The sequence below is a fragment of the Eubalaena glacialis genome, chromosome 1, assembly GCF_028564815.1.
Source record: "Eubalaena glacialis isolate mEubGla1 chromosome 1, mEubGla1.1.hap2.+ XY, whole genome shotgun sequence".
Taxonomy (NCBI): Eukaryota; Metazoa; Chordata; class Mammalia; order Artiodactyla; family Balaenidae; genus Eubalaena; species Eubalaena glacialis.
The window spans coordinates 234,242,673-234,312,317 of record NC_083716.1 but is presented as its reverse complement, the minus strand read 5'-3'; the positions used below and the strand labels follow the sequence as shown (position 1 = coordinate 234,312,317).

The 69,645-nt window shown below is 52.1% G+C and overlaps 2 protein-coding genes across 3 annotated transcripts; one reads left to right on the top strand and one right to left on the bottom strand.

The window, feature by feature from the left end:
• Nucleotides 1–1,668: 1,668 nt before the first annotated feature.
• Nucleotides 1,669–18,156, top strand: HJURP (Holliday junction recognition protein). The gene is made up of 9 exons (XM_061206062.1): nt 1,669–1,784; nt 1,994–2,060; nt 4,525–4,580; nt 8,013–8,106; nt 10,376–10,440; nt 11,644–11,736; nt 12,929–13,007; nt 15,181–16,775; nt 17,985–18,156. The coding sequence occupies exons 1-9, from the start codon at nt 1,689–1,691 to the stop codon at nt 18,024–18,026; spliced, it is 2,187 nt and encodes a 728-aa protein (XP_061062045.1). The 5' UTR covers nt 1,669–1,688; the 3' UTR covers nt 18,027–18,156.
• A 3,676-nt stretch (nt 18,157–21,832) lies between these two features.
• MROH2A (maestro heat like repeat family member 2A) lies at nt 21,833–65,421 on the bottom strand. 2 transcript variants are annotated; one of them, XM_061206052.1, is made up of 43 exons: nt 65,346–65,421; nt 64,392–64,487; nt 63,978–64,159; nt 60,202–60,333; nt 59,844–60,006; nt 57,444–57,542; nt 56,677–56,828; nt 56,017–56,172; nt 54,806–54,921; nt 54,525–54,592; nt 54,284–54,397; nt 51,836–51,912; nt 50,771–50,890; nt 50,348–50,458; nt 48,390–48,537; nt 47,367–47,407; nt 46,666–46,807; nt 46,395–46,447; nt 45,930–46,037; nt 43,525–43,644; nt 43,226–43,348; nt 42,272–42,424; nt 41,011–41,133; nt 39,901–39,980; nt 37,906–38,014; nt 37,012–37,107; nt 34,199–34,303; nt 33,051–33,174; nt 32,370–32,488; nt 31,415–31,567; nt 30,849–31,003; nt 29,869–29,877; nt 28,730–28,880; nt 28,465–28,658; nt 27,969–28,103; nt 27,418–27,532; nt 26,075–26,221; nt 25,796–25,978; nt 25,113–25,268; nt 23,517–23,648; nt 22,800–22,902; nt 22,474–22,539; nt 21,833–21,942 (listed from the first exon to the last, which is right to left on the bottom strand). In XM_061206052.1, the coding sequence occupies exons 1-43, from the start codon at nt 65,419–65,421 to the stop codon at nt 21,833–21,835; spliced, it is 5,115 nt and encodes a 1,704-aa protein (XP_061062035.1). The 2 variants fall into 2 exon arrangements, with proteins under 2 accessions (XP_061062035.1, XP_061062043.1); XM_061206060.1 differs by lacking the exon at nt 65,346–65,421 and having other exon boundaries at nt 27,424–27,532; nt 64,392–64,473.
• Nucleotides 65,422–69,645: the final 4,224 nt, after the last annotated feature.

Below are 69,645 nucleotides of genomic sequence, written 5' to 3'. Positions count from 1 at the left end.
GCTGTATAAAAAAATAAATAAAAGAAAATTTAAAAAGTGGGTATGTTTCTGGACCTTCAGTTAAGGACGTGAACTTGAGAAATCGTTTCCATGAAGCTGTCCATGAGCCCCTGGGGTAGAACAGATCCTCGGAGAGTCAGTGAAGTGAGGGAAGGATGCCCTGAAACCTGGGAGTGGTGCCCTAGGAGTGGGGACCAAGCCCTAGGAGAGGTCAATTTGGACGCCCCAAGTCTCTAAATGAGATGAGTTAAATGTTCAAAACTAACGTATGTGGAAACACTGAGTCTAGGGAACAGCACGCTAAATTTATGAGCGCCCCCAAGGGAGGAGGAGACAGAAAACTGAGCCTATTTGTGAAAATTGGGAACGTTACAAATGGGATGTGTAGATTCAGTGGCCACTTGCAGCAAGGTCCTTTGTTACAGGTGGGATTCTCCAGGGAGCAGACAGGGGGACGGAGTTACCATGCAGGATGTTTATTATCAGGGAATACCCTTCAGATTGGCGGCTGTGAAAGGAAGGGAAAGACTGGGTGCCCACCAGATTGTCCTTCATTGGCTGAAATGGCCAGGGCTTCAGGTTCCCAACTGGATCTGTCGTTGGATTTGGGCCGCCCTGGGGTTGCAGGATCGTGGGTGAGGAGCTCTCTACAACTGAGGCAATCCCTGAAGAGGCCGACAGCAGAAGGCGCCCAGGAGAAGCCCTCCTGGCAGCTGCGGCCTGAGGGTGGCCTGGGAATTAGGCAGCATCTCTGTGTCCATCACAATATATTTCCTACATGAGCCCCGATGTTCTAACACCCCCCTTCTCCCCTAATTTCCGCTGGATCGCATGATAGGATTGGGGTGCGGGCTGAGAGGAGGTGAAGAGCCCCATCTAAGGGTCCTAATCATGCTCAAAGTTATACTCACTTTTTATCACACATTGTGGTAACCGCACAAGCACATAAATACGGCTCAGTGATGTTGCTGAATTATCCATTCTCTAGAGAAAATATTACAAAATTAATATCAATGGAGCCGAGTATGCAATAAAAATTATGTACGAAAAAGGTGTGCCCAGGAGGTTAATAAAAATACCGTATTATATTTTCCTGGATTCAGTGACGTTTATCGTATTCCTCCTTTCTAAATGCATGTTCACTTTCCCGCCTCCTTTTGTATTCGTAATTCCGTGATGTCTTTCTCGGCTCTCCGCTCTCGTAACTGCGCGGAGACCAGAGGCGGCCTGGGCGAGGAAGCCGGCCCGGGGCAGGGCTCAGGGCGACATTCAGGTGAGGGGCTGCTCCCCACCGGCGGCGAGTCCCAGCGCAAGTCACCTGGAAATCTCCGGTGCACGACAGGGGAAACCATACTCGTGTGGTCCTGTTGATTAACAAGCACAGGACGCGCACAGGGAAGGTCACGCCATCCACCTCCCAGCGCTAGGCGGCGGATCCCCGCCTCCCCTTTCCGCTGCTTGTGCGCGCCCCGGGCAGGGCGGGGCCGGAAACTCAGGCACGGATTGGCCGGGAGAAAGCTGCGACAAAGTGTTTGAAAGGCCCAATCAGCGCCCGGCGTTTCCGAGACAGCCAATGGAAAACCGGAGGGGCGGGCCGGAAGGGCGGGAGTCGCTATTTGAACCGCGACGCGGGTAGCGGTTCCCTGTTCGGTTTCCCGCTGGAGTAGGCATTTGGCTGTCCGAGCGCCATGGAGGGCGAGGTCCTGGGAGAGGAGGCGCTGCTGCGGAAGCTCAGGGACAGCCGCCGCCGCTTCCAGAGGCGCATGCAGCAGCTGATAGAGAAGGTGCGGCTCCCCCCGCTGGAGGGGAGGGGGAGCGTGACGGAAGGGGAAGGAGTAGGTGCGGGAGGAGGAGGCAGGGTTGGGGACTGGGGGGCAGAGACGGGGGTTCGGGACCCCCGAGACTTGCAGCCTCGCGCTGGCGCCTTCTCAGCCCGGGTCAGGGGTTCCTCTCGGCCCTCCGATCTGACGGGATGCCCCTTCCTCTCCCGCAGTACAACCAGCCCTTCGAGGACGCCCCGGTGGTGCAGATGTCCACGCTGACCTACGACACGCCCCAGGGTACGAGTCAGCCCCCCTTTTTGAATATTTACGGTTAAGAGTGTAACTAGAATAGTGTCCTACTAGAGTTTGAAATGCTGTCCCTGCTCTCTTGAAAATAAACCTTGTTCACCTAGTAGGTACTAAACCGTCACTAGTTCCCTTGAACCTATAAATTACTTAAATTACTTATTTCCAACAGAATTACTTTTTAAGACAGAATTCTGATGACACATAGATGCGTCCTCATTAAAAATGTCCCCTCCTGGGTTGGCATCCCCGCTGGCTGTTTAATAGCCATGTCAGCTTGGGCCCATTGCTTTAGCCAGGCTGTGACTCAGTTTCTTCACCTGTAAAATGGAAAGATGATGACAATAATATTTACTTGGCGTGGAGATTGTGACAGTTACAGAAGATGAAGCTCTTGGAACAGTGTCTGGCACTAGTAAACACTCGTATTGACTGTTATTTGACCTGTTTGATTTGAGGTTCTGAGTACTTTGGAATTTGACCTGAATCTAAGGAGAAGGACCCATTCTGTTTAATGGTTGATGCTGCAAACTGACTTAAATCTCATGGATTCTCTTTGGTAAATAGCTGGAGAAAGTTTGCACTGGGTGAGGTCAGTGCCTGCCATTCAGCCTCATTCCAACTCAGTATTACCTACTAATAAAAGTGAATCTCAGACCCAGTTCTGCTGTGCACCAGACAGACAGGTACAAAACAGTTCGTAATTAAATGAAATCCTAGCTCTGCTTTTTCAGCTGGCCTAGCTAGCCATACCCTGGGTGAAAAGTTTATTCAGGCAGAAGCTAAGGTATTCCAGTAGTAGGTTTCTGTTACTCTGGCCTCTGTCAGGTGGTGAAAAGTCTAACCCGAATGCAGGACTCAGGAGTGTGTAGAAATCATTCCTAAGGGTGCTGTCAACGGGCTTCACAGTGTTCTCATGGCCTGTTCATGCAAGGATGGGCAGTATCTGGAATGTTCTGGTCAATTCGCATATCTTGAACACCACTAATTTCACCAGTGAAAACTCATTTTCAGACTACCGTTTGATGAGAACAGTAGTCAAGCATCAAACACTTTGGCATGTGGAAGACCTCCTGGAGAGCTTGTTGAAACAGATTCCTGGGGCCACTGACAGCAATGCTGGATGTGGATTCAGTGGGTCTGTGTTCTAACAAATTTCTAGCTGATGGGAGTGCAGCTCCCTAGACCTGTAGCTTCCCCTGGAGAGGTACTCAGTTAGGGAGTGGCCTTTTTGATTAAATGCTAGCTGACCACTCTTACAGGGTGAATTCCTGCAATTTAAGGCAAAACCATAGGGGGTAGATTGGAACTAACAACCACAGTGATTATGGTGAAGACAGCAGGTGAGTAATAGTCATTCACATGTTGACAGCTAAGCATATGCCTATGCTTCTAAGAGTCTCAGGTTTCTCAACACCGTGCGAGGTGGGCACTGTTAGAATCATCAGTGTTTCATAGCAGAGGATACAGCAGAGAGAAGTTAAGGAACTTGCCTGTGTCACTTAGCCAAAGTGGCAAAGCTTTGGTTTGACTCCAAGCGCCTCTGTTCAAGCGTCGCTCTGTTCTGGAAAGGCCACACGGCTCAGTGGTCAGGACCCCAGAGAGTCACTCCCCTGGGTTCACAGCCTGGCCTCACCACATGGGCGAGTGGTCTGGGCTAGTTATTTCACCTTCTCCTTGCCTCTGTCTCCATCTGTACAGTGAACTTGGTGAGTATCTCTCCGAAAGGAATTAAGAGTACCATACGAGTTATATGTCAGTGAGTTGTAAATGAGGTGTATGTGGAAAGGGTTTAGACTGGAGCCTGGAAGAGTAAGCACCGTGTAATTATTGCTGCTGTTACCATCATCAACAACCATCTCAAGCCTCGCAACCCAATGATCCCTTCTTTATTGATTTGAATTTACCTGGGAACCAACGGAGGTTTAGGGAGAGATTGAGTATCTTGCCCAGATTCTGCTAGCTAGTAAGTGCAGGACTCCAAAACTCAGTGTTTACCCCCTGTGCCGAGGGCTTGCTCTGTAACGTGTACATTGTCCTGAGAAAGCACTTGCACGGTACATGGGGTAGAGGGGTTGCCCTTGAAAATTGATCTCTCTCTCTGTAGTATATGGATTACTCTCAGTATATGTATTTTGAGGATAGTACTTGGCATACATATGTTCGTTGTTTCCATTTAATTTGTGGCTTAATGCTGGATTCAATGAGCTGCTTGCTGCCTACTAGGTAGGAGAGATTTTCGTTAATGACAGATTTTTGTCTAGTGTTGATTTTTGAAAAACCTTCAACCTCACGAAGATGAGGAACAACAGAATATCAGGAATATGACTTGGTTATGTCTTGGTTATATTAGATCTTTCTGTTGCCTGTCACTTTGGTTTTCTTTGAATTCAGATTGAACAGAAACTCAGTGTTCATGATTACTTAAGTAGTCATTTTTATTTCTTTTCTTAAGGATTGCGAATTTGGGGAGGAAGATTAATAAAGGAAAGAAATACAGGACAAATCCAGGTATTCAATGTCAAATTTTATTGCCAACATGCCTTGCCGTGGAGGAAGGTTGATGTGAATAAAGGTGGAGATGAGCTGGAACTGCACCCAGGGGCCACTGCAGGGTGTCGTTCCACAGTTTTCTCACCCTCACTGCCCTATTTTCTTGTGTGTAAGGATTTACTGAGACGCATGTCTTCTGTTGCTTGTCAAGTGCAGGTAGGAGCTTGTGATGCTTACGCCCCTTGCATCCCCCGGTGTTTCCCCTGCCATGGACCAAGGGGCTCTGACAACTGGAGCCCACCTGTAAGGTGGAGCCAGCTGGATAGACCTCCCCCATCCCCAGCTTCAGCCACAGCTACCAGCTTGCTTTGCCGGGTCCTTACAGGAAAGACCAAATCCAGGTCCTTCCGGGAAGGAAAAAGGCATCTTTCCCTCTTCTGAAAGGAGCAAGAGATTAGGGAGAGGGTGCCCTGTGCTGTTCACTACCTTTTAAAACCCAGGTGTGTTTTTCCCGAGTTTATCCATGGACACAGCAGCTATGTGATCTGTTACCTTCATGGGAGGGGCCTTCCTACTGTGAGACCCAGGGAGTCTTGTTTTTTTGTGGCAGTGACTTTTGTAAGGATGTCTGGTATCCTCTTAATCACCACTTCTCACCGTGTGATGCTTCCTCGTGGCCAGTTGGGGAGCCGGTGCCCAAGAATGAAAACATCAGCATTAGGGTTACATAGCAATTAACAGCAAATCTGAAATCAAATTTCCTCCTGATTGGTTATTTTTAACACATAATACATTTAGTCATAGAAATGTTAGAAATACATATAACTACTGAAAATTAACCTGACTCGTATATGCAGAGATAAGAGATAGTCACTAATAATAATAATATTTTAGTATACTGTGATTCCTGTGTATGTATTTATAAATACACATTTCTTTATCCCCTTTTTTCTTTTAAATACACTTTTTTTTACCCTCTTTTTTCCACTTAATACATATTGTGAAAACTCCTCTTTGTCATCTGTTGTGTAATTCAATCTCCTTTTTAAAAAAACCCTGCTCTCTTATTGATAGTCATTTAGCTATTTTCACTTTCCCTTATTATAAGTCAGGATCAGCACTCTTTTCCTGCAAAAGTCTAGATCAGGGGTCCCCAACCCCTGGGCCATGGACCGGTAGAGGTCCATGGCCTGTTAGGAACTGGGCCACACAGCAGGAGGTGAGCGGCGGGCGAGCAAGCGAAGCTTCATCTGTATTTACAGCCGCTCCCCATCGCTCGCATTACCACCTGAGCTCTGCCTTCTGTCAGATCAACGGCGGCATTAGATTCTCATAGGAGCGCAAACCCTACTGTGAACTGCACATGCAAGGGATCTAGGTTTTGCACTCCTCATGAGAATCTAATGCCTGATGATCTGAGGTAGAGCTGAGGCAGTGATGCTAGCGCTGAGGAGCGGCTGCAAATCCAGATTATCATTAGCAGAGAGGTTTGACGGCACAGGGACCATAATAAATCAGTTGCTTGCAGACTCATATCAAAACCCTATCAGTGAGTGACAAGTGACAATTAAGCTGCATCTTATGGAGTAGACTGGACATAAGCAACACACTTCAAGTGTCACTGTCTCCCATCACCCCTAGATGGGACCATCTAGTAGCAGGAAAACAAGCTCAGGGCTCCCACTGATTCTGCATTATGGTGAGTTGTATAATTATTTCATCGTATATTGCAATGTAATAATAGAAATAAAGTGCATCATAAATGTAATGGACTTAAATCATCCCCAAACCATCCCCCCACCCCCACCCCCCAACCCTCCCGCCCCGGTCCATGGAAAAATTGTCTTCCTCGAAACTGGTCCCTGGTGCCAAAAAGGTTGGGGACCGCTGGTCTAGATGATAAATATTTTAGGCTTTGCTGCCCATGTGGTCTCTGCTGCAGCCACTCAGCTCTGCATTGTAAGGGGAAAGCAGCTAAGGACAATAGGTGAACAGACAGGTACAGCTATGTTCCAATAAAACTTTATTTATAAGACCCCTGTTATATACAGAGAACCGATCTTATCTCTTCCCAGTGCTGTCACCCCTGTTCAGTAAGTGCCAAGAAGTGGGATCATTATGTCAAAGGTTATGCATTCTTTAAATTATACATAATAATGGTACCCACTGATCAGCCAGTGCTTGAATGGTCTTGGTGGCAAAGTGTTCTCATCTGGACATTTATTTAATGTTTTTACTTAAAATTAGGAGGAGCCCTCCCTGGAATCTATGGAATTTTAAGCCCCTTTCCTGGGATTAGAAAACTGGGCGTGGTCTGTGATGACAACTCAGAGGTCTACAGCCTCACTCAAGTCACCACCCGCTGCCTGCCCTGGGGCTGTGGAGGCAGTAGGCCCCGTGGGCTGTGCGTTGACCCAAGGGTTTGTCCTGTCACTTGGCCCTGGGTTCTGTTTCCGACCCCAGAGCTGCCTGTAGTTAGACGCTGGTGCCGATTGGCTGCTTCCCCATGATTCTCAGGCCAAGTTCTGTGACGCCTCCAGACACAAAACAGCCCCGGACACTCTGCCGCATCCCAGCTCACCCAAGGCAAAGGTGGTGACCTCCCCCAGGCAGGATTCACAGACACCTAGGAGATGATGCCTGGGCGCTGCCCCGAAAGGGACAGGCCTCACCACGTTCTCACTCCTGTTCTTGCAAGGCTGGGGTGGTCCTAAAAATATTTTAGCCAATCTGGCATCTTGAATTCTCCAGTTTCCCTAATGAGAGCCCATCCATGGCATTCGTTATGGTTGTTAGAGAGGCCAGTTGTGCAGATGAGGCTCTAGAGAGGGAAGCACGGCCTCCTCGGGGGCGGCCCACTGACCGCCCCGCAGGCTGAGTCCTGGTCAGGACAGCTGACCGCCCCGTGGCCAGAGCTCACCTTGAAAGTGGCTCCCCATGCCAGGGTCCCACCACATGCTGAGGCTTTTAAAGGAATTGTAGGTCTCATGACATGGAGATAAACTCACTGTTAAGATAAAAAAGTCACAGAAAGTCCCCCAGGGACCTCTTGAATTTCCGGATTCTACCTGAGGATCTGGTGCCAGTTGTGTTCTGTTTCATTTTGGCCTTGGCCCTGTGCTCGCCTCCAGGCCAGGGCGTTCTGGGCCTGTCCACTCTTGCCCCTGTTTTCCGCTTTCCCTGCTCCATCACTTACCATCCAAGTGGTTTCTGAGGCAGCAGCCCTTCGCACGGCCAGAGGAAGAAAGCTCTGTTCTTTTTCCAAGGGAAAGCTTGTCTATCTGCTAGGAGTTTTGAGGCCTTTTGTACCGTAATATTCTAGAAGAGAAGCCCCAGGAAACTTCCTGTTCTCTCATACGCTAAAGGAAGAGGAAGGATCGTGGGTGTGTTACTTGACAGTGGCTTTGAAATGTGTTATGACCGAATCAAGCATGTCTTATCGACTTCAAGGGCTCCCCGGTGAAGACGGACGACAGGACAGATGGACCTATGCGAGTCCCAGCTGGAGGTCACGAGCTTCCCTTGCCCTGCACACAAGTTGAGGGTGAGTGTCCTGACACTAGAAAGCCAGGTCCGGAGGGACGTGGGTTTTTTGTCAGAACATTTCAAGTCTAGATCCCTCACTCTGACTTTTTCCAAGGTGTATTTTAAAAACTAAAACATTTGAAAGTGCCCTGTTACTTCTTTCTAAGCTCTTCGAAGGAGCTGTCTCGCTCACAGTTACATTGTGGTACTTGACACATAAACGGTTCTCAAATATTCTAGAATAATAAATGCACAGCCCTCACCCCCATCCACCCATTTTGTTTTGTTTTGACCTTTTGCCAAAAAAAAAAAAAAAAAAAGATTAATCTCAAGAATTTATTAACAGTAAGACTTTGATGTGCCCTTGCAGGCTGGTGTCATGGACCACTAACTCCTACGCGCCCTGCAGGCATCCTTTCTCCTGCTTCCTATTCCCGTGGGGCCTCCTTTCCCTTCCTCAGGCTAGCCGTGCTGCTGAGCCCAGTCTGTTTTCTCAGAAATCTACCCATCATCTTTCTTTCTTTCTTTCTGTCCCAGCCTCTCCCTCTACCCTGGGTACATCCCATCAGATCTCACCTTGAACACACAGAACAGAATTCATATCTCCCGTCTCGGGCCCCTCTCTACCTGCCTCCCCGTGTTCACCTTCCCTCCACAACCCAGTCTGTAACAGTGGCCCATTTCACCGCCTCTGGTGTTCTTGCCCCCGTGCACACCTCAGCTGGTCCCCTTCTGGCTTCTGGCTCCGTCTCAAAAGCACACCTTGTGGTGAGGCTCCCGGCGGCCCCGTGGCTGAATCCGGTTGGCATTCTTTGATTTTTATCCTGTTGCCCTCTCAGTAGCATTCGAAGCTTCTGGAAAGTCTGGCCGTGGCCTCAGTGCCCCTGAGCCCCCCGGGCTTTCTCCCTCCTCTCAGCCCCTCTATCGTCCCACCTCCCACCTTCACTGGTGCCCTTTCCCGAGAGTTGGGCATCTTTGTCCCTCACTCCAGTGGAATCCCCTGCCCAGACCCCCTCTGGGTGTGTTTATTGCCAGCGGCCTCTCTCCTTGAACTCTTTTTCTGCACTCTGCATATCTCAGCTCAAAAAGCCAACCCAACAGACCTGTCCTCAGGACAAGGCCACCACCGTCTTCCCTGTAGAATGAGCCAGAAACCCAGCATCCTCTTGGCCTCAGCCCCTCCCTCTTCCTCATATCTGAGACAGCGCTGTCCCGTGCCTTTGCCTCCACCATCTCTCTTGCCCCTCTGCCCCATGCCCCACGGTGCCAGCTCCTGTCTCCACCTGGCCTCCACCCCGCTGACACCTTTGAACATGCGAATCTGGTCACATGGCTTCTCTGTTCAAAGCACTGCAATGGATGGCCATTCCTCTGAGAATGAAAAGAATTCAGACCATGCCTGACCTGCCCACTGTCTTTTCGCTGCCCCCTGGAAGCCCCCTGGTCCCCAGATCGGAGCAGACTCCCACTTTTACCTGTGTTCTCCACACCTGGCTTTTCCCCTTGTGGCAGCTAAACAGCTGAGTAATTACAGACTTTGTTCTTGAACACCCATGTCCTGTGGGACTGGCCTTTCTGCAGCCTTTGTCCGCCCTGCCCAGGCCCTTGCCCGCACTGGGCAGTCAGAGATATGGGTTGAGTCCTAAAGGGGAAACCGGTGGTCTTTCAGATCAGAACTAGAAAGAACTTGATGGAGATGTTTACTCATGGGTGTTATTTGTCTACCGGTATCAATCCAAATTTTAACTCCATAAAGCCTTGGGTCTGTGAATTTCCTGCACTGCTTGAAATCAGTAGAAATAGTTCTTCTTGAGCTGAACTGTCCGGTGTGGTAACCACTAGTCACCTGTGACTATTCAAATTCATTGAAAATTAAGTGAAGTTTAAAATTCAGTTCCCTAGCCTCCCTACCCACATTCCACGTGTTCAACAGCCACGTGTGGCTAGTGGCTGACATCCTGGACAGCAGCTGGGGGACCTTCCGCCATCACAGAAGGTTCTACTGGCCAGTGCTGGCCTAGAGGGACTCAGCTTCCAGGATCAGAGGCCATGGAAAGAGCCAGAGGTGATACAAAAGTTGCTTTCCCGTGTCTCCCCGACTCTGGGCGTGTTCCTGTTCTGATGGTTTCTCTGCAGGGCGACAGATGGCCATGTCCCTATTAAAGGGGGCCACTTGAAGCGATAGGAGTTTTCACTGTAAGGTATACTCAAGCAATGCAAAAACTATCCTCGAGAGAAAAATGCAAGCTTTCTTTAGAAATTCTGATGGAAATTTCCTTTGCTTTTAGATTCAATAAGCAGTGATACTGATACAACTTTATTCCAGGAAGATGTGGTCGCTGGTAACTTAATGGTAAGACCTGTCTTTTGTAATGAAGGGACAGAGTTGAGGCTTGGGGACAAGTGCACATTCTCATGGCCTGCATCTTCCTGTAAGTCCCCTTCTGAGGCTCGCTCTTTGCTGACATCACCCCTCAAGTCTCTGTCCCCACGTTCAGATCCCCTAAGGCAGCAAGTCACCCCTTCTCGGTTCAGCACGTACTGCCCCAGTTCAAGCCTGATTTACTGAACTTACGTAAATGTTGGGTGATGTTCCCTCTGCAAATAGAACGATCCCGTCTGTGGTTCACAGCGTGCCCTGGGCCTTGACCGACCTCTCAGTGTAGAAAGTTGGGTTCTGAGTCGGTCTTTCCCCATAGAGACGGTGTCATAAGGGAGGTGCTCTGGGGAGCGTTTCCAGGTCAGCCCTCGGGATGGACGAGAACACACAGGACAGAATCCCCCCGAGCCTCTGACCTGACCCCTGGGTCAGATGCCAGAATAGCTGGCATGTGGTTTTCCTCTGAAAGCACTACTTTTGTACAGAGGTTTGCCCACACACCCGTGTGTGACTCGTAGTGTCTACCTAGAATTAGGTAGTGGCCCTGGGGGAGGAAAGGGGTGCGTTGTGAGGTATTGTGTCGGGGTGGCAGTGAAGGGGAGCAGGCGGCCCTGACAGTAAAGGGCCAAGGTGTCGGCCGTTCCCCGGTGTGTTCCTGTGACCCCCCCAGTCTGCAGCCCCAGGCCCTGACTAAGCCCCACCGGGGTGCGCAGTGGAGGCTGAGGCCCCCTATTTCCAATGTATGGCAGCTGAGGGATAGGAGAGGCGAGGGTTCCTGCCCCCTGAGTTGGACACTGAACTTCTTTTCTTATAAACATACCAATTGGGGTCAATTCCAGTAGTTGTGTCCTAAACTCGCCTAAGAATATTGTTTCTTTTTTTCTCTTGTTCTAGTGATATTGTCATAAACTTCTCCAAACTGGTATGTTTTGTCTTTCTATTTTCTTTCGGATTGTTACCATTGGGTCAGTTCCCTAAAGTCGGATTCCAGGGTCAGGTGGGTTTTCAGAGGGGGCTGGACCACTTTGTGCTGCTAACAGCAGGAGGTGAAGAAGTGACTTGGAGGAACTTTGTTTAAAGACGTGTACACTAACGAGCTTGCCAGTGTGTCCCAGGATCCCAGAGCTCGGCCGTACCCAGCAGCTCTTACGAATACTGACTTCTCTTTGGTGTCAGCCTGCAGTGCCCTGGAGCCCAGTGAAAAATGAGCTAAGGAGGAAGTACTTGACACAAGTGGATATCCTGCTGCAGGATGAAGGGTGTTTGGAGGTAATGTTTCCTAGGGTGTGTCTTCATATAAGTAAACCATGAACTAGAGGCACACTGAGGTGTCATCTTGTCTTGTTCACTCGCCACAGAGCCTGCAAAGAGCCTTTCAATGGTTGTTTCCACACCGTTGCGCTCACAGGCTCCCCGGTTCCCGCTCTTCCTGAGTAAACACTCTGGGACCCTCGGGCAGCGCGATCGGCTGCCCGCTGTGCTCTGGGCAGCTCACGGGATCTAGTAGGGCCCCCACCCTCAGGCAGAGGGCTTTTAAGCCGCAGAATTAGGGAAGCTGTAGCGCCCACCTCCCTCCTTCCCTGCCGTGACCGGGGCTGCCACGGGCCGCAGGGCGCCTGTTCTGCCTGCTTCGGCCGTGATGTTGGCAAGATCGGGGGCTGCAGTGGACCCCGTGGGAGGTGGGCAGCTCACCAGCCCCTCTCCCAGGCCTGGTGCCCTCCACCTTCCACGGCAGCCAGTTTCCTGGAGCTTTGCCTGAAGGAGAGCAAAAGGCTAACGGTGGAGTTCACGCAAGGATGCCAACTCTTTAGTTTTCCAAGTTCTGTCAGTCTCCTCTCCTAAAACAAAGGACATTTTAATACCAAATAACTAGGAAGTATGGGTTCTAGAATAAATAATTAATCTCAGAGGCAGCCAACTTAACAGGAGCGTGGATATTTTCTTGTGCTGCTGCTGACAGCGAGAAGCCTGTATCTGAATGAGTGGATGTACGGGAAATGCCTTTTTCCTTTGTCTGGAAGCAGCAAGCGTGGCCTTTTGGTCGCCCTGCCGGTCAGGGAAGGAGGCCAGGGCCGGGACCGGCTCCGTTGTCCCAGCGACGGGTTCTCCTTCCCTCCATCTACCTGGACCAGCTGTCCTTGCTGTCAGAGGATAACGGTGGAGGAGGAAAAGCCGCCAGGCCTCCCGAGAGAGATTCTGGCAGACATGGGGCGGTGGTGGCCCTTGGGGGGCAGGGGGCGGTACCTGGAGGCCACGGGGGCAGAGCTCCTGGATCTTGCTAAGGCAGCTCTTCCCACCACTGCTGGAGGCCCAGCCGGCTGCCGTCCGTCATCATGGTCGCATGTGTCACCACTGCAGCCGCAAATGGAGGCACCGTCTGTGGTTGGGAGAGCAGTTGGGGCGGGAAGCCCGAGCCGACACCTGACAACTCCTCTGTTAAAGTCATCTGCTTTGATTTCAGTGTGCCAGTTACGGAGAGGGAAAGGACACCCGTGTGACCCTGGTCCCTTCATTGGCCTCGCCCGCCAGGCCTGCCGTAGGTGAGTGTGACGTAGAAACTTTGCACGGACCATTCACTTGTGGTAGAGCCACGGCACCCTGAGCTGGGCATGTTTCATCACCATGAACTGTGAGAGACACGTGCACGTCATAGGTAAATTATTACATGGTAAGAAACAGTGCTCTTTCCTTCCGGGACTTGCGTGCTAATTGCTAATTAGCTCTTTATCCCAACTTAGCATTTTGAAAATTTTTGAATCTCCAGAAATGTAGGACTCATACAATAAACATCCTTTACCTACATTTAGCAATTCACATTTTGTCACGTTTGCTCTATGACTCCCGACATACACGCACGTACACGTGTGTATATGTATTTGCATTCATGTATATACCATCCCTAAATGCTTCATTGTCTCCGAAGAACAGGCTGAGTCCCCTCAGAACCACATTAAACTTGGCACACGTTGAAATGTCACAGTGACACAATACGGTTTTACCCAGTCGTGCCATCGTTGTCCTTTGCAGCCTTTTTTGTTTGTTTAACCAGCTCAGGACCCACTGGGGCACCACCTGTCGTGCTGACTGTCTCCTTCAGTCCAGAAGGGCCCCTCGGCCTTGCCGTTGTCACCATCATCATCTTTGCCATCACTGACTTTCTTAAATAGTCCTGGCCTCCAGAAGATTTGCAGCTGACTGTCTCCTTCAGTCCAGAAGGGCCCCTCGGCCTTGCCGTTGTCACCATCATCATCTTTGCCATCACTGACTTTCTTAAATAGTCCTGGCCTCCAGAAGATTTGCAGAATGTCCTTCAATTTGGACTTATATGTGGTTAAGTTTATGTTAAACATTTTTGGCAAAAATACTACACAGGTGACTTTTTTGTCCTCTCAGGACGTCCTGTCAGCCTGTCCCATTGTTGGTGACTTGAGTCTGGTCGCACAGTTAAGGCAGGCCCCACCAGATTTCTCACTGCAGAAGTGCCTTTTATCCTTGGAGTCATCTGTGGATGACCCCTTGAGGTTGCCTGGTAGCCTTTTCCCCAGAACCCTCGCACCCCATGGTTTTTAGCATCTCGCCATGACGGTTGCCTGAGCTGGGGCCGAACACAGGCCTTTTCTGGTTCTGCCATTACCCCTGCCTGCACTCGTTGGCATTCTTGTATAAAGAAGGCTGAGCTATCTCCCTTCCATTTCTTTTTTCCCTTCCTTTATCCTCCCCAACATGCTTTTTCTTTATTTAACTTTTTCAGTAAGAACTCATGGATTTTTTTTTTTTTTAATTCACATAAGAATCTGTTGTCAGTTTTCGTCACCCGTTAAGCCTGGAGGAGCCCCTTCCGTGCTGGCTTCTGCGTCCTCCAACCTGTCTCCGTGGGGGTTTGAGCTCTTCATCCCCCACCCTGATTCCAGAGTGTTCCCCCAGCCCCCGCTGGCTCCTCCTTAACAACGAGGCTCATTTGGCCGGTCGTGCAGCACAAAGTAGCCTCAGAATCACAGCACCTGGTGCCACTCTGCTCAGTAATGTGTTGAGGAAGGTTCCAGATCTCCAAGCAGCATTGTCACCCTCAGATAACATCCCGCTGAGGCAGCGCGTTCAGAGTTATTTGGATTCTATTTTCTCTTTCGGTTGTTGTCAGTCTGACATACAGTTCGGGTCATTTTCCCTGTCTGTATTCAGTTTTAGAGTTATCCCCGTCTTTGTTGGTTTAATTTTATTTTTCTAATATGGAAAACATTTAACATGATGCAAAAGTCAAAGCTGTGTGAAGAGGTGTGTTCAGGAGTCTTCTCCCTTCCCCACCCAGCCCTGTAGGCAAACAGGGTCATTATTTTCTGGTTTCTAATTAATCTTTGACGAGGCAACCAATTTCCAAACCATCACACAGGGAAGGAAGGCTCCTTTTAGGAAGGTCTGGAGAGTAAATTGTTTTGATAGCTAGAAAGAAATCTCTGAGAAGGGTCTATTCCAAAATATTTGTGAATTTTTCTTTTGCTTCTGTTTTTTGTATTGCTTAAAAAGAAATCACAATGTTATGTTATACTCCTGAAACTAACATAATGTTATATGTCAGTTATATCTCAATTAAAAATAATAATTAAAAAAAAAAAAAAACCCATGCTGGTCCCCATCCAGCCTTCAGTTCCCTGATCTCTGCGTGTGGTCGGTTTTAAATGGTTAACGTGGCTTTGCCTTGTGTGTGTGTTTCTCCAGGATGCTACGGTGGCGTCTCTGAAGAGAGCCCCGATGGCCCATTTCAGCCAACGTCATTGCCCAGAGAGGGCGATGCTTCGCCCTCTTGCTCAGCAGACCTGGCCCTGGTGCCGAGGGGTGATGGCATCTCCTTACAGGGAGGGACCGGTGGCAGCAGCTCCTCAAGCAGCCGATGCTCTGAGGCCGAGGACATCTGCAACGCGACACTCAGCGATCTGTACGCGGGCATGCTGCACTCCATGAGCTGCCTGCTGGGTGTGAGGCCCTCCTGCGTCATCTCCACCAAGACATTCATCCGCCAGAACTGGAGCTCCAAGCGGAGGCACAGGTGTAAGAGCAGAATGAACAGAACAAGCTGCAGAGGAGGCGGGCGCTCTCGGAGGAGCCCCCAGGAGAGACGTCCACCCAGCTCCGAACCCGCGAAGGACGTGGCAGTGTTAAGAGATCGCAAGAACTTACTCGATGTTTCTGGCCATAAGATGGGTTTAAAATTGGGAAGGGCTTTTCTGGAAGTAAACAAACCCCAGATCCACGCCTTCGCTTCACATTGGAAGGAGCTACCGAGAACGCCTCAGAAGCATCATTCTTCATTGACTTACTTAGACTCCAATACAGTGTATCATCTTGATCAGGAAAATAGATTCATGACATTAAAGTGGTTGATTTCTCCTGTAAAAATAGGTTCTAGACCCAGAGTACCGCCGGGCGAGGGAGGGAATCGTTATAGGGAGATCGAAATCAGATTTGACAAGCTTCATCAGGAATATTGCTCGAATCTTAGGAAGCAGCCCTGCCTGACTTACCTTTCCGGCTCCTCAGCTGTGGATGTGTACAGAGGTGGTCCAGCAAGCCCTGGTAGCCCCCAGGGCGTAGAAGCCCACAGGCCGAGTAGCCCTCTCCGCAGAGCAAAAGCTAAGAGGTTGAGTGAGGCTTTTGAAAGCCTGGGCGAAAGATCTATCAGAGAAGGTAGCTGCCCACCAAAGAGTGACTCCTTCCCCTCACTTTCAAAGACCAACTCCACACACAGCCCGGGCCGCTCGGAGCAGACCTCTGACCTTGCTTGTCAAGGAGATGATCTGGGAGGATTTAGGAAGTCAGTATCGCTCAACAAAGCCATTTCAGTACCCAGGGTACAACCTCCAGGCTGTGCCAGGGATCGTTACGATGACATTAAAGAAAAATTTGACAAGCTTCATCAAAAGTATTGCCAAAAATCGCTTCAGCAGACGCAGGCGCCTTCGTGTACCAGAGCATCTCCAGATAAAGCAAGTGTGGGAGTTCGGTATCAAAAAGAAGACTTCTTAGGAAAATTCGATCCAGACTCTGGCTCCCAGGGCCCCGCAAAGTTGTCATCATCACCCCAGCAGAGCATTAAAAGTCCCCTCGGCTCAAACACAATTGGGGCCCCTCCATCTACAGGTTTTGCTCTCCATGCCGGCTGGGGCCATCAAGTCCCCACAAAACGACGCCGATTATCAGACCCTCAGGTGTGCAGACAGTGGGCTGGACCCTGGGATTTCTCACCTGTGGGCAGAGCCATCCCGAGGCCCGGGGAAGAGGCTGGCTCTTTACAGCACACCTGGGAAGAGAAGAAGGTGCGTTTCTGTTTGTCGAATGTGGGTGTTTTGCAACAGGATTCTTAGGTGTTATTTTTCCGAACTTTATCCCAAATTTTTTTCCTTCCTCTAAAATCAGCATTTTTACACATTTTCTATTGGAATGCATTTAGGGGATGTTTCTAAAAAGCTTCCCTTAAGACACTCTATCCCATCCTTGTCAAACTGTCACTTCCAGCCTCTTCACCTCACACTCAAAACATAGCTGTTGCAGGCAAAACTGATCTAGAATTGACAACTCTGACCCCTTCTGGATCCCTCCTGGGGACAGAGCAGGAGTCAGCCCTTGGAGAACCCCCAGCAGCATCCCACACATGTGAGGGGCCGGACCACACGCTCCTGCTCGGCCCACGGTCTCCTGTCCTCCCCACTGAAGCCCACCTGCTCCCCAAGCTTGGCCACGGTTTAGCTTGTGCAGGTGCCTTAAGCTGAAGCTTTACCCTGCATGCACCATTGTATCTTCTCCAGAGACAAGCCGCCGTGAGTGGTTAAATTTTCTCACGTGGGCGCCAGCTTTCCCAGCCTGAATTTCAGCGTGTCACATGCGGGGATTTGGACGATGTATCCCGAGTCCGTGTCACTTGTCCACTGGCTGATGGGATCTGACTGAGTTTGGTTTGGCCGGCTCCTTCTGGAACTACAATATAAACATACTTAACCATTTTTCTGTATTTTCTTTTCTTTCTCTACTTAACGTTATAAATTTCTTGAGGAAAGGGACCAAATCTTCGTGAGCTGTGAACACAAGGAATTTTAAGGGCTAACCTCTGAGTGCCCTCTGTGCTCCAGGCCATGTTAACCCTTTTTCACACCTTCCTTCCTTAATCCCCATGTGAACCCTTTGATTAGATACGTTCTGTCCAATAGGCAGTGCTAGCTCTTCTTCTTGTAAATAAGGAAATGTAGTCTTAACTGCTGAATCCACATGGGCAGTGCATGGCTGGACCAGGATTCGAAAGCCTGTGACCTTAACCACCAGTTTGCACTGCCTGCCTGAGGGGTTACCGTTACTTTTTTTTTTCTTTACGTTCCTTAGGGTATTTATTAAGCAGCATAGCATTCTCTATAATGACTCAAATATTTATATATATTCATTGGAGTTGAATACAACAGTTAAGCTTTTGGGGGCAGGCAATGGGAATTCTAGTGGAATTATACTGAAATCTATTTTTTTTTTTTTTTTTTTAGAGGAAAGAACAACACATCTTTCAGGATGGAAGAGAAAAGTGATTTCGTGTTAGAAAACCTCAAAGCTGAAAATCTATCGCCAAGTTATTCTGAAGTATTCCCTCTTTCCTCTCTTTGATTTTTGTGTATCTTTTTAAATTCTCAAGAATATGTGACAACTTGCTTTGCTTATCTGCCCTTCAAAGCAAATTTCTATGAAATTGGTTCCGTTGAGATGACTCTCTGGGTTCTTGGAAATTATCTGAATAAAGTTGACCAATTAAAATTTTTAATGTTATTCTTTATAGGCCGATTTTTCTCATGTTTTCTTTGTTACATTTAGACGTGACCAGAGAATCCTCCCTTACATTTCCTATTTCCTTAGAGAAATCGTTTGCTATGAAACCTAAGTTTAAGTCCTGGATACAGTGATCCTGGAAGGAAAATACAGCTGCTTAGTCTTTTAAATTCAGACCCATGGGACTTGGTATCCTCCATAATAGGAGGTAGCAAATTGAACCATCGTACAACTTACCCATAAAAGTAATTCCTAGCATTTTAATATTTTTAGATGAAAACATAAACAGGCCTGTGATGGTCCCAAAACACACTTGTAGCCACTCAGCACCCATGACACCTCATGATTTTTATTGGAGCTGTTTATAATAGGATATCACAGTGACTTTTTTTTTTTTGGTTTTTTGATTGTTTTAATTTCTATGCCCTTTAATTTTGTCTATATTTTTGATACACATAACATTAACATTTTTTAATTCTTGTTTTTGTTTTTTCAGTTGTAGAGACAGTTTCTCATCTAGGTCACCATAAGGTACAGAGGGCTTATTGGCTTGTACTGGAATGGGCCAAGGTAGACACCGGGAACGTAGGGAGCTCTGGCAATTCACTGGTTCTAGCATCTCTCTCTCGTGGAATTTCAATGATCTGCAAGTATAAATTCCCCCCTTGTAACTTGGCCTTGGACAGTGACTTTTTTAAATAAAATATTTCAAATACTCAGAACACAGTGACAAAACCCACGTACTAACATCCTGAGGAAATGGTTAATATATTGCTGTGTGTAATGGATTTTTTAAGTAAAAGTTTAGAGATGAGATTAAGTTGCACACCTTTCCTTCCCACCCTCTGTCCGTAGGTGACCATTCTCCCTGTATTGATGTACCCTTTCCACCCACACCTTGTTTCACTAGGACGTTACCTGCGTGTTTTACTCAGCTCTGGCTGCCGTAACAAAATACCAAAGACTGGGTACTTAAACAACAGAAGTTTGTTTCTGGAGGCTGGAAGACAGATCAGGGAGCCAGCACGGTCGGGCTCTGGGAGGACCCACTTCCCGGCCCGCAGACAGCCACCTTCTTGCCGTGTCACGTGGAGAGAGGAGGAGCTCTGGTGTCTCTTAGGGCACTGATCCTGTCATGGGGGCCCCACCCTCATGACCTCATCCAAACCCAACTACCTCCCAAAGGCCCCATCTCAGCTACCATCACACTGGGGGTTAGGGCTTCCACTTGTGAATCTGGGGGGACACGTTCAGCCCAGAGCCTTGTGAACTGGGAGGGCCTGCACCGCCTGGAGCTGAGAGCCAGGCCAAGAGCCTTACACCTTGCAGGAGGCTCATTTTCCCTCAGTACAGGCTGGCAGGGGACTGCTAGCTCAGGCTCAGACCAGATGGGTGTGGCCCTGCTATTCTAGACCTTTCCCACGTGCCTGCGGCTTCCTAAGAGCACAACCCCCATTTCTCCTTCATCAGGAAAACTATCATCCTTGCCCAAAACTTCTTGTGCCTGGCCTCCCTCCCCCGCCCTCCATACCTAGCAGTCGTGCGAAGTCTCACTGGCCGGGCCTAGCTGCCAGAGGCTGGAAAACTGAGTTTGTGATGCTCTATCGTCTAGTGGAGGAAGGTGTGGCTGAAGGGCCTAGAGGAAGTTGGCTAGATCCTCTTAGCCAATTTATAGGATCTGCCAATAAAGGACCCCATTAACTATACAGAATGGTATGTGTTTTTAACTTTCACATAAATAACTCAGGGCTGTATGCACTGTGCAACTTTGTCTCACCAAGAGGTGTTTGCATTTGACAGGAGATGATTGATGAACATGGGTCTCATTGTAGAGTTCCTTAGGTAGCTGGTGTGTCCCACTGTCCCACTGGGTGTTTGCTGCTAAGAATACTCTTCAGCCACCATCCTTGTGCACATGTGCAGATCTACCTGCAGCTCCACCCAGAGGTGACTTGGTCATGTCTTCAACTTCCATAATTATTGCCCAAGTCCTCTCCCAAATGCCTAATCCCATTTGCACTCCATCCAGCAATAATAAAAGGTCCCATTTCCCCACACTGCTGCCACTAGCCAGCGCCACTGTTGTGGGTGTGAAATGCACAGCATTGCAGTTTGCATGCCTTCCTGGGGGGACTGGCTTTTCAAGCACTCTCTCATGACACTGCTTTTTAATTTGCTGTATTACTGATTTGGGCATATTCTGTATGCCAATCCAATTATATGAATCAATCTAGTTTTATATAAATTGCAAGTAACTTCTTCCATCTGTGACTTATTTAACTTTATGATATTTTATCGTACAGAAGATATATTTTAACATAGAAAAGTTGATGCTTTATTTTTACTGGCTTCTATTACTTTTAAAGGAAAACCTAGGGTAGGTTTAAGACAATACTATATTGTCTTAAATTTTTGCTTTCTGAGTTTGGGTCTATAAACCACCTGGAAATGTTTCGCAGGGGCATTAAGGGAATTGATCAGAGACCTGATTTTACAATTGTATGGCTTCCCCCAGGACCTGTACCGAAGGGCACATCCCTTTCAGCTGTGTCAGTGGGACTCAAGTCTTCCGGCAGCAACGATCTTCATCACTTGGCAGGAAATAACTTCACTGTCTATTCCACGGGAGCCGCCAAACAGTGTGAGAGCACGCTTCCGGGAAGCCTCCGGTGCAGGTTGATTTCGGGACTGCTCAGCAGCACTCCCGCCCATGGTGCCCAGGGTGGTGACTGCCTTGGGCAGTTTCAGTGAGAATGGTTTGGAAATCCCACCTTCACCTGCTCTGGGGACAACCAGAGACTGTTCTGCGGATGGCCTGAGCGTCGGAAGAGTTTCCATGCTCTCCCCCGCACTCCCCCTGCTTGTTTCTTGGGCTTGGAGATAATTCCTCCTTTTCGACCCTCTGCTGGGCTCTGCTCCAGGCCTTGCTGGGTCCCTCCCCATCCTGGTCCAGCAGGCCCTGATGTGGAAAGGGTGAGGGTAGATGGTGTGGTGTCACTTCCTCTCTGAAACCCCCCGGATTACCTCCTGGCTGTGAACACTCCCTGTGCGCTGCACCGGCACCAGCACTGCCCCAACTGGCGGCCACCCTCCCTCACCCTGATGCGTATCATGGTCACTGGTAGATGCCTCCTGTCCCTTTAAGAGCGGGGTCCCTGGAAGCAGAGTCTGGACAGCAGCTGGGCTCCTCTGGTTACCCCAGCACAGTGCCTGGCAATGGACACGCCATCCGCATGGGTGGAACTGAAATGCAGTGAAGACACAAAGGGGGCTCCAGATCCTCTGGGCTGAGAGGAGCTGTCGGACGTACACACACTCGGGGGAAGCGGGAATGAAGTTCCCCTTTGCTCCACTGTCTTGGCTCTGGGGCGACATCACCTTACAGTCAGGAATCTGCTCTCCAAATGGCAAGGGAGGTTTATTTCAATGGGAGGAAAGAAAGGGACACTGATTATTTAAGAACAATGCTTTTCTTACAAACTAAATTAAAAGTGGTTTGCATCACTGCGGTGGGGTTGGCACGCTGGGGAGAGGCAGGTACATTCTGTATTCAGACCACCTAGGAAATTCCTTAGGGTGAAGCCAAAAGCCAGTGACAACTACAGGTATCCAAGATTTTGAGAGTCTCCAGGGATGCCCTCCGGACCCCAGGATCCGAGTCCAGCTGTAGCTCCTGGAGAGCTGAGAGTGAGCTTAATCAGGAGAGGATGGGGACCCTCGAGGCCAGGCCCGCGCCCGCCGCCTGCCCTGGGCAGTGTGTGCTGATGAAAGCCCTGCCGGGGAGCTGACTGCAGGGCGAGGGGCTCACAGGGAATGTGGACTTCACCCCCCTGTGTGTGAATTCAGAAGGTGGCAGGTGCAGCCATGTCTCCACCCACATCTCCCATCTCTGGGGGCTTCCGTTACTTCAACAGGGACAGAAAGACCACCCACAGGACCCAACTGCTGTGTGGATCAGCCAAAGGAATCAGGGCGAGTTATTTCATCCATGTGTGTGGCAGGGAGGGGGCAGAAAGCACAGGGAGCCATCAGAGCTGTCTTGCTGGAAAGCCCACCGCACGTTCCGTTCATCCACCTCTCTGTGCCCTGGCTACACCCCTACCCCCAAATACAACCAGGGTCGGCTGCCTCTCCCCTCAGGCGGTTTCCCTAAGCTCCCAAATGAGCTTAGTGGACTCATTTTTGACTCATACTTGAGTCTCCATTACTTACAGTTCCGTAATGTAGGAAAGTCCAGCTTTTTCAGGTAATGTGCAGACATCTGCTTCATAATGATTCCTAAAATGATAGCCAGGAAATGTTCATCACACGAATATTAGGTCAGTGAGAGATTTGGTTTCACCTTATGAGGATCCCTGTTGAGGGTTTAGTTGAGGATGCTTAGTTGAGAACAGGGCATGTAGGAAGCTCCTTGGGACACACAGACAGGGACTTCCACCTGAACCCAGGTCCCAACACCTGTCTCCCTGCTCCAGGTCTGGGTCTGACCTGATGGCCTTCAAGTCCCCTCCTGCATCAGGAAACACTTGCCTGCTCACCTGCCAGGTTACATGCAGCGATTCTGATCCTTGACAAGTTACTTTTAACATAGGTCATTGTTTCTAGCAAGAAACTGTAGAGAACGGCAGGCTTTTTCTGAGTCTGCAAAAAACAAGTGGCACCCAGAGCCGTGGAGGATGAGATCCTGGAGACCAGCTGCTCACAAAGAGCAGTCCCATCTGCCTGAGGCTGAAGGGTCTGCCCAGAGAGGGCAAGTGCACATATCAAAGTCACACAGCAGATTAGTAGCTGAGCAACTTAAGGACCTTCAGTCTTCAGTTATTCTTCTCTGGCCCAGAGAGATTACATTTACCCACAACCTGCACTGTCCAATATGGTACCACTGACCACACATGGTCCTTGAGCACCTGTAATGTGGCTAGTCTGAATTAAGTGTAAAGTGCCTCCTGGATATTGAAGACACTACCCCAAAAAGGTAAACTATGACATTTATAATTTTATGTTGATTGCATGTTGAAATGCTGATGATTTGGATCTATTGGGTTAAATAAAATCTACTATTAAATTTGGTTTCACCTCTTTTCACATTTTTCAACAGAAATCTTAAAAATGGGTATGTGGTTTGCATTCTCTTTCTGCTGGACAGAGCTGGTCTCGACACTTCACGCCCAGAAGGTGAACGCAAGGTCACAGGATGAAGCCCCAAGCCCCCGGGGGCCACCTCCCATGGGGCCATCCCCCCTCAGCTTCCTCACCAAGACAGAGCACAGGGTTATCTGGAAACTGGTCATGTCCTTGGGGGCAATGGCATCACTTTGGTCCGAGGAGCTCTCCAGGGCCTTCCAGCCCCAGAAGTGCACACACTGAAACATGGTAGCCACACAGGCCTAGAGGGACCCAGGGCAGGACAGCAGGGGAGGTGTCAGGCAGACCCAGGGGGTTCACACAAGGGGTGGGGCTGCCAGAACTGGCGTTCCATCAGGAAACTCGAGGGCAGCCCCCAAAAGCCTCAGGGAGCCAAAGAAGGGCAGGCTGGTGGGCCCTGAGAGGATGCCTGGGACCCAAGCCCACCAGCCCATGTCACGCCTGTGTGCATAGTTACTAAAACCCCTTGGGAGCAGGTGCAGCCGCACTCGACCCCTCAGCCATTAGCCAGCACCTTGGTGCCCTCAGCAGCCCCGCCGGGGACCCGCCCCTCCAGGAGACTGGGGGTCAGGGGCCTGGCTGTGATTGCCAGGATGGGAGTGAGCTTTCTCAGCCCCCCAGATCCCCTCCACCGGTTCTTCCTGTACCTGTGCCCTGCAGCAACCAAGCCCCCTGGCCTCCGGCCTCCGGTGGGGTCAGGCCACGGGAAGATGCTGATTGGAGGGCTGGGAGGGAGGCTGGGTATCTATTCCCCCGGGAGTAGGACGGGCAGCAGCACCCACTGGGGCCCCCAGCCGTGTTGGTCTCTCCTCTCCGTGGCTCCTTCATTAAACCCTCTCGGTCACCTTTCTGGGTGTGCTGTCACTTCCTACCTCGATCCCCACCCCTACGTGGAAGCCTCAGCTCTCAGCAGCAAGATTGAGGGGACTAACCTTGTGGCCCCAGAACTGGGGTTAAGACAGTAGTTGAACACGCTCTGTTGAGGACGCCTTGTTTGGGGCCAGCTGTATCCCCACGGGTCCTGAAGGGTGGCAGGACCACCCCTAATCTCAGCCACCTCCCCACCATCCCCTCCCCAGTCCACAGACGGAGACAGGGAGCAGGCAAGACAGAGGTCAGGGTCATGGGCGGCACGGGGGGCGAGGGGCTCCGTACACGTGTGTCCCCAGGCAGCCAGTGTTAGCCTGAGAGGCGGCAGCTAAACGAGGGGGTGGGGGCCTCCCCCCACCCCAAAGCAACAGAGCAGCCGGGCCTCGGGGAAGGGGGAGAAAAGTGGTCAGAAAGCCAGGCACCCTCCAGCCCTCCCGGCAACCTTGGCACAAGCCTGCCCCACCGGGAGCCAGAGAGGACAGATTTAAGGGGAGTGTTAAACTTGACCAAGTCATAATTCCCCAAAGGGACAGCAACTTATAGAATCTGGTAGAAGAAAGTGCGGCTGGTGATGCCCCTGGAGAAGAAGGAAACTCCACCATGCTTCCCCCGACCCCAGCGCCCAGATTCCTCAATAAGCCGGTTTGTGGGTCATCTCGACTGGTCCCTTTCCCAGCCTGGCACGAGGAACCAGCAGATCATGGCCTTTGGGGTCTCGGGAAGACTGAGCGAGGAAGGGGACACCCCAGCTAGCCGGGCTGGCAGCCCCAAAGCGTGTGCTCCTTTTGGGGACAGCGGGCCCTGGACTTTATACACAAAGCCCAGGTGTGTCTCACCTGGGCTGCATCGGAGCAGGGGTCCTGGCAGTGCAGCATGAGGGGAACCCAGGCTTTCTTCACTTCCTCTTTGAAGAAATGCTTCTTGGAAATCCTGACCACCTTTGCCAGCTTCCCAAAGAGGAGGAAGGCTTTTAAACACAGTAGCTCGCTCTCCTGCAGCGGAGGTGGACAAACAATTTCTGAAACTTGGGAAGCAGGAAGCCCAACAAAACCACAGCCATTAAGAGGTGGACCCTCTTAAATGCCTCGGCCCCTGCGAAGACTTCTGGGTCATTCCATCAGGATAGAGTCTCTCTTGCAGGGCTCTCGGGACTGGGCGTTATTCTGGTGTTTGTGACCTTCTCTTCCCTAGATGAGGGCTGCGCTGGATCTGATTGCCCACCGCGACCTAGCGGAGTCCCCATCTCGCATGCCACAGCTGTCCAAAGAGCATTTGTGGCTGCGAGGAATTAAAATCGGGGAGAAGGGCCCCATGGGCCCTAGAACAAGATCTTTTATTTTTTATCGGACGCCATGATCAGCCAATCGAAACAGCAGCAACAAGTCAGACCTTGTAGCCCTTTTTGTTCCAGGGTGCGTCTCTTCTTTAGGGGATTAGAAGTGGCCACCTGTCCACTGAGCAGCCATCTGAGGGGCCCCCACGAGGGCCAGGGCTGAGCAAAGCTCCAGTGAGGACTTACGTGGTCAAAGAAGGCTCTGCACCGCTCGGAGATGGCACGGAAGTCGGACCCCACGTCCCCTTCCCGCAGCTCAGCCAGGACCTTGGCCAGGGCCTCCAGGCCCTCGGCGGTCACGCTGGTGCTCACAGGCCCCCTCAGGGAGCACAGGCACTTCTCCAGTAAAAGCTTCCAGTACTGCCTCACCTGCGGGGCACGGGAGCCATCAGCCCAAGCCTGGTTCCCCGGGACACACCGGCATCGGCCCCTCAGACCTTCTCGGGGGCACCGGGCCCTGCAGACCTTCTTGGGGGCACCGAGGGCCATGTTGCCGAGGGCGCGCAGGGAAAGCACCCGCAGGGCCTCGTCCTCCCGGTCCACGCCCTTCTCCAGCATCAGCACTGCCGGCTTCAGCAGCTTCTCCTGGTACAGGATCAGGACACTCATGAACTGGAAAGGAGAACTTTTTACAATTACCCCTAAGAGAGGCCCATTTCTCAGCCACAAGACAGGACGTGTGATGACACTCAAGGCGCGGAATTGTCTCTCTGCGAATAGGAGAGGATTCTGAGCCCCAACTCCCAGGACTAGCTCTGGGCTCCTCCGCCTGCCAGCTGTGGGACCCCGGCAAGTGCCTCAACCCCTCTGAGCCTCAGTTTCCCCATCTGTAAAAAGAGGGCGATGCCAGTACCTGCCTCATAGGGTCGCTGTGAGGATCCGATGAGGAAATACATGGGAAATCCTAAGTGAGTGTGACCTATATTAATACGCTCATACGTCATTTATTTCTTCAGTTAACATGATGGGAATGGCCACCGAGCACAAGAGCCATGCCCACTGTGTTTGAGCAGAAAAGCACAGGAAGCATGGATTCCACTCACCTGGGACTCAGAGAGTCACTACTGGCCTAGCACCCAAAATGCCGGGACTCAGGCCTGCAGGGAGCCCTCTGGCATGCGTGTGTGCATGCGTGTCTTGTGTGTGCACGCACACATGAGTGTGTTTTATTAAAACTTAACACCAAATTGGTGACTCCAAAATTGAAAATTGATTCTCTGGCCCTTTACAGAACATGTCTGCCATCCCCTGCAGTAGGCCAATGGTTGGTTCTTACGACATACTGGGCATCAGGCAGCCAAGAAAATTTCTCCTAAAAGGTTTCTGGCCAGTTCCCTCAGGACCCCATAAGTGGCCCAGCTGCATGGAAGGGTAGCTGGGCCCCAGTGGCTCTGACTCCCTTCCCGGCCTTCCTGCCTGGCAAAGCCTGGTTCACCGCTCAGAGCCCTCCTGCAAGGCCTTCCCCAAGGAAGACCTCCTCTGGCCCCTGGGTGTGGCTGGCACTCACCACGTCACACATCCCTTGGCTGCCATGCTTCAGGGCACAGGCCGGGTCTCAGCCCCTCTTTCCCCACAGTGCCTGCCCCGAATTATTCATGTGATGAACGAATGAAGGAGTGAATGAGTGAACAAACACACAAATGAGGGATGTTCGCCTGCCCACCCCCACCCCGACCCCTGACTCAGAGCCTGTGCGCCTGCCCTGAGATGAGCCCCCAGAACAGTCCGGGAGTCACCCAGCACCCCACCCCACCCTACCCCGGCCCGCCCTGCCCGCCCAGCCCTCCTCGCCAGCACCGTGGCCTCACTTCCACGCAGACCGCCGTGCTGCTGATGCGATAGCTCAGGGCCTCCGAGGCCATGCCCCTGAGCACCAGCTCCGACAGCCTCTGCCGGTAGCCCTCCGCGTTCTGCACGCACAGCCTGCAGGGACAGCACCGCATTGAGGACTTCTCAGTTCCTGCCGGGCACAGCTGCTCTGCAGCAGGGCGCCCAGGGGGCAGAGCTCCTAGGCCAGGGGGTCACTGAAGTACTGACTCTCCATCTGCTTTTCATAAAAGGGCACCAGAATGAGGGCCACTCAGGAGACCTCAGACCCCGGGAAGGAGCTCCCAGTCGTGCCATCCTGGCCCAGCTCAGGAGCCCCGTGTGGCCTTGGGCATCCCCACCCACCTCGGACCTCACTTTCTTGCCTTGGAGCAGGAAGGGCTGGAAGAAGAGATTCCCTCTGCCCTGCACCCTCCTGCCACCCAGGGCCTCTGGGATGCAGGTCAACATGGCAATCCCCCGGAGCGAGGCATTCAGCCACGACCCAGACCTTCCATCAAGGACATGGAGCCCCGGGGAGCAGGGTGCCCACCTGGCCAGCAGGCTCACTCCCTGCAGGAATGTGGAGCTGCTCTCCAGGAGTGTCCACACGCCCTGCTCTTCCAGGGTGCAAAGCAGCGGCTCGCTGTTGAGTTTCCGGAAAAGCTGCATGGATTTGATTGTGATCCTGGAAGAAGGCAGGGCCCCATCAGGACGCGGCTACCCCACCGGGAGCACCCACAGAACCTCAGACAGGTAAGCTCCGCACCCAGGTCTGTGAAGGGGCACCCAACATAGGCAGGGCCTCGGTCAAGGGGCCAAGAGCAATCTTGTGAGACGGTGGTCTGCAAACTCTGAAAACCACACCATGCTGGACTCATGGGAAGGAAGATCGTAAGATCAGCTTCCAGAAAGTCCTCCCCACCAGGAGGGGAAGATGAGGGCCTCTGGGTGGAGGTGACGCTTGGAGTCCAGTGACTTCTAAGAGGCTGCGTCCAGCCCAGGCCCTCTGCCTTACACCCCATGCATGCCCCCACCCTCGAGAGCACCTTTGCACGTTGATCTCCTCAGGGAGGGTCCCCGTGTGGACGAGCCTCCATGTCTTCAGGACGGGCGACATGGCCTCCGGCCCCTGGCTGCTGCTGAGCTGCAGCAGGAGGGTGTAGACAAGGTCCGGGAAGAGGTCCAGGAGCTTGTCATCCTGGTCCATCTTCTCAATAAGAAGATGGATGGTGCACAGGGTCTGCAGATAGAAGGGTGGGAGGCAGGAAGACTCCTACTGAGGCCCCAAGGAGGGCCCGCCCCATGACTCACCATCAGAGGGTCCACTGCGGCCAGGCGCCAGATGTCAGCCTTGGAGGTGGCGTCGGCCCTGGGCGTGAACCTCGACTGCAGCCGACCCATCAGTGCATGTAGCATCATCCGGGCAAAGGGCAAGTTCTCAGCCACAGTCAGCCACACCTCCGTCAGGGGCTAGCCAAAGACAGGCGACAAGGCCTGTGGGTTTGCGGCCATGTGCCCTGGCAGGTCAGAGCCCCTGTGGACTCCCAGGCGGCCCCCTGAGCAGGGGCTGGACTCTGAAGACTGGATCTCAAGGAGGTGGAGTGAGCCGCCAAAGACTGCACAACCAGAAGCCTGGTCCCGACTCCACGCTCAGAGACACGCCTCTGCCCACGGTACTCCTGGGAAAGCCACAGCCCCTCTCTGGAGCCCCAGCTCTGCTGCTAGGTGACCCCGGGAGTCCCCACCGGGCCTGCTGTGTGATGACTTTGTGGACATGTCCGATCATAGCCTCCCAGTGCCCAGGTGTGTCAGGCGGGCACCAGGCAGCTTGCTGATGTGCATCACTTATTCCTCCCAACTCATTTGTGTGGAAGGTGCCTTCATCTCCATTTCCACAGAAGAGGAAATGAGGCCCGCGGAGGTCAGGTAACATGCCAGGCTACAACTTGAAGCGGGCTTCCTGATCCCCAAGTCCAAGCCCATGGCCCTGCTGAGAAGGGAAGGGCTCCTGGGACAGTGGTGCAATGAGCCTCTGTGCACAGGTACAGGCAGGTGGGGTCTGGTGGGCTCTGAAGGGCTAAAACCATGAGTCCAGCAGGATCAACCTGCCTATCCGAATCCACAAAACCAAATACACAAGTGCGGAGGTGAGTTTTATTGCAGGGGGAAGGGGAGATGCGGCAGGGGCCTGGTGGCAGGAATTGAATGGAAGGGTGGGCACAACACGCTCATTCACAACAACTTCTCAGAAAGAAGACATAGGAGTGTAAGGAAACAAGAAAGTGGGGACCTCAGTCCTATAACTCAAGAAACAGCCACGTGAGCTTGAAGGAGGACCTGGGCTCCAGAAAGGAACACAGCCCGGCCAACACCTTGACTCGGGCTTGAGACCCTGAGCAAAGGCCCCAGCTCAGCTGAGCCCAGGCTCCTGACCACACAAACCGGGAGATGATAAATGGCTGTCGTTCCAAGCTCCCAAGTTGGTGGCAATTTGTTACACAGTGATAGCTAACCAATACAGTGAAAGCCAGCCAGCCAGAGGCCCCACTCAGCACTGCTCTGAGAGGGGCTAACTCTCCTTCAATCAAGCCATCTGCATTGCACTGCCATCCTACCTGGACCCAGGGCAGGGTTGACCTTATGAGAAGCAGCTCCATGGCAGAGCCAGGCCTGCATTTCACACAGGGCAGCCCGGGAGATTCTGGATCTGACACCTGTGCTCGAAACTTTTTTCTCTGCTCACAGCATCTTCTGTGCCATCTGCCACGTCTCTCTCCACCAAGTCTCAAGGCTGCCCTTTGCTCCTTGGTCTCTGCTGCTCTGGGGACGCCTGCCCACCCCTTTCTGGGCCCTCCCCAGGGAATTCCAGTTCCATCCCAGCACACTCACTCCCCAGACTGGTGAGATCCTACCAGCTGCCTGTGCGGTGCTGTGACAGAGACACAGGGACTGGGCACTGTTCATCAAAATGACGCAAGAAGGAGGGTTTGCACTGCTTTACTGTGAGGCCACCTGAGGGGCCTGAGGCTCTGTCATTTCATCCCTTGGGCACCTGGACTAGTCACTTCCCTCTCAGGGCCCGATTTGGAAAGGAGGAAGGACAGAGCGGAGCTTCTCCAGTGGCCTGCTCGGGCCTTGGGGCCCATGTCCTGTGGTCTATCCGGCCCGGAGCTCTGTCCTCCTCAGGGAGGAAAGGGCTGCAGAGGGGAGAGCCCAGAGCCAGTGATCAGGACATGTAAGATGCCATGGGATCCGAACTCCAGCTTGATAGGATGGAGCTGTAATGCTGAGGCTCCGGGTCCGAGGTTCCCAGAGGCTGCACCTCCCACGGAGACGCAAGGAGAGGGTTTGACCCACCCCAGGGTCGGACAGGCCGCGGTCTTCTGGGACACATCGGCGGTGGCGAGTCGGGCACACCCAGGGCACCCACCTCTCCATGGGCAGGGGCTGCCGCAGGAGTGACGTGAGGACGGTCTCCTGGTGGTAGTGCGCCAGCAGAAGGACGCCCTCGATGAGGCGGCGCCGCACCTCCGGGTGATCCACTACCGGCAGGTGCACCAGGATGGCGCCCAGGATCTCCGCCACCTGGGGAGGGGTGGGGCATCACCGGGCAGCCCGGCCCTCATGGACCTCCTGCCCTCACCCCGCTGCACACCCCTTCTGTTGCCCAAGCGGACGCTGGGTAGGTTAAACCTTCAGCACCCCTTCCAACGCATCCTCTGGCCCCTTCCAGGATTTTATCTGATTTTCAGGAGGGGCTGTGCTCCAGGAGAGCGAGCCTCGGGCCAAAAGCCCATCGTCCACTTACTGACCGAGTCACCTTCAACATATTCTTTCTTGTTCTAGAACCCTACTTCCTCCTCCTCTTTGCAACCATGGACTTGGGGGTGGGGCTGGAGGAGCCTCAGCAAGCGAGGCTGGGCCCCTGCCCGGCCCTCTAGCTTGGGGGCACCAGGCAGCCCCAGGCCCCAGGTGACCCGGCCACAGCTCTGTCACCTTGTCCTCCAGCTCCGTGACCCGCATCTGGAGGAAGGTGCCTATCCAGGTGACGGAGGCCTTGTCATGCTGGAGGTTCATGGCCCCGATGTTCTCACAGAGCTTCTGGACGAGCGAGACCACCTCATCGCAGCTAAACTGCAAGCACGCCACCTACAACCAGAGCAGGCTGTTCCCGGGGTCCACCAACCAAGTCCAAGGACTCCCCTGCCCGCCTGTCTCCGCTCTTCCGCTCAGTGTCACAGCCCCGGCCCAGCCCGCATCCTCTCTCAAACCACTGCCCCAGCCTCCTCCCCCCCGCCCACCCCTCCAGCCTCTCGCCGTCTCAATCACAGGCCTGCTTGGATGTCACTCAATGTCAAAGCCACAGGGATGCACGCCAACTCCTCCCTTTCCTCATCCCCTGCCCCCACCCCACTGAACTCCACGCAGGAAGCTTCTCCCCAAACCCTCCCTGTCCTGACTCTACAGCCCTGCAGCCTTCCCTCGGGGTGTGCCCTGTGCCTCACTGCCGACGCACAAGCCTCCCACTCCACAGAGCCTCCTCTGGCCCCTGAGGCAGAAGAGACCTCATCGCTCTGCAACCCCAAGAGTTTGGATGGCTCTGGACACTTTCAGTCACCAGTGTGCCATCGGCCTGCCCGTGTGCTGACACCTGTGGGCAGGGTCTCGTGTTCAATTCTTTCTGGGGCCCCCTCAGTGTAGCACATGCTAGGGACAACGAGAACACAGCTGGGGTCCATTAAGCACCTACCGTATGCCAGGCACCACAGTAAGGATCTTACACATCACAGGCCATTTAAATACACATGGCATGAGTTGGACCAAGGACCATGGAAGCCATGACCCCCGGAAGAGGATGGGGGCTGCGCAGCCAGGCTGAGCAAGGTCCCACCCCCCCAGAGATGGCCCAGGCACCCAGAGACCATGGCCCACACAACCTTCCCCTCGTCACCTTGGCGATTCTGGAGGACGCACTGAAAATCTTCTCCATGTCCGAGCCCTGCAGGTCCCCCTTACCTTTCTCAAGCTCCAACTCCTTAGAAGCGCCCCAGGAGGAGCAGGTCTGGCTTGCTGGTGGGAATACAATTTCAGACACGATCGGTCAGGACAAAGGGTCCGCATCATGGCGGCCTCCTGCCCCAGTCCTCGGGGTGTCCTGGTTCCACAGGCCTGGACTACCCTCCAGGATCTGGACATCCTATCCCATTGCCTTGCCCCTCGAACCACCTCTGTGCACAGCTCAGTTGGATGCTCTGCCAGCTTCCAGCTGCCACCCCAGAGGTCAACTCTCCCCGTCTGAAGGTCTCCCCACTGCATTCCCTTCTGAGCTCATCTCTGGCCAGTTCTGCCGCATCCGTGGTATCTGTGAGCTGACCCTGTCCCAGTGGGGCCCCTCAGTGCCCAGCACATGCTCTCAGTGAGTCAAGGTGACCCAATAAGCCTCTCCTTCCAGAAGCTTCCATGGCTTCCCAGTGAGCTGTGAACCCCCTCCGCCATCCCTGCTGGTCACCCTTGTTTGTCTACACAGAGAGACCACACTCCCCTCTAGGATAGCCCCATAGCCGACACCCCTGGTGTCAGCCCCCCCTCCCAGCCTGCAGAGGCTGGTCCTGATGACCTGCCCTCTCCATACCATGAAGATCCAGGAGGCTGGAAAGGACATCCATGGAGGCCAGGCGGGTTCTTCTGTGCGAGTCACAGGTGCATGGGGCGATGAGTCCGACCAGAGTGCCAAACTGCCCCAGCTGCAGAGGGATCTGAGGGACGGGAGACCTCAAGGCTCACACCCTCTGTCCAGCTGAGCACACCGAGGGCAGTGCGACCAGTGGCCAGAGAGGGTGAACCCTGCTCTGAAAGCACTCCTGTCTGGGAAGCCCAAGCTTCCATCCCCAGGCCCCACAGCTGGGCCCCGGGAGGCCGAGCAGCCAAGATCTGAGGAGCCTGCCCAGGACGCACCCTGTCAGGCCGGGCCCAGGTGCTATGTCTGGGCACCCGCCTCGTTCCCATAAATGAGCCCTGGCTTCAAATCTGGACTTCCCCGCTCACTAGCTGTGTGACGTGGGTAGGTTCTTAGCCTCGGGTCCTCTTGTTCCTTATCTGTAAATCTAGTCTTGGCCCCAGCTTCGCTTTACTGGGCCTGGGTCCCACCTGAATGGTGCTCCAGGACTGGAGTCTTGCCCACCTTGTTCTCACTCTTCACCAGCCCCGAGATGCGAGTCCTGTCCCCACACCCCAGCCCCAGGACACCATCGTCCTCCTGCCAACGCCATCCCTGATGACCAGAGAGTCAAAGAATATGAGGCCAACAAATGTAGGAAGATAGATCTCATGGAGCTGTGTCATGTGCTCGATCAACAAAAAACCTTGTGGCTTTTCTAGATTTCGTGATGTTAGTGGTATTTGTCAGGCTTTGTGAAATCTGTGATTTTGTAGTGATTTATTTTCTCATTCTAAGTAAATACTCACTTTCCTAAGCAGTATGGTATTCATCGTTGTGTACCCCTTTTCCTTGCAGAGTCCTCACCCCGTGTGAACCTCAGGCCCCACAGAACCCCGAGCCACACCAAACCCGGCCCACCCTCTTCCTCACCACCCCCAGCCCCAGGGCCAGCATCTCCCAGGGTCTCCTTCGCCATTCCCAAGTGAGGCAGCCTCTTCCCAAGGGACTCTCCGGGGGGCAGAACTTGATTTCAAAAGTGTTTCCTCTTCTGGCATAGAGACAGGCATTTCCCTGTGGGTGTCAGGGCGGCAGGTTGGGGGGCCGGGGGCTCCTGGACTCACGCAGACACCGACGCTTTGGACGTAGATCTGCATGAGATGGAGGTGGAGGTTGATCGCCCTCTCCCGCTCCCATTCTTTCTCCGACAAGATCCACTTTTCCAGGAGCTGTGGGGAGAGCCCGGAACACAAAAGGGGACGTTAAAATCCTGAGGCCAGCCGTTCCCTGGCCACCACTGCTCTCCTTGTCTTTCCCACTCAGAGTGTGACTTTCAAAGCTCTGGGAGGTTCCAGATACTGCTGTTTTCTTCCCAGCCCGCCCCCACCCCCCCACCCCACTAGGGAGATGAGGCTGTGAGCAAAGAGAGAGCGGCCCCAGCATCCTCACCAAGAAGCTGCTTGGCTGATGTGTTTGGCTTTGTTCCAAATGTTTGTCTGGAGGTAAAAAGGCCAGGAGCACAGCCCACCCTGCACCCCAGGGCCTACATGTTCATGCACCTAATAACACAGCTTAACAAAACACGAAGCAAAAACTGATAGAACCGAAAGGAGAAATAAACAAATCCACAATGATAGAGATTTCAGTACCTCTTTCTCGGTAACTGATGATCAAGAAGACAAAATCAGGGGCTTCCCTTGTGGTGCCAATGCAGGGGACACAGGTTTGAGTCCTGGTCCGGGAAGATCTCACATGCCGCGGGGCAACTAAGCCCATGCACCACAACTACTGAGCCTGCGTTCTAGAGCCCACGAGCCATGACTACTGAGCCCGCATGCTGCAACTACTGAAGCCCGTGCGCCTAGAGCCCGTGCTCCACAACAAGAGAAGCCACCGTGATGAGAAGCCCGCGCACCGCAACAAAGAGTAGCCCCCGCTCGCCGCAACTAGAGAAAGCCCGCGTGCAGCAACAAAGACTCAACGCAGCCAAAAATAATAAATTAATTAATTGAATAAATAAATTTATTAAAAAAAAAATAGAAGACAAAATCAGAAAGGATATAGAAAACTTGGACAACACTGCCAGCCAACTTGGCCTAACTGATATTTAGGAACACACCACCCAATGCAGCAGAATACTTTCCAAGTGTACACAGAACATTCACCAAGATAGGCCGTACCCGGGCAACAAAATAAGTCTCAGTCGATTTAAAAGAATTTGAATTATACAAAGTATGTCCTCAGACTACAGTGGACTTAAATCAGGAATTAAAACCAAAAAGATCTCTGGAAAACTCTCCAATATTTAGAAATTTCTAGATAATCCATGAGTCAAAGGAGAAGTGAAAGAGAAATTGAAATGCATTTTGAACTAAAATAAAATTAGAACACAACATATCAATATTTGTGGGGTATAGCAGCAAAGAACAAAGTCTGTGGACTTATACTCTCTGCTCTTGATTCCAAGACTTATTATATAATATTGTAGTAATCAAGACAGGATGACATTGGTATAAAGACAGACAAAAACATCAGTAGCGCAGAATAGGTATCCAGAAATAGACCCACACATATGTGGTCAATTGATTTTTGACAAAGATGCAAAGGTAATGCAATGGAGAAAAGACAGTCTTTCCAACAAATGGTGCTGAAACAACTGGTTATCTATATGCAAAAAAAAAAAATTAAAATAAACTTTGATCCATATTTAAAAACAACTCAAAATATATCATAGACTTAATTGTAAAACCTGAAACTACCAAGTTCTAGGAGAAAACTAGGAGAAAATCTTTGTGATCTTGGGTTAGGCAAAGATTTCTTAGACATGACACCAAAAGCATGATCCATAAAAGAAAAAAATGATGAATTAGACTTCATCAAAATTAGAAACTTCTGCTCTGCAAAAGACACTGTGAAATTAATGAAAAGGCAAGTCACAGACCAGGAGAAAATATTTGCAAATCATATATCTGATAAAGGACTTGTTTCCAGAATATATACAACCTCTGAAAAATCAATAATAAGAAAGCAAACAATCTAATTTTTTTTAAAAAACCCTCCCAGCACCCTTCAAAAATACCAAGATTATGAAAGACAAAGACTGAGAAATTGTTCCAGATTGACGGAGAAAGACTAAAGACACATGACGATGAAATGTGATTCATAATCCAGAGTAGATCCTGGGTCTGGGAGGAAATAACTGTAAAGGACATAATTGGGACAGTTAGTGAAATATGAATATAGAACGTAGATTAGAATATAGCATGGTATCATTGTTAAACTTCCTGATTTTGAACATTGTGTTGTTATATGAGAACATTCTTGTTGTTGATGTCTACAGCTAACTCCATGATTCAAAATGCTGTGTGTGTGTGTGTGTGTAATGAGAAAAAAAAAGGAGAGAGTGAAAAAGAAAATGTCACAAAATATTAAGAGTCATGGATCTGGGGACTTCCCCAGTGGTCCAGTGGCTAAGACTCCAAGGTCCCAATGCAGGGGGCCTGGGTCCGATCCCTGGTCAGGGAACTAGATCCCACATGTTACAACTAAGAGTTCACATGCTGCAACTAAAAAAAAAAAAAAAAAAAAGAGCCCGCATGCCGCAACTAAAGATCCCACATGCCGCAAGGAATATCCCACACGCGGCAATGAAGATCCCGCATGCCACAACTAAGACCCAACGCAGCCAAATAGATAGATAAATAAACAAATAAATATTAAAAAAAAATTTAAGAATCGTGGATCTGGGTGAAAGGTATACAGGAGTTCTTTGGAGTATTCTCACAACTTTTCAGCCAATTTGAAGTTTTATCTAAATAAAATTACCAAATCAATTTTTAACGCATACCCCCGTTTCCCACTGAGAGTCTGGCCCTCAGGCCAGTGTTCTAGGAGGCGTGGCCCTCCCTGGCTCCTGGCCCTCTGCCAGGCAACTCACGTGCATCATCTCCTGCAGTCCCTTGGGGTCCAGCTGCCTCTGCACGAGGCCCTCCATCAGCTGCTCCAGGGCACGCAGGGCGTTCACATACAGGGTCTGTGGCCAAGAGAGGGGAGAACTGGGCAGCAATGGGGGCTCACACAGCCACCCACCAGGACTCTGTGCCGGTCCACACCAGGGTGAAGTAGTGTGAGATGGTCTGATAACCGCCCTTTGATTTCTGCTCAGACTGAGTTCTTTATATGTAGCTTCTCATGTGACGTATAAGACAACCTCAAGAGGAGCCCATTTTGCAAAGGAGGAAACCGAATTCCTGGAGCCCAGTTCTCCTGACCCCTCATCCAGGGCCAGGACCTTGAGACACAGATGGCTCCCTGTCCACAAAAGATTTGTCCTGCTTTTCCACAGCCTTATTGGGAAGCAGCCATGCAGTCAGGGACTACATTTCCCAGGACCCCTTGCATCTAGGTGGAGCCATGTGACTGAGTTCTGGCCAATGGCAGGCAGGCAACACAGCTCATAAATCCTCCTGACCCTCTCTCTCAAGCTGGCTATCACTACCCACAGGGACCTTTGGAGCCATTCACTGGACACAGTGAGGCCTCTGTCAGCCCAGGTCCCTGAAGAACTGCACGAAGCAGCCCCCTCTCCACCGCTGCTGCCAATTGGACTTCACTTGAGTGACAAATACACTTTCATCTTGTAAAACCATGAAGATTTCAGAGTTTATCTGTTACAGCAGCTAGCATCACCTTACACTTACTGATAGAGCCTGCTGCACTTTGCTGCCTCTGACCACTCACAGGTTCAGGACTGTAGGCTCTCGGCACTGCTCATGTTAATGTAAACTTCCAAGTCCTGACCCAGAAGATGAGGTGGCCTAGAGGGACCTACCTTAATGGACTCATTGTTCTCTCCTGGGGGTTGGAGAGAAATGACAGAATGTATACTAATATCCATCAGGTCACTGTTTTCCTCTGTGGAGTAGAAAGGCTTCAGTTTGCTAGGGAAAGAAGTGACAAGAGGAGTGGTCAGTGGAGAGGTGAGACCCTGCCACCCGCTGCCCAGTCTGGGGTGTGCAGGCATGTCACAGAATGAGGGAGAGGCCAGCTTCTCTGGTTGGGGGCTCAGGCAACCATCTCTCCCCAAGGGCCCCGGCTCCACCTACAGGTGGCCAGGGACTGTCTGTGATTGAGCGGGAGACGCAGGGGTCCAAGGCCACCTCTCTCCTTGTTGCCTGCTGCGAGCCTCCCCGTCTCCTATTTAGAACCATTCCACTGGTCCTCACTGAACCACAACCATAGGCTCTGCCTGCCAGGCTGGTCCCGGCCCAGGAGTTTTCAACTGTAATACCTGGGCCAGCAGCAGCAGCACCTTGGAGCTTATTAGAAACGCAAATGCTGTGGCTCCACCTCAGAGCTGCTGAATCAAAAACTCAGGAGTGGAGCCCAGCCACGTGTGTCTTCATAAACCTTCGGGGGTGGTAGCTAGCTGCTTGATGCACACTAGCCCATTCTCTCTTTCTGTCCCCTTCATAGATAGATCTCAAGCCTACGTGCACGTTAGACTCATAGGAGGGCTTTTTAAGGGGCCCAGGGGCCATGCCTGGCTCCAGGAATCCTTATTTAAAGGTCTGCGGTGGGGCAGGGTATCGGAATTGTTACAGGTTCCCCATCGGCTCTATTGTGCCTCCTATATTTCACCCTGCTGGGACCTCCAGCTCCTTCCCAAATCCAGTAATTTTTTTTAAGCCCAGGTCAAAAGTCAAAAGCCAACTCCCACACTAAGCCCCTTGACAGCCCATCAGCTGAATCACATCTCGTTAGTAGCCCCCTTTTTGGTCTTAGATTTTTTCCTTTGTGGTTCACCTACAAATACTCAGCTCTGACCTATAATTCCTGTGTATGCATTTCTTATCTCCAAGTCCCTAAACAGATGTATGTGAATTTTATTTAAAATCTGCCTAGGGCTTCCCTGGTGGCACAGTGGTTAAGAATCCGCCTGCCAATGCAGGGGACAGGGGTGCGAGCCCTGGTCTGGGAAGATCCCACATGCCGCGAAGCAACTAAGCCCGTGCACCACAACTACTGAGACTGCGCTCTAGAGCCCACGAGCCACAACTACTGAGCCCACATGCCACAACTACTGAAGCCCGCACACCTAGAGCCCATGCTCTGCAACAAGAGAAGCCCCCGCTCACCGCAACTAGAGAAAGCCCACGCGCAGCAACGAAGACCCAACACAGCCAAAAATAAATAAATAAAATAAAATCTGCCTATGTGCACCCTTTTAAAGCGACACATAGTTTTGCTATGCGCCGAATGTGAACATGAATATGAATATGCCCCAATAGAAGAATTCCTAGCAACGACCCAGCCACTTCAAATACTCATTTTACAAACACCTAACTTCTTCCCACTCCCCCTGCCCCACCAGTGGATGGACAATTCCAGGAAGGCAACCATCAGGCATTCTATTAACTGTATTAATACCGTATCAATAAACAGACTTCTTGACTGAGCTCAACCCGACTTGAAGGATGCCATCTCCTGGCTGTGCTAGTCTGTGTCACTGTGTGATTTCTAGCTCAAAACATCCCCTGATGGACCAAAGAACAACCCACCCACCTGCCATTCACCTCCCAATCCAAGGAGAAGGGCCCAACTTGAAATATTGCTGAGAATTATAAAAAAAAAAAGAGCAGGTGGAAGCAGACCCCCATCTTCTAGGAAGACCCACTGTCCCAGGAGCTGCCACCCAAGACTCCAGCTACAAAGGCAAGGGAGGGCAAAGGAGGTGCAACCTCCCCAAAAAAGCACTGAGGGGTTGTCTCAGACTTTACCTCCACCCCAGAGAGGCGCCTGGGGCCTGGTTAGGGGCCCAGCTCACCTCAAGTACGAGAGGGCATCCATAGCCATGGTCCGCACTGGAGAAACCAGGCTGTCAGTTGGTTCTGCCTTGATGATCACCTGCCCAGACAGTAGGGCAGTGAGCCGTCAAGCCACCCAGAGTCTCGGGATGGGCAAGAGAGTGGCTTGGGCCAACAGTGACCATGATGGCAGCCGCACTCCCAGGGTTAGAGCCAGGAGGACCTGACATTGTATGACGGGCTCTAACACCCCATACCGCCTCCATTCTTTTTACCATCAGTTGGTCTTTGACATTTTAGGGGAGGCAGCAAAGTCTCGTGGAAGGGTGGGGCGAAGATGAGCCGATGCTTCTCACTCAGGTCTGGCATTTACTGGCTGTGTGCCCTTGGGCAGATCACTTCCCCCGCCTGAGCCCTGATGTGTAAAATGAGGACTTGGGGGCCTGGTTTACAGGGCTGGGCCAGGCTGGTGTGAAATTACACGCGCGTGTAGCTCTCAGCCCCAAGCAGGAGCCTAATGCATGTTTGTTTCCTTCTCAGCGCCTCCTGTTCTACCCGCATCTCTCTTCTGTCCAGGCTGCTTCCAATGCAGCTGGAGCGGTTTCCAGGGGCCAAGACATGCAAGGGAGTGGGGAGGCCTGGGGACGAGGGACACTGGTCGCCCCACAGCCTCCTCGGACCCTGCCACCTCCTCTTGCCTTTGGACAGTTGACACTTTCTAGATCTTAACAAAGTTCTGTGCAAAAATAGCTTTGTCCTGCTTACCGCAGAGCCCTGTCCCCTGGTCCCGCCTATGGAGAAACCTCAGGGCTGAGCCTGTGGGCCTCTGTCTCCCAGCCCTGAACCAGCCACCTCGGGGGCAAATCCGGGCCCAAGAGGGGAAGGGTCTTCAGCTCTGGCTTCCGGAATGTTTCCTGGCCATGAAACCCTTTATCGGACATACGAATGTCATACCCAGAACTCCTTCAGCTGGATCAAAGCAGAACTGAGACAGGAGGGGCTTCAGAGACCCCTGCCTGCCGCCTTGTGCCTCAGATGCTCTCAGGACCTCTGACCAGGGGGAAGCCAGTCGGCAGAGTGAGACCCCCCAAACCGCCCAGGATGCAGGAAGCCCCCCCAACCCAGCTTACCATGATAATACCAGTAAGGGTCGCCTTTGGGGCAAATTGGAAGTCTTCCAGGTCCTTGATGTTCTTGACGGCGTCGGTGACCTGCACCACACTCTTCATGAAGGCCATTTTGAGGCAGATGTCCTGTGCCCAGACCATGACAAGGGGCAGGGAGGAGCAGGCTGTGAGGGAGCCCCAAAGACCCCAAGCCCCAGCCTGCGCTCCCGGACCCTGCAGCCGCCTAGGACGCTCCTTCCCCACGCCAAAGAAGAGGCGGTGTCAGGAGCACTCTGAGAGATGGCTAGCCCCATTCTGTCTTTCAGCCACCTGGCGGGGACGTGGGCCAGGTGCCGGACAGGGCATAGCCCTCCAGTGCCCCCCAGAAGGTGCTGCCTCCCCAAAGCCCTCCACGCTGTGCCCGAGGACAGCAAGGCCAGTCAGGGGACACCTTCACTAACCAGGGGCTCTGAGCCCTGTGCGTCACCACAGAGGCAGAATAAGTTATGGACATCAAATCGTTTTTGCTTTTAAGGCAGGAAGGAACCCTGAGGACATTATGTTAAATGAAATTAGCCAGTCACAAAAGGATGAACACTGTGTGATTCCAGTTATACGAGATACCTGGGGTGTCAAATTTATAGAGGCAGGAAGCAGAAGGGCGGGGGCGGGGGCTGGGGAGGCGGAACGGGGAGCTGGTGTTAGGGGGACAGAGTTTCAGTTTAGGAAGACGAAGAGTTCTGGAGATGGATGGTGGTGAGAGTCGCACAACAGTTTGAATGTGCCTAACACCAGCGAACTGCATGCTTAAAAATGGTTATGATGGCAAATTTCACGTGATGTGTACTTTACCACAGTTTTCAAAACAATAATAATAAAGTCATTTCTCCTTTATTCTCTGTGTTTTCTCCTCCTTGCCTTTCCAAGAAAGTAGCCAGTCCCTTTGCATCTCTGAAGACAAGCCCATTCTTGTCCCTTATGAAAGGGCTTGGGTCAGGTGTCAGGGTGGAGGGCAGAGGTGAGGGAGGGAGTGCGAGGGGCTTGTCCTGTGACTTCAGGGACCCACAAGCATCCCACCCAGGGCTGCTCCCCCCTCCCACTGCAGCAGAGAACAGCACAGATTGGGGCAATGGGCTTCCCAAATGCTGGGTGTCAGGTAGGACTCCTGGCTCTCTCCTGGGTGGGGCTGAAAGTGCCCAGATAACGATGCAGAGCGACTCTCTGCCAACCTGGCTCAAAGAGGGCATCCCCTGGGCACTGTGGGTCCATGGCATCCGGGGGTTACCTGGCAGCTGCTGGAGTAGTGGTGAATGATCTTAGCAGTGATGGGGTTGTCCACGTGGGTGAGGAGCATCTGCGGGTGGCAGTAGGAGGCAACACAGCTGTACATCACCATGAGGGCACCCTTCACTGTCTCCCGCCTCCAGGGATGGTCCTTCTGTGAGGCCAACGAGAAGGGGAAGAACAAGTGTGTTGGGGGGGTGGGGGGGGAAGGGTCTGTTCCTTCAGCTTTTTCCTGGGTGCCTGAAATGCTCACTCATTTATTCATTCATTCCACACATCTTTATTGAGCACCTACTATATGCTACGTCCTGGCTGTACAGTAATGAGCAAGTCAGACCAGGGCCATGACCACCCGTTAGCAGGGGGTTTGTGTGGAACCCCTAAACAGAGGCTGCTGTGTCCTCCTTCACACCTTCACCTGACAAGCGTCTACTCTGGGCCAGGGGTTCCTGTGTTGCTGGGGATCCAGTGGGAACAGAGAGCCTCAGCCGTGCTCTCCTGGGAGGAGGTGCTAGAGGCCACCCAACCCACCGTGGAAGGAGGGGCAGGGTTGCCCATGCTCTCCAGGCCTTGAGTAGAAGAAATCCAGGCCTCAGGTCCCACTTTGTGGAGAAGCCGAAGAAGAAGCCTGGACACTCCCGATTCTCTCCTTCCAAACTACCAGACCCCCAGGGCAAGGGTCCGAGGTCAAGGCCAAAACCTTGGAGGCATCGGTGACTCCAGGCGGTTGCCCACTGGGGCCTCAGCCAGCCCAGGGCACTGTGCCCTGTGGCTGGGAGGGGCAGCCTCCAGAGGCTGGTCATTGGCTGCCTGGGTCCAACTCCCCGCTTCACTTTGGTGAAGGAGACACAGAGGGGAATTTCTTACTGAGATCTAGTAAGAGCCTTGGTTGGGGGCTGAGAACACTGCTCCAAGAGGCCTCCGGAGACCTGATTATGGAGCAAGGGTGCCTTACCCGCCAAGCGCCGATCTGCCAGGACTGCTCCAACTCCTGGATCCTCTCCTCAAAGTCGTGGAGCACGTTCAGCACCGCCTTCACCTGGCCCCGGGCACACAGGCCAAAGCACAGAATCACACCCTGCTGGGAGACCCAGCCAGGTAGGGTGAGGGTGGCGGGCCAGGGGGCCGGGGAGGACCCCCCCATATACACACACACAGGTAAACACACGTGCATGCACACATGTACACACACCCGTGTACACGTGCACACACCATGTCCGCCGAGGGTCCAGAGGGGACTGCGGGCGCCCTCACCTCCCGGTCGAAGTCGTTGCTGTAGTCTGTCTTGTACAGCAGCTCCAGCAGTAGCACCTCCACCTTGTCAGCCTCCAGGCCCGTGGCCAAGGTGAAGCCCAAGGCCCGGTACAGAAAGCCCTGGCGAGGCAGAGGGAGAAAGGGAGCTTCAGGCCTCCTACTCTGCCCTCCGGGGTCACTGCCATGGGGAGTTCACTACCCATTCCTCCAGATTACCTCACAGTCAAGGTTAGAATACCTTCATCACCCAAAAAAGAAACCCTGTACCCATTGGCAGCCACCCCACATCTCCCTAGTCCCTGGCAACCACTCATCTACTTTCTGTCTCATTAGATTTGCCTATTCTGGATATTTCAAATAAGTAGAATCATATACTGTGTGGTCCTTTGTGCTCCTTTGCATCTGGCTTCTTTCATTTAGCACAGTGTTTTCAAGGGCCATCCTTTTTGTACCATATATTAGTACTTCATTCCTTTTTATGGCTGAATAATACTCCATTGTGTGGATATACCACATGTTTATCCACTGATGAACATTTGAATTTTTTCCACTTTTTGACTATATGAATAATGCCACTCTGAACATTTATGTACAAGTTCCTGTGTGGACATATGTTTTCATTTCTACTAGGCATATATAATTAAAGAGTGGAATTGCTAGGTCATATTGTAACTCTATATTTAACATTTCAAGGAAATGCCACACTGTTTTTCGAAAACACTGCACCATTTTGTATTCACACCAGCAATACATAACGGTTCCAATTTCTCCATATTCTTGCCAACATTTGCTATTATCTGTCTTTTTGATTATAGCCATCCTTGTGGGTGTGGAGTAATAACTTGATGTGGTTTTGATTTGCATTTCCCTAATGGTAATGATCTTGAATATTTTTTCATGTGATTACTTGCCATTTGTGTATCTTTTTTGAAGAAATGTCTATTCAGATCCTTCTCCCATTTTTAAATTGGCTTATTTATCATTTTATTATTGAGTTATAAGCCTTCTTTATATATTCGAGGTACAAATCCCTTATCAGGGACTAGATTTGCAAATATTTTCTCATTCTGTGCATTGTCTTTTCACTTTCTTGATGGTACCATTTTCAGCATGAGTTTTTAGTTTTATGATGTCCAATTTATCTATTTTTTCTTTCATCACTTGTGCTTTTGGTGTCAATTCTCAAAATGGTTTGCTCAAGCCAAAGTCATGAAAATTTATGTTTTATTCTAAGAGTTTTATAGTTTTAGCTTTTATATTTAGGTCTATGATTCATTTTGAGTTAATTTTTGTGTATGCTATGAGGAACAGGTCCAACTTCATTCATTTGTAAGTGGCTATGCAGTTTTCCCAACATCATTTGTTAAAGACTATTCTTTCCCCCACTGAATTGTCTTGGCACTCTTGTTAAAAATTAGTTGACAGTAAATGTGTGATTTATTTCCAGACCCTCAATTCTATTCCATCAATCTATTATCTATCCTAATGCCAGTATCACACTGTCTGGTTTACTGTAATTACGTAAGAAGTCTTGAAATTGCAAAACCTGAGACCTCCAACTTTGTTCTTTTTAAATCATAACTGTGTTGGCTATTCTGGGCCCCTTATATTTCCCTATGAATTTTAGGATCATCTTGTCAATCTCTGGTGGGTACAGGCCAGCTGGGATTATGGTAGGGGTCATGTTGAATCTGTAGATAAATTGGGGAGTGTCACCATCTTAAAGATATTGTCTTCCAATCCATGAACATGAAATGCTTTCCATTGATTGAGACCTTCTCTGATTTTCAACAATGTCTATAGTTTTGAAAAGACCCTTTTACAATGAAATATACACATGTGGTGGTCATGAGCCAGTAGCTGGATGCGTCAGGGGTGAGAAACTAATCTGCAGGGTGGGGATGGGGACGGGTGTGCAGCAGGGTTTGATAGAAAGCGTCCTGCTCCTCTACCCGCCTCTACCAAAGTTGGGGGTCCAGCTCCAAACCCCAGCTTGCCCACATTTTTGTTCCGCTTTTAGGCCTTATCTTCTTCCCTCTTTGGCCTTCTGTGGTTCTGTGTCATCCTCATCCTTCTCACTATTTACCAAACCTCGTTCAGACATCTCACTCCTTGCCTGTTGCCCCTGCTATGACAACACTTCAGGTGGGAAGTGAGGTGAGAAGAATGGGGAAGCTGGTAGCTGGAGGAGAGATTGCCAGCGCCAACAAAGCAGGTTCTGAAGGAAAAACGAAACAGAACAAAACACTAAAAGCCACTGATCTAGACCAGCCAGCCATCTCTCCTCCCAGGACCCTGTAGACAGCCACAGATACAGCTGGTCTCACACCCAACGTGACCCTCTCCAGCTTTACTGTCCCTGGAGTCCCCTCCCTGTCTGAAGTGCCCGGCCTCTGGGAACCAACCTTCTCTAGGGAGGGGCTGTCGAAGCTCTCCGTCTGGTTGTTTAGCTCTTTGCTCAGATGCAGGCTCCAGTTGGAACCCCAAGTCTTCTTGAGGGAGTTTCTCAGAAACTGGGGAGGCGGAAGACATGGGTGGGCAGTGCTCCAGGAGGGCTGTGTGACCTTGAGTTGTGACTCACCCTCTCTAGCCCCCTTCCCCAGTCTCTGGACCCATACGGCCCTGATCCAGCGCCAGTGTCCTGTGGGCTTGGGGACTGGCGGGCAGGGTGTCACCCTGCGCTGCTTCGCTGGGCTCTTGGTTCCCCAGGGTGGCTCATCTGCTGTGGACACACCTGTACTCCCCCAGTCTTCCGACAGAAGGAGACTGTGTCCCTTAGAGGCTCCTAAACTCCCCACAGGCCAACCCCACAGAGGCCGCCACCACCACCATCTCCCCACCCCGGCCTCAGTAGGTGGGATCACCTCTACCTGAATCAGCTTGTCCTCCCATGTCTCCTGGTTCCATGTAAACTCAGTGTGTTCTGCAGGAAGAAGGGCCACGCATGCTCGCCTCTCCTGCCGCTCCCCCCTGGGGCCACCTAGTCAGCCCAGCGACTGGGGTCCCCACCACACGCTGCATTTTCCTCCCCACCTTCCCAAGGACCAAAAGAGGCTGGGCTCCTGTTGCTCAGGCCACGTGATTAGTACCCGGCATGTACACGGACGGGGTTGACTCGGGCGTGCACCCCGGGCACCTCACCTTCCAGGTACTTGACCAGCAGGGGGATCTCCAGCTCCCACGTGTCGGCCATGGCGGGGGCGATGCTCTGGCTCAGGGTCCTCAGAAGGTTGAGCATGGCGATCCCACGTCCCTCCCCCTTGTAGGGGGACGACATCAGCACCTGGAGGGCACCGAGACTCCAGTGGGGCCCCGCCCGGGTTGGGCAGCCCCAGGCCCCTTACTCCCCAACCTGGGGCCTCATGGTCTGTGCTCATAAAGGGAGAGTTGGACAGATTGGGGGGTTTTCAAGCAGAGCTCTGAAGATCTCCAGGATCAGAGTATCCCCGCAGAGGATGCTGCAGGAAGGAAAGGAGATGAGGGGCAAGACCATGGGCTCCCTCCCCACCCCAGCTTCCATGGAGCATGGGTCAGTGTCCAGAGTCAGTACAAGGAGGAGGAGGCACGGGTGCAGGACTGAGCTGACCCTGGGGATGGGCAGGCTAGTGACAGTGTCTTGCGGATGCTTTGGGGCCATTCAAAGGCCAAGCAGAGAAATCTGGGAGCATACTGTCCCTGCCACATGTACGCCAGAGGGACAACAGGGACCTGGAAAGCTCTGTCCTGCCAAGTGTCCAGCTCCCTCCTCTCCCTGGAGGCTGTAAGGATTAGGAGCTCAAGGGAGAGGCAGCACAGGACACAGCTGTGGCCAGGCCAGGGCACAGCTCACGTGAGCCACTCACCAGGAGACGGGCCAGCAGTTTCTGCAGTGCAGGCAGATCCACTGAGGAGAAGAAGATGCGACCCCCGCTGAAGCTGCCCTGCTCCCGTGCCCCTAGGGCTGCTTTACCCTGCCAAGTGCTTCCCCAACAGCATCCTATTGCCCCCTGAATGGAGGATGCGTCAGGATGGGGGATTTTCCATAAAGGACATCATTATAACTGGCTATCTTGGGAAGAAGAAGCCTAGTGCTGCAGGCTGGGGCTTAGAAGATACTGTTTTCAAGACAGCCCACTTTGTAGTAGACACAAGGACCGGCCGTGAGAGTGTTTGTCTCCTACTGTGAACCTTGGCCTTGTTGAGCCAACAGTAACTAGACACCCACCTCCCTCACTTCACCTTCCTCTTCAGGCTCTGCGAGGTAATGAGCCCATGAGAAGCAAGCTCACAGCACTTGGACCAGTGAGCAAGGGAGGGCCAGGCCGGCTGAGAAGTCACAAAGGGGAGGGAGGTGATGCCCGGAGAGGCCCCAGCCCAGTTGGGGTGAGGGCATGAGGGAGACCTCAGGGGTTGTCCTAGCTGGCTGCTCAGAGCAGTCTCCGCCCTTCGCCACTGCCGTGTCCTTTAAGGCTCCCAGTGACCTGCGGTCGCCGGCCACGCCCATCCACAAAGCCCCAGGTCCGCGAGAGCAACCCCCCTGGGACAACGGTGTCACCCGTACAGAGGTCAGCCTAGTCACTTTCTCGTGAGTCTGGTGTTAACAGTGCTCCAACCGGGGGGGCCCCTGATGGGGGTGGTCTCAGAGGACTGGGATGGGACCTGCTCCCAGGGGCCCAGAGAGCTCACACCTGGAGAAAGCCGGAGCCAGGAGCCCTGCAGGCGGGGTCTGGGCCGGGGGCACGGGCCAGGGGATGGGGACGCGAGGAGTGGACTGCCGGAAGAAGTCTGTACGCTTTTAACCTCCTCAGATATGGCCTTGGGCCTGGCTGTTTGGGCTCCGGCCCCACGTGCCCACCCCCAGCAGCCGGCCCAGGGGTGCTGCCCACCGTGCCTGCTCTTGCTGGTCGCGTTGGCTTCCCTGTCCTCGGCGTGGAGCTGGCGTTCTGCCAGGCTCGTGAGACTGAGGCAGGTGGGGGTCAAGGCCTCGGTGTGATCCGTCTCCATGATGTAGCACAGGAGCCTCACCCAAAACTCCTGGGGGGCGGGTACGGGGGGCAGGATCAGCCCGGGCCTCCCACGGCCCTGTGAGGAGACGGGGCGGGCTCCCCCTGCAATGTGGCCTCACCATCGCTTCTCCAGAACCACACTCTGACCAGCTGACCGCCTCAGCCCTGCCCAGCTCTGCTGCCAACCCCGGTCCCTGCCAGGGCCATCTAAGCGACACCCACCTGCCGTGGTCGAGGGGGTCAGCGAGTCCTGGGCACCCAACCCCCATGCCTGCTGGCCTCACTCCAACCCCACACCCATCATACCCTCTTTGACCAGCACCCTCCCTCTAACGCCAAACCCTCTAGAGGTGCACACTGGGCAGACAACCCAACCATGCTTGCCAACCGTGATGGTCAGTTTTTATGTGTCAACTTGGCAAGTGAAGGTACCCAGGTATTCAAACACTAATCTAGGTGTGGCTGTAAAGATATTTTGTAAATCTGATGAAAGTACATAATCCATAAAGGAGGTTAGTCTGGATAACGTGAGTAGACTTCATCCAATCAGTTGAGAGCAAAAAACAGGTTTCCCTGAAGAAGAAGATAGTTTGCCTCAAGACTGCAGCCTCTGCTACTGCATGAGTCTCCAGCCTGCTGGCCTGCCCCCTAAATTTCAGACTTGCCAGCCCTCACAAATGCATAAACCAATTCCCTGAAATAAAGCAAATGATATATTGATATATATCTCCTACCGGTTCTGTTTCTCTACAGATGCTTAGAGCTGTGTCTCTAGTTCTCCAACTTCACCCTGCCATCTCCCCTCTCCTCAGATGATCACTGAACACCCCCAGTGACCCTGGTCCCCCTTAGCCCCACTCCCACCCCTAGGAGTCAGAGGTGAACGCCTGTGCTAATGACTACAAGTGAAGTTGCTTGACCTGTTCTAGCCACTGGGATGAGAATCCCCAGCTCCTGGGTTCCCCCAGGGAGGCAGCATGATGAGCTAGAAAGAGCATTTTCATCCTGGCTCCACTGTATACCAGCTTAGACTCCTTGAGCAACTTAATGAGGCCCTCTGAGCTTTAGTTTCCTCATCTACAAAAGCAGGGTAATAATAATAGACCTTACCTCACAGGGTTGTTGGGATAATTAAATGAGACTCTACATATTATGCACCTAGTACAATACCTGCTATATGTAGGTGCTCCAATGGATTGTAGCCTTATTATTATTATTATTATTATTATTATTTCTATAATTAAGATAAGCTGCCCCTGGATGGGGAGCATCGAGGCCATGGCCTCCATTAATGGATGATTCCCTCCGTATGCTGTCGTGGTAAATTTTTCTATCTTATTGCTATGTCACATTGTATTGCAATTAAAAGTCGGCACGTTTGTTTCCCCTAAAGCCTGTGAACAACTTGGGGGTCATACTGAGCCTTTCCAGTGTATGCCCTGGTGTCTTTCACATAATAGGAACTCACTGAATGTCTGGAGTTAAACCACTAAAATCACTTATTTACACATACACGTACACACATGCATGCGCGTGCACACACACACACACCTCGACTGAAGGGACTTCAAGGTAATGGACACATTTCAAGCACTAAGTCAACTGATACTTATTAGGCCTTCTGTGTGCCAGGCACTGCCCTGTTCCCATCAAGCACCTGGATCTTGAAAGACAAGAGCTCAGGTAATTGAGAGATCAGGGCCCCCCAGTCATCCCAGGTGGTGGGAAAGGGAGACGCAACAGTGCAGAATTCTGGGCCTGGGCTATTCCCCCCCAGTCTGGAGCACTGCAGACATGAGCTACCAGTTCCAGCATGCCGGCCCAGTGGGCCAACTCACGTTGCTCATCCCACTGACAGAAGAGGTTATGATCCTCACGGTGTCCATGGTGACCTTGTGGACCATCTTCTCCTCCAAGTTCCTCTGATAAAAGCTCTCCCGGCGATGTGCCTGGAAGACAGAATCGAGGGGTCCCTGCTTGTGGGCTGGCAGGGGCTTGTTGTGGTCTTGGCTGTGGTTTCCTCACCCCACCACGAGGCTTGATGCCCAGATACTGAGTCTCTGAGAAGCCCAGAGCTGTGCACACGTTTCAGTATTTTCTAGACTCCTGCGGCTTACTGTGTGTGTCTGTGTCCTTGCATCATGAAGGTACACGCACGCAGGTTCAAACCCCGGTACACTGAGCAGCGCACCTTCCTCAGCGCTGTGGAAACCATTTCCAGAGCCCAGTCGCTCCACCATCTGCATGGCAGGGCCACTCACCAGCTTGTAGGTGGACAAGGTCAGCTGCACAGACACGTACTTCAGGCCCCAGCCTTTGATCCTGTCCTGGAAGCCGGACAGGGCCAACTGACCAATGATGCGGAGAAGAGCCATCCTCACCTGAGGGCACAGGGCACGGACAAGCTGGGGGTTAGAGGCTGGGGATCCAACACCCAATCCTATGACACGAGACAGCCAGGAACTGAGGGTGCTCTGGTCTGGAAGGGGCCTCAGGGGCCACCTGGCTACTGCCCACTCTGTCCACCACCCCCTGTCTCATCCAGGGGGTGCCACTCGGCAGCCCACCCTCCCAGGAGCCTCATCTGAGCCCTTCAGAGACATGAGCGCGCTCCCTTCTCTGTAGGCGCCTCCAGCCTCAGGCAGCCCCGGTGAGGACAAGCTGACTCTTCTCCTGGGGCTCATATGTGGAGGTGACACAGAAGAAGCCTATTCCCTCTTCCCCTGACATCCTCCAGGTATTGAAGGCAGCTCTGCCTACGTCTCCAGCCTTGTTCCCTTCCCCATTTGTGCAGACCCTCGCCAGCCTGGATCTCCCCTCCCTGGGACAGAATGGCTCGACAGCAGCCCTCAGGGTCTGTATTCAGAAGCAAAGCTAGACGCCAGGGGGCCGTGGCTGCAGTGGAGCCGGGCCTGTGGTTTTTAGCCTTTATTTGACAAGTTGCCTTTTTCAAATGTGGTAAAGACCCTAGCCAGCCAAGCAGTTTGAGCTGATGCTGGGTTCGCTCGGCCTCTCCTCTGTCCAGGGTGGTGTCTGAGACCCTTGACTGGAAAACTCCAGGTCCCTGGTGATAGGGAGGGGTCTCAGGAACGGGACCGCAGCTCTGATGGGCCTCACTCTCCCCCAGCCGTACTCAGGGCCGGCTGGGAAGGTAGGTTTTCCATCCAAGGGCCTTACTAGAGGAGGCAGCCAGGGCTCCACCCACAGAGCTGGAGGGGAAGGCAGGCGGCAGCTAATAGAAGAACACCCCACTCGCCACCAACTTCCCTCCGCTTGCCCGGCAAAGGCCCCCACCTGCACCCCTTTCTGGGTCTCTGCCCCGTTACCTTGGGCCGGGTGTCGGAGAGTGTGTCCTTGACCACCCAGATGGCCAGGTGGATGGTCCTGATATTCATTCTGGGCTCTGAAAGAAGAAAACTCACCTGGAGGTCCACTGGCCTTAGGGCTGGGCTCTGAGGGGATGCCAGAAGCTGCGAGGCCTTGCCCGCCACCCTCCACGGGAGCCAGGGCTCGGGGTCCACGTCACCCTCCTGAGAGCGTCCGACTCATCCCCCCGAGCTCAGGGGCACTTCCTTCAGAAGTCACCCTGGCCACTTCCCAGTGCTCTCAGCACTCTCCCCACCCCAGCCCAGGGGGACGTTGTTTTCATGCCTCACTCCCTTGGCCTCTGCTCTGTGTGTGTCTCTTTGGAACCTAGTGGACCCTCCTTGAGGGCAGGGCGGGGTCTCCCGCAAGAGCTCTTTAGTCCCCTCAGCTGGACATACGGTGCTGGACACACAGCAGGCACATGGAGGCTGCAAAGCCCAGCTATGGAGAGCCTGGGCTCCGGTGCCAGGCTGCCTGCACTCAAACTCCGGCTTCACCGCATCCCAGCTGTGTGACCTCAGGTGAATTACTTAGCCCCTCTGTGCCTCAGTTTCCTCACCTGTAAAAGGTGGATATTAAGAGCACCTCCCTCACAGGGCCGCTGTGAGCAGTAATGAGTTAACGCCGGGCCTGGTGCACAAGAGGGCTGTGTGTTTGCTGGATGTAGGGCTGATGACCGCACACACGACGGAAGGAGGAAGATAAAGGGAGGTGAGAAAGAGCAGGAGAAGGTTCTGGAGATGTTGGTATGGACGGAATTAGAGTCAGGCTGAGCTCAAGGCTAGGCATTACTAGAAGTTAATGCTGGTGGAGGAAAAAGAGGAAATGAGGTTGGGGTAGAAGGTGGCAGGTATTCAGGCACCAAAGAATCTAAAAAAGAGTGGATATATGTATACGTATAACAGATTCATTTTGCTGTACACCTGAAACTAACACAACATTGTAAATCAACTACATCCCGATAAAAATTATAACAAAGAAAAAAAGAAAGGGAGAATGTTACAATTTAAAGTTTTTATCTCCAAAATGGAAAACTTTTTTCTGATTATAAAAATAGTATTTGTTCACTGTAAAATCAAAATAAAAGATAACCACCCTTAACAGTTTAGGTGTATCCTTCTAAACTCATTTATGCATAAACACCTAGACTTCTTTCACATAACCGAGGTCATGCTATATATACTGTCCCATACTGTATTGTTATACTTACTATATAAAGGGCAGCTTTTCCATGAAAAAGTGTAGATTGTATAATATTCCATATGTTGCTATACTATCATTAATTCCACCAATTCCTTATAGAAGAACATGTAGGTTGTTTTTAATGTTTGGCTTTTATGCCCAATGTTATAATGAACATCTTTATCCAGTTGCTTTTGGCCAATTATTTCCTTCAGACAGTTGACAAAATGTTAGATTTTTGAGCCCAAGTTTTGGGCCCTATCCAATTGAGAACCCAGAAAGGTTTAATCAATTTACACCCCCATCAATGAAGTATAGAAGCCTGGTTTCTTGTATTCTAGACCAGGGATTAGCAAAGTATAGCCCTAAGGCTAAATCCGGCCCAAAGCCTGTTTTTGTGGATAAAGTTTTATTGGAACACCACCACTCTCTGCAGTCTATACAGACCATGCTTTTGCTCTACAATGCAGAGTTGTATAATTGTCACAGACCATGTGGCCTGCAAAGCTGAAAATATTTTTGTTATCTGGGCTTTTACAGAAAAATGGCTAGGCCAACACTAGTCATTATCTTTATCATCTCTGCCCATCAGATGGGTAAAAAGGTGTCACTGTTGCTTAAATTTGCATTTCTTTAATAAAGGGGCTTACTGGCAGCAGAAGGTCGTTCACGTACAGTTGCCCAGTTCGCGCACTGTGCAAGGGCACCCAGCTGAAGGACTGAACTGAAGCCACCCATGTTCTTCTCGAGTCATGCAAGACCACATGCTGCCAGTAGGGAGCACCTTGTTCAAATTCACGCAAAGGTGCTCTCTGAGCTGGTGCTGTTGGGGACAGTATTTCCCTTTATCAAGGCCAGGTTTAGGATTTGGGCTTAGGGATTTAGAATCAGGGGTTCAGACTAAGGTTCGGCACTGGGTCAACAGAGCTTTAGGGCTACGTCTATATGGTGTAACTAGGCTTTATATTCAGCCTTTGATTTAGCTTTGGGGGATTCAGGTAAACAGTCTGAAATTCAGACTCAGGTGGAAGCTGGGATTCGGGATTTAAGGAAAGGGTGAGGGTGTGGAGGGTGGGCTATGTTCAAGGATAGAAAACGTGAAGCAACCCGGAGCTGTGATTTCTTGGCCCACCCAGTAGTGTCCATAAAAGAGGAAATGAAAGAGGCGCAGATGTGGCTGAGACCCGTCGCCCCTAACCCCTGTCCCGCTTCCTGCCCTCGCTCACCATGTGCGCTCACCACTGCCCTAATCAGGGTCAGGGTCCCCACGCGGATGGCCTCCTTGCTCTTCTCCATCTGGCTGAGGAAGAACTTCATCAGCTCCTTGGGGTAGGAGCGGGCTGCAGGGGGAAGGACCGCTTTAGTCGTGCCCCCTGAGCCAGAGCAGCGGGACGAGGCAGCCCCAGGCCCAGTGCTCAGAGGGGCCAGGACTCCCGTGGGCTCACAGCGGACCTGGGGGAGCCTCACCAAGGGCTATGAAGCAGTGCACGACTTCCGTCAGGTTCCGGCTGCTGTACTGCTGCTGGGCGGGGGGCCTTGGAGCACACCTAGGGCGGGGTCACTCAGGGAGGGTGGGTGAGATCTCAGCCGGACAGGGGACGCAGCTGCAGGAGCACCACGGCTTCGCCCCCAGCGGGATGTAGGAGACACATCTCCTACATCCCCACCACCATCTCACCCTTCGCCCTGGTCGGCCACGCCACCTGCCGCAGCCCCCTTCCCATGGACCCACCCTGAGAAGGCCGCGCCTAGCACAGCCTGCCAGCCTCACCTGGACGTGCAGTTCCGTGAAGATGGTGTGCAGCTGCATCTGGGGGACAGGGGTGTTAGCGGTCACTGACATTTCCAGGATCTGCCTCAAGACCTGCAAAAGGTGGGAAGTGGTGGCACGTGACCTTCTACCGACTCAGGATCAAACTCCAGACCTTTGCTACTCTGTGTTTTCCGTCAACCGGATGTATCAGCTTCCTCTGGGAGCTAGTTAGAAATGCCACCTCTCAGACCTGCCTAGAACTCTGAATCCAACTCTGTTTCAACCAGCCCCCGGTGATTCCCGTGCACGGTAAAGCTTGGGCAGGGCTGCACTAGGGCCACCAAGCGTGACATTCAAGGCCTTCTTCCCCTTTCTCTCCTAGTCACTGGGAGGTGAAGCCTATCTTTAGACCGAATGATCTACACATGGCTCCCCAAATCCATCCCATTCATTTCTGCTCCCAGTTCTTACAGCAAAGACGAGAGCCTCGCCTCGTCTGTAGATGAGTGACCCCCTGCACAATATACATCAGCCCAGGTCACGCCTCCACTCAGAACCTTGCAAAGGCTCCATCTCACAGGAGTTCAAGGCTGGCAGGGGTCGAATGGTGTTCCCCCCAGAATTTGTGTCCACCCAGAACCTCAGAATGTGACCTCACTTGGAAATAGGGTAGTTGCAATTAGTTAAGGATCTCGAGATGAGATCATCCTGAATTTAGGGTGGGCCTTAAATCCAATGACTGGTGTCCTTATGAGAAGTGGAGAGGACACAGAGAGACACAGAGAAGATGGCCATGTGAAGATGGAGGCGGAGGTTGGAGTGATGCAGTGCCTGGGGCCGCCAGAAGCTGGAAGATGCTCTAGGCTCCCTAGAGCCTTCAGAAGGAGCACAGCCTGCCAACACCTTGATTTCCGACTTCTGGCCTCCAGAACAATGAGAGAATAAATTTCTGTTGTTTTAAGCCACCCACCTCATGGTTCTTTGTTACAGCAGCCCTAAGAAACTGACACAAAGGCCATGACCTCACTGTGGCCTCCAAAACCCTTTGGCATCTCATCCTTTCCACCTGGAATGGCAGCGTTCATTTCTTGGAAATCCTACAGGTGCCAGGCCCCATGGCTCTATCTCCCACCCAGATGACACTCCCCACCCGGGACACTTGGGAGCCCCAAATATCTCAAGCCTCCAGCCCCGGCCGCTGCCCACTCGGCCCCTCATCTGTGTGATGAAGAGTGCCTCCAGGCGGCCCTGGTACTCTGCCAGCAGCAGGGGGATGTAGTCGTACACCTGCTCCCGCAGGCCGTCATTGGGCCGGAGGAGGTTCAGCATAGGCTTCAGGGACTTGATGAGCCCCAGCTTCACCTACCACAGGAGCGGCGTCTCTAGATCCCTCGGCCCAGGACCTCAGCAAGGCCCAGTGATGTCAGCCCCATCCACAAGACAGAGGGGACCTTGGAAGTAGAGTCCAGGCCTCCCCCGGGCCCCACAGGTGGGCGGTCAACCCAGACTGTCCCCCAAGTCCGGGCTCTGTCACTTAGGTAACTTTGGGCAGACACTTGACCTCTCTATGCCTCACTTTCCTCAGCTGTAAAACAGTCCTATGGCACAGAGTTGGCGTGGAAATCGCTCCCACAGGTAAACCGCTCGGAGAGCGCCTGGCAGGCATGTGAAAGGGACCCTCATCTAGCACCGCCAGGGACCTTTATCAATCCGCCTTCTGAGGCTCCAGGCCCACGTGGCTCTGCCATTAATCAGCTCCCCATCTCCCCGGACCGCACGGTATCTCAGCCCCGCCGGCGCCGCAGGCTGGGGAGCCGTGACCCAGGGACCGTGCGGACCCCCCACCCCCGAGCAGGGCAGTCTCACCTCGGGGTTGTTATCCCTCAGCCACACGGTCACAAAATAGCGGTACATGGGGAACAGCTTCACAGCAAACTGCTCCTCGGTCATCACGGGGTACACACTGTCCTCCAGGTGCCTCAGGTAAAACTGCACAGTCTCGCAGAAGGTCTCCATGGCTGTCCGTGGGGATGTGCAGTGAGCCCAGAGGGGCAGGAAGAAGGACAAAGGCTTCCCAGGCCACCTTCTCAGGAGGGAGCCCTCATGCACCTCCATAACAAGCAGGTCACTGAGATGGCCAAAGACGCTGCTAGAAAAATCTCCTTCTGAGTCCCTCCCTCTCTGCCCTCCCAACTCCCTCAGAGCCCCCTAATGTTCATCCTGCACGTCTGTGTGTGAAAGGCTCCCCTGAGGGGGTAGAGCGCGAAGGTGTGACTCGGCGCCAGCCCTTGATGCTCCTGTGCCGAGGCCAAGGCTGGGGCCCGGAATAAACCTCTTTTTACTCACATCCTGGGGATTCCAGTGCAGAGGGCGGCCAACACATTTTGCCCTACTTTTCTCAGGTATTGGGGATTTGGGTCCACAGAAACATTAAGTTATCAAAACCTGGGGCAATGTGATCAGATGTAAATGGCATCAAAGACCTGCCCAAGTCAAGCCCAACCTGGAAACATTTCCCCGGTCGCCCTCTCCTGTGAATCCCGTCACCCTTCCATCTCTACCTGTTTACCCCACCTCCCCATCCCCCAGCACCCTGACTGGGCTGGACCTGCGGGCCCAGGTGGGATACGTACCCCTGCAGATCACCTGGCGCATCTTGGCTTCATTGGCGAGCCTCAGCATGGTGAATATGGTAGCCAGGGTGATGCCCATGTATGGCATGAACTCAGACACTGTGGGGCACGGGCAGAGGTCACGAGGAGTCAGGGGAGGAGAGTCAGCAGAGAGGACAACCCCGCTAGCCGCACCTCCAGCCCCGGCGCAGAGCCAGGGAGACGCTTTGTGCGGTTGGGCCACAGGGGAGAGTGGGAGGCAGGGGAGGTAAGAAGAGATGGAAGCTGGTGAAGGGGGCAGGAAGTGGGAAAGAGAGGAGGAGGGGAGAGAGGTGGAGGAGGAGGAAGAGGAGAAGGAGGAGGGGGAGAAGGGAAGAAAGGAGGGAAAGAGGAAGTGGAGGAGGGGGAGGAGGAGGAGGAGAAAGGAGGGAAGGAGGAGGAGGAGGGGAAGGAGGAGAAAGGAGGGAAGGAGGCAGAGGAGGGGGAGGATAAGGGGGGAGGGGAGGAGGAGCAGGGGGAGGCAGGGAAGGGGGAGAGGAGGCAGAGTGTGGGCTCTTCCAGCCTCTGACCCCTCTGGGTGTCCCACAGACGTTCTGGGATGAAGAACCAGAGGCTGTGAGTGAGAAAGTGAAAAGGCAACAGGCATCAGAAGAAAGAGCAGAGAAAGAAGGGAAACTGCAGTGGGAGGGGGGGAGAGAAAGAGGAACGCGATAGACCACACTCGCCTCCAGCCCCGCTCCCACTAGCTCCCCTCTCAGATCCCTCACCCGCTGGACCCCCATTTCTGCACCCCCCCCGCCCCCTCTCCTGGCTCTGGCATCAGCCCACACACAGGCCCCGCCCGCCTTGCCCGCAGAGCCCCTCCAGCTACGATCTCATTTCTTTCCCCTCCTGCTTTCACTGCCTCTGCCCCCATCCCTCTCCTGCCCCCCTCTCGACCAGCCTCCGTCCCCAGGAAGCCACCGCCTCCAGCCTCATCTTCCCAGGCGCCCCAGGAGGATGGGCCACGACTGGCCCCTGGGCCCTTCCTGAGTCCTTCTCCTTCTCGCAGGCTCCACGACACCACACTGCCCTCATCTTGCTCTAGTTCTTCTGGTTCAATTCCCCCTAAGCCTTCTCGGGTTTGGGGTTTCTCAGGGCTAGGTGCTGGCCCTCTTCTCTCCTCTCTCTACTTTCACCCCCTTGGTGACAACAACTTTGGACACCACCTACACTCGAGGCCCCCTGCCCTCTGAACTCTGCTTCCCACATCAACTGCCCGCTTGATGACCTCTCCACTTGGACAACTCTCAAGGGATGCAAACTCAGTCCACGCAAAAGAAATTCATCTGAGCCCTAAGTTCTCTCTCCCCCAGTGTTCCCCGTCTCAGGAAATGAACACACTATACATGCAGCTGTTCAAACCTGAAACCTGGGAATCATTCTTGGGTCCTGCTGTTCCTTTGTCTCTCACACACGGTCCATCAGCAAGTCCGCCGACCAGAACCCCATCTACTACTCACGTCTGTCCTCCACTCGCCGAATGAGTCCCAGCCTGAGCCACAGACACCTCACAGTTACACACCTCCCACCCCCTCTCCGTCCACACCACAGCAAGAATGGGCTTCCTGGAAGTTTCATCAGGCAACTCTGCAGCTTAAAATCCCTCAATAGCTTCCTAGTGCCTTTAAATAGAGTCCAGGCTCTTCGCCACGCCCACTAGGCCCTGCCTAACTCTCCAAGCTCATTTTACACCCATCACCCCCCTCTCTCTAGCTCCGGCCATAGTGACCTCTCAGTTCTTCAGAGAAACCAAGCTTTCTCCTGCCACAGGGCCTTTGCACATTCAGTGCAGGATGGCTCCCTCATCTACTTCTTCACACAGATAATCATCATCTGAGTCTTCAGGTCACAGTTGAAGCATCGCCGCCTTAATGAGGGCCCCACAGAGATGAGGTCCTCTTCCCCTCATCCTGATCTCAGAAAGCCCCCTGGCTGTCCTCTTCATAACTGCCATCTCATATTATGATTATCTGTTTTCTTGTTTACTGGTTCACGGTGTCTTACTCACCTGTGGCCCAGCACCCACCCCAAGGCCTGCATGGAGCAGGCACTCAGCACACGTTCGTGGGATGGAAAGGGAGGGAGGGAAGGAGAAAGTGAGAGAACGGGGCCAGAGAGGGAGAGAGGAGAGAGAGGTTTGGAAGAGAAGGGAGGACAGGAATAAAGACACAGAAATGAGAGGCGGAAACACAGAGAGAGAATCTTGGCAGCTGAGAGGGACAGAGAGACACACAGAGATGAAAAGGAGGAATGCCAGAGAAAGGTAATAAGAGAGAGAAATGGAAGGGGATGGGGGCAGAGACAAGGGCAGAGGCCCGGCAGGAACACGGGATGGTCTAAAGGGGTCAGATACTGGGGCTGAGGCCCCACGGGCCCTACCATTGCCATTGGCCAGCTTCGCCAGGGTGATGATGACAAATTCTTCGGTGAGGTTGAGGGGTCTGAGGCGGTGCTGCAGCTCATACATGACCAAGCTGAAGTGGTTTAGGGACAGGGCCACCAGGGTGTCGCTGGCCACCTCTGCCCTCACGTAGCCCTCCACCTACAGGGGCCGGGGGAGGGATGTGTGGCGTCACCACCAGCTCCTGCCCCTCACCTGCTCCAGCCCTGCTGGGCTCCCTTGGGCTTGCTCAGCCTACTCCTGCCCCATGAGGTAACCGGACAAGGGCCTCGGGCATCCCAGGCCGCACCTACCAAGGCCCTGCCCCTGGGTCGGTGGGCGGCAGGGCTCTCCTACCTGCAGCATCTCCCTCATCTCCTTGGAGGCGATGGTGACCAGCTTCTGGACGCAGTGCTCCCCCAGCTCCCCCTCCTGCTGGATGATCTCCTGGAGGATGCTGTAAATGTTGACTTTGCGCTGAGTGGAAATCTGGGGAACAAGTATGGCGGTGGGAAGGTCCTGGACTGGGCAGTGGAGCCTGGGAGGGACCCGGCCCTGCCAGAGCACACAAATTCACCACGCTCTCCCTCCCACTGGTCCTCCTCCCAAATAGTGTGAGATTATGATTTATAATAAGAAATTTATATTTGGTCTTCATCCAGTTTCTGGCACAGAGCCCCTAAAATCTTTGGAATTTCCTAAGTGATGAGAGTGACAAAGGTGTCTTTTGTTATATTGAGATGATTTTTGGTCCACACCTAAGGATGGGGGCTGGTTGGCAGGAGAACCAATCATCTGATTAGAGGATTGCAACTTTCATTCCCACCCACTTGACCTCCGGGGAGAAGAGAGGGGCTGGAAGTGGAATCGATCGCCAATGGCCAGTGATTTAATCAACCATGCCTAGATAATGAAGCCTCCATAAAAACCCAAAAGGACAAGGTTCAGAGAGATTCTAGACTGGTGAACAAATAGAGATTTGGCAGGAGTGGCGTGCCCAGAGAGGCCCTGGAAACTTCGCGCCCTTTCCCAAACCCTCGCCCTATGTGTCTCTTCCATCTGGTTGGTCCTGAGTTATATCCTGCTAAAATAAACTAGTATCTAGTAGGTAAAATGTTTCTCTGAGTTCTGTGAGCCACTCTCATAAATTAATTGAACCCAAGGAGGAAGTCATGGGAACCTCCAAACTATAGCCAGTTGGCCAAACTTACGATTGGCGTCTGAAGCAGGGGCGGGGGTGGGGTCGTTTTATGGGACTGAGCCCTTAACCTCTGGGATCTGACACTATCTCCAGGTAGACAGTGTCAGAATTGAGTTAAATTGTAGCACACCTAGCTGGTGTCAGAGAATTATTTGGTGGCGGGGGGAAAACCCACACATTGGATTTGGATGCAGAATTATCAATGCCTCATCTGGTAGATGACCCCACCATCCTGAAACTGCCTAAGACTCTGACCCCGACTCCGCCATCTCTCACGCCACCCCCTCCCTTCCTCCCATCAGGCTCATCCAACTGGCCCTGTCAGTGTGGCCTGCAAATCTGTCCTCTCTTCACTGTCTTCAGCCCAGCATACTCAGCTAGGCAGGTGTCAAATGGTCAGCACACAGGTTCCTCCACAGATTTGGCACTGGCCCTCTTGCAAGTCCAAGAGGACATCATCTATTTTGCTTCTTAGATAGCTCTTGTCACAAGGGGGGACTCCTCTCCACGGGGGCTGTTACCTGCAAAATGCTCTGGGAAGATGGCCTCCTCCCCTGGCTGGTAAGGAGGTCTCTTACCAACAGTCAAGACCTTAGCAAATTTGGGGACCTCAAGAGGAAAGGAAGTCAATGAAATTTATACGTTCTATGAGTGACATCCAGTACAGAGAGTCTTGGCCTTTCTTTCCTAGTCTCGATATAGCAAGTAATAGAGGCTTGTAAACTCCAGTGAGAGATTCCTCATGAAAACTCCTGGACCGAAGAGAACCGTGTGGCCTTCTCTGCCTAGTCCGATGGCTTTTGTTTTCTCAACCTCTTCATTTTTTTTTTTTTATTGTCCCCTAAGGAGCCTTCTTAAGCATTTTTTCCTAATTGCCCCCCACCATGAAAATGTAATACCACAAAGATATTATATAGCTGATTATACATATCTGTGCTTCCTACATCAAAAACTAAAATATCCTTCGCACACACCAACCCCCGACCCCACTGCCGCAAGAACCAATTTTACCTGCTTTGGAGCAGTATCACCCCGTTAAGAATTCACGCTCTAGATCTTCAAGGCAAACTCAAGGAAGTCCAGATGCGTAGCTAACACTGTTGCTGCAGATATGTAAACAGCCAGGCAAATTATAATAAGCCCAGCCTAAATTCTGCGATCGAAATTAATCTTTGGAGAATATTTACGGGCACAAGAGAAAAATTGTCAAAGACTTGGAAAGTGGCATAAAACAGGCACGGGGTGGCCTCCCAGAGGCAGGCTTGGTGCTGTCTGCTGCCCCTGTAGGATCATCCGGCCTGTGGGAGTGCGTGCCTTTGATCGCCGTGATAGTCTAGGCTAGGCTACGTCTCCACGGAGACAGAAGGTAAGTTTTAGGAAACTGATGCTGAAAATGATTCCTGTTCGTGACAACGCAAAGGAATTTTGTCTGGTAAAGAATGTAAATCTCTGTAAGTAAAATTGCCATTTTAACAGATTTTAACATCTTACTGGTTCCTTCACTAATTAAAGAATAACTAAAATCTTTAACACAGGTTAAGTTCCAAAATATGCCTACTTGTTTATCATCTGTTTATTGCCACTGATCATTTATCGTGGCCTGGGTATTAACCATGGTTTTTAAAATTTTCTATATTTCCTGATGCTTTGACTTCTTGGGGCCTTGTGGACCCTGGAGAGACTGCCCAGGGTTAGTCAATTCCTAGAGATGGCAAACAACTCACCCACTCACGAGCAAGCTTGTCAAATACAAGCAAGCAATCCAGAGCCCACATACCAACCACCTCTTGTATCAGGCTCTCACGCTCTGGACCACTATACACCTGCTCTAATCACCCCAGGGCCAGGGACCAGACCACTCAGGGCAGCCCCTACACCCCAGACCTCACTGAAATTATCCACTCTAGCCAATCCGACGTCTGCTCATCCTGCCTCGCCGGATCTTCCCCTACAGAAGCCACAATAAACACTCCTGCGTACATTTCCCCCTTGCTCCCTCTGCCTCCCGCCCGACCCTGGTTCTTCCTTGTGGGCCTGCATGGCATGGCGTGCCCCTGCCTCTTGGGATCTGTGAGTAACAGACCATCTTTTCAAGGGCAATCATCTCCTGAGCTGTTGGTCTCACTATACCTGAATAATAATAAAACCTACGTTTTAAAAGACTTTTGCAAATTCTTTGCCTATGCTCCTGGACCCCGACACACCTCCCTCAAGGCTGCCACGTATCTTCTTTCTATAAAATAAAGCTTGCTATTAAGAATTCCTATAAGGACCTGCTCTGCTACCCACTCTCAAAAGCTCAAGAATAGTCTAAAATTCAACAGCTCTCCAAGTGTGGTCCCCAGACCAGCAGCAGCATCACCTGGGACCTTGTTAGAAATGCTGATTCTTGGGCTGCACCCCATACCTACTGAATCAGAAACTCTCACGATGGGCCCCAGAAATCTGAAGTTTTAACAAGTCCTCAGGGGATACCGATGCTCTGGTCCAAACTCTACCCTGTCGTACAAAGCCCACCATGATCTCGGTTACATTTTCCATCACTCCCATCAGCATCCTCTACCCCAGCCTCTGCCCCAGTAGACAGCCTTCCCACTGGCCAAGCACTCCCACACCCTGCACCTGGTGTGTCTCTGTTCCCCCACATCTACCTGCTTCACCCCTGCTCAACATCTTTGTAGCTCAGCTCACCTGCTCTAGAACGATGACTCCCAAACCCACTGCGTCAGAATACCGAGGAGCTTTGAAAACTTGTGAGTGGCCCAGGCCCCACTTGGGCCTCAAGGGCTGAGACCCTCATGGTCTTGTCATTCTCTGTACCTCAGCACCTAGCCTGCATCCACAACCATCAGTAAATGTATGCTGAGCAGTGGACGGACGTGCAAACAGGTGGCCAGGCTCAGAGGAGCGGCTGAGGGGGAGGAGGCCCTACCTCCGGTACCTGCAGGCAGCGGATGAGAGCGTCCATCACCACAGAGGGCTCAGTGGTGGCCTTCTCCCTGATGATCACTGAGGCCAGCGTCTTCCGCAGGTCAGGACCTGCCCCAGCAGCGTCCGTTTTGGTTGACTCGCTGTCCATGATGTTGAGGAGGTTTGTGACTTGTTGGAAGGTACCTGAGACAAAGGTGGCACAGGTGTGATGCCGAGATGACCATTACAGGGGTTGTTCCCTGCGCTCCAGTCTCCCTGATACCTGCACAGCTCTAGCTCTACCTGGGGCATGATTGGGCAGGGACCTTCCTATCCACTGTACAGATGGAGAAACTGAGATCTTGACCAGGACTTGCCCTCCAGGAGTTAGTGGCCGAAATGAGGCAGGAGTGCAGGGAGGGGGTGACTTTCTTACCACTGTCGTCTGGTTCCAGAGGTTCCAGGTCCTCTGTCTCCTCTGACACGTCCTCATTTGACTCTGTTGATGCTTCTGCCATCTCTTCCTCAAGCTCTTTTGAGATAATAAGATTTGTAAAATACTTGGTGTGTCATCCCACCATAAGATGACCCCCCATGAGTCACACCCTGCATAACCCCCTTCCCTAGAGTGTGGGAGGAACCCGTGACTTGGTTAGACCCATATTCTAGCCAATAGAATATGGCAAAAGTGATGGGAACCTCCCATGATGCGATCACTGCCATGATTACATTATGTCATATAAGACTCCATCTTAGCCGACTGGAGAGAGATTCTCATGCTGGCCTTGAAAAGTAAACAAAACAAAGTGATATAAACTGCCTATGGAGGGGGCCATGTCACAAGAAACCGAGGGCCTCAGTCCTACAACCACAAGGAACTGGATTCTGCCAACAACCACATGAGCTTGGAAGAGGACCAAGCTCCAGAAAGGATGCAGCCCAGACAACATCTTGAGTGCAGCCTGTGAAACCCTAAATAAATGACCCCGCTAAGCCAAGCCTAGACTCCTGACCACGCAAACTGTGGCATAATAAACAGGTGTTATTTTAAGCCACTACATTTAGGTAATTTGTCACACAGTGATCGATAGCTACACTTGGTTAGGAAGGGCCTTTCCTCCCGCTTTTCTGGACACTGAAAACTAATGATTAATGAGAAATCCCCCTCGGCAGGTCTCATCGCTCCTCTCAAGGGGCTCTCTCAACATCAGCAGCTTCTCAAGGGCTGACAAACATCAACACAGATGTCAACACGGAGGGTGAAGAGCTCCCAGATCCTCTTTCCTCCTGTCCCAAGTTCCTCAAACTCCATCCCAGGGCCCTTCACTCTCCTGTGCTCCCTTCCTCCTGGGAATCCTTTAAGGAACAAGTCTAGGACCTAAATCCTGACCTTTTCTCAGAGTTCTCTCCTGGATGGAACAAAAACACACCACAAGAAAAAGCTCCGTTCTCTGCCTGATACACATCAATGGTAATGTGGACAATGGCAGGTTGGGTTGACAAAGGAGTGAGACCTTCGGGCTCCTCAGTCGTAACTCAGACAGGGAGCAGGTCCCCTGGCAGGGTGGGAGGGTTTCACTAGAATCATCACCGTTGGGTCCCAGACCCTTGGAACTCTCAGATCCAACTGTCTCCCTGAGCTCTGTGAACCCAGGGCTTTGAGAAGTGCACAGGGTCCTGGGATTTTAAAAACCCACATTATTTTGTTAATCAACATTTCTGTCACCCACATGTGGGGTGAGGTATGGTGGCCTGTTTGGGGAAAGGAAATGGAGGGGGGGATTCACAGCCAAGTCCCCTGGGGACATGGTCATAGGATCCCAGGGTGGGGAGGTGTGATCCGGGCAGCTGGAGGAGATGGGGGTGACAGAGGGGTCCTGAGAAGAGGATTTCTCTTCCCCAAGGACTGGACAGCTTGCAGGATGGGGCAGTGTGGCCCTACTGACAGCCACTACATTTAAGTAATTTGTCACACAGCTATTGATAGCTACACTTGGTTAGGAAGGGCCTTTTCTCCCGCTTTTCTGGACACTGAAAACTAATGATTAATGAGAAATCCCCCTCGGCAGGTCTCATCGCTCCTCTCAAGGGGCTCTCTCAACATCAGCAGCTTCTCAAGGGCTGACAAACATCAACACAGATGTCAACACTGAGGGATAAAAGCTCCCAGATCCTTTTTCCTCCTGAAGATAAAGAATTTCAAAGGAAGACAGGGCAGTGACCCTGTTTCCCTGAACCAAAAGTGGGGCCCAAAGGATTTCTCTGTCAGTTGTAGCTGTGAGAGTCCCAATCAACAGTCTGAGCAAAAAAATAATGAATTTCTATGCATTACGGGGCAACAGACCAAGACCCAGAGCCACCTAGGTCTAAGGCTGCTGAATTAAAATTCCCACTTAATTTCCCATTGTCCTCACTGCCAAGAGGGAGCTCCTCGGCCTCTGCTTGTCTCCTCTCGTACCAGGGAGCTCATGACCCTCAGCAGCCCATTTCTACTTCACTGAATCCCGGTGGTTAAAAAACGAGCTTCCTCTACATAGTGCCAAACACTCATCCTCACAAAATTCACGCATTTTTCCTCAGTCTGCCCTTTGGAGACATGTAAACCATGATGGAACAGACACCAGAAGGCAGTTATAACATGCTCCTTCTTTCACAGTCCCCTTGGCCCTACCTCCCATGCCCTTCTGGGCCTTCTTTTCTCTTTCAAAGATTACTCAGTGAAATGGCTGCAATTCCATCCCACAGACTCTGACTGTGTGCCTGCAGTGTGCAGCTAAGCTTGCCTCTCCATGTTGTGGTGGATACAGAGGTGGGTAGGACACATCTTTGTCCTCTGAGAGTCTGAAGACACAACACATGAAAGATTGTGGACTTAGAGCCAGAAGTGAATGTATCAGTTAGCCGTTGCTGTGTAACAAACTACCTCAAAATTTAATGACTGAAAACAACAGTTTATTATGGTTCACAAGTCTATGGGTCAGCCAGGTGGTTCTGTTGATCTGGGCTGTGTCCAGTCAAGCATAATTGGAGTCACTCATGCAGCTGTGGTAGCCAGTGGGTTAGATGAGGGTTGGCTGGTCTAAGATGGCCTCACACACATGCCTAGCAGTTGGCTTCCTATCAGCTGAAGTGACCAGCGTGATCAGGAACCATGTCTCCCATCACGCAGCAGGGCTGGCCCAGGTTGTTCTCAGAGCATCTGGGCAGGTTTCCAGGACAGCGGGCAGACACACCAAGGCGTCTCAGGGCCTAGACTTGAACTGTACCTTTCACCTCTGCCACCTTCTAACAGCCAAGGGAGGTCACAGGCCAGTCCGGACTCAAGGGGTGGGGATATAGATTTCCCCTCTTGATAGGAAGAGCTGCAATGTGACATTGTGAAGAACATGGCTATCAGAAGGGGTGGAGGAAGGGGTCCTTTTCTGTTATTATTACATACATGGTGAGTGTAAGCCATGGCCAAAAGTGAGATGCCCCAAACACGTTATCTAGAGAGGATGCTAAGAGGATGAGATCCAGGAGAATGAAGTGGGTTCTGCTTGGTTTTCCAAATGAAAATACTTTTTTTCTGAGTATGACAGTAATATAGGACTCACATACAACGCACTCATAAACTCAGCCACTCTTAGTGCTGTCACGCAACTGAGCTTCCCACATCTGCTTCTATGGGAACCAACCTGAAAAAAAGAAAACACGGTAGTCGTAGAAACCTGTGAGCTTAAGTGCATGAAAGGGCCAGTAAGAAAGTGGGAAAAATGGAAATAGTGTATGTATACAGTGAACACATTTGGGGGCACCTTACCGGCTCACAAAGGTTCCTGCTTCCCTGACCCACAGAGTCACAGTTACGGGGTCTTGGCGGCCGTGTTTTCCGTCTATAATCCCTCCCCCACTGCTCCTGATTGGACAAGGAGTGGACACCTGATCCAGCTGGACCAATCAGGTTCTTTCTCACAGGAATTCGGAACCCTGGGTGAGCGAGAATGCAGTCAGTCCCCTGTGGGATCTTGGGGATGACGGTGCACGGGACTGAGGAGCTGGGAAGGCCGAGAGGAGAGGGAGCCCTAAAGCCGGCGCCCACAGCATGCAGGGACGGGAGGGGACCAGAGAGGCTCCACTCAGCTCAGCTCCTCTGGAGGCTTGGCCGTGAGCCTCTCACCCTTAGGAAGCACGTCTCCTTACAAAATGACCTCCTTTTTTCCTTACGATATCCCAAGTTGGGTTCTCTTACTTGTAAGCAAGAGGGTCTAAAAACTAGGAACACAAAGGTGCACAGGAGCATGAACTGCGGGAGGTCAGAGCAGCTCGGGGTCCCTGGGGGTTGGGGGGGTGAGGGGTGGAGTAGCAGGGAGCCGTGGGCAGTGAGGCCGGGAGGTGGTCCCTGGGTGGACCGGGAAGGACCTTGAAGGAGGGGAGACATAGACCACGAATCAACATGGGGCTCAGAGGTGTGGGATGGAACTGGTGTGAACGGCTTGTGTTCCAAAAGCCACCTAGGGAAGGAATAAATTAGGCTGGGGTCAGGAGAAATCCTAGCTAGCCATGACCCCAGCTCCAATTTGAAGCCCACACATTTGAAAGTTGTACATGTAACACAAAGCAAAAAACAAACCAACAAAGGTCTGGACAAAATTAACAAGTGGAAGAAAAAATGCACGTGACAGGAGGGTATTTTCAGTGATTTAGTAAGCACTCAACAAAGCATCAGGGGCTTCCCTGGTGGCTCGGTGGTTAAGAATCCGCCTGCCAATGCAGGGCACACGGTTCGAGCGTTGATCCAGCATGATCCCACATGCCGCGGAGCAACTAAGCCCATGCGCCACAACTACTGAGTCTGCGCTCTAGAGCCCACGAGCCACAGCTACTGAAGCCTGCGCGCCTAGAGCCAGTGCTCCGCAAGAAGAGAAGCCTCCACAATAAGAAGCCCGCGCACCGCAACAAAGAGTAGCCCCCTCTCGCTGCAACTAGAGAAAGCCCACGCACAGCAACGAAGACCCAACGCAGCCTAAATAAATAAATGTATTAAAAAAATAAAGGGAAGGAAAACAAGAAAAAAAAAATTTTTTTTAAATCATCAGGGTAATACACCCCACAGGAAAACAGGCAAAGGATATTCTCCAAAAAAGAAATACAAATGGCTCATGAGCTTGAAAAAAAAAAATTCAACCTTTAATAATAATAACAGCCAATTAAAAACAAAATCCCACTTTTGCCTATGAAACTGATACTTTCTTTTTTCAAGATAATACTTTATACTGAAGGGAGTGTGAGAACCTGGCTCCCTCACCATTGATTGAACCCCTCTGGCAAGTTCGGGAATATCTCAAACCATTTGCCCAAGGTAACCGTGCATCCGTGCCCCACCCAGATCCCTGTGTTCTTATCGCTTAGTGCACAGGGCCGAACCTCCAACACCACACCTGCATTTCTCTCCCGTGGGACCTCTCTGGGTTTTAAAGCCCTCCTTGCCTGCTCTTGTGGCCGACTGGAAGTGCAGGGAAATTAATACCACCTGGGAGCAGCCAATCACCGACAGGGGCAAGTGCTCAGATCCCCAAGGGCCTTGCCCCACCGGTCTGGGTAAGTCTGGCATGTTTTCTGCACTGGCTCCCAGTGTCAACCAGCAGGATTCAGTTTCCACTGCCCACAGAGAGCTGCCTTCCTGATGGTCATCACTCCCCATCCTACTC

Bases quoted from the DNA above. Each gene is read 5' to 3' on its own strand.
- HJURP (XM_061206062.1), top strand. From the start codon at position 1,689: ATGGAGGGCGAGGTCCTGGGAGAGGAGGCGCTGCTGCGGAAGCTCAGG. The intron at 2,061-4,524 runs GTACGAGTCAGC...TCTTTTCTTAAG, and splicing joins GACCTACGACACGCCCCAGG to GATTGCGAATTTGGGGAGGA. The intron at 10,441-11,643 runs GTAAGACCTGTC...CTTTGGTGTCAG, and splicing joins TGGTCGCTGGTAACTTAATG to CCTGCAGTGCCCTGGAGCCC.
- MROH2A (XM_061206052.1), bottom strand. From the start codon at position 65,421: ATGTGTATCAGGCAGAGAACGGAGCTTTTTCTTGTGGTGTGTTTTTGT. The intron at 41,134-42,271 runs GTAACCCCCGGA...GTCTGGGCACAG, and splicing joins ACTACTCCAGCAGCTGCCAG to GACATCTGCCTCAAAATGGC. The intron at 27,533-27,968 runs GTGGGCACCCTG...CTGTCCCTGCAG, and splicing joins GGAGTGAGCCTGCTGGCCAG to GCTGTGCGTGCAGAACGCGG.